The sequence below is a fragment of the Pollicipes pollicipes genome, unplaced genomic scaffold (genome assembly GCF_011947565.3).
Source record: "Pollicipes pollicipes isolate AB1234 unplaced genomic scaffold, Ppol_2.1 Scaffold_4219;HRSCAF=4965_pilon_pilon_pilon, whole genome shotgun sequence".
NCBI lineage: Eukaryota > Metazoa > Arthropoda > Thecostraca > Pollicipedomorpha > Pollicipedidae > Pollicipes > Pollicipes pollicipes.
The window spans coordinates 4,908,976-4,978,621 of record NW_023596448.1 but is presented as its reverse complement, the minus strand read 5'-3'; the positions used below and the strand labels follow the sequence as shown (position 1 = coordinate 4,978,621).

Genomic DNA, 69,646 nt, shown 5'->3' with positions numbered 1-69,646 from the left:
AGAGCACCTGAGCATACAAACAGTAATAACGACCGTCAACTACATAACTGAGAACCATGCGTTGCAATTTGAAAAATTATGATGGAAAATAGTGTAATTACCTCTTCAGGTTGCTAAAACCTTCAGTTCATAGCAGTAAAAATGGTCTCAATCCCCACCCACATCGTCTCCCTCTCAACACGGGCAACGAGCCGAATAGGCGAAAGGCGCGGACCTTGCGCCACAAACGAATCAAAGGTGGGACTTATAGAGATGAAACTTGCGCCTAATAGATGCACTTTGGTGGTTCTGCACACAACTGGAGTTCGACTGCGTATTCAACACTTTTTAAATAAAAATATGTCACATTTTTATTAAATGGCATGATTTAGCCTTTGAGGAGTATCCTCATCTGCCTGCCTGTTTACTCATTCTCGGTGACTGTCTCACTACTATAAACAAGAAAGGGTGTCTGTGGATGTTTGAGTGTGCTAGGCCGTGTTGTTCGCGGTGGGGGTTTGTGCGCGTCGTATTTTGATTAGTTGGACACAGTGACCATTTCTACCTGACATTCTTCAGATCATTGGTATTCTTGGTTGATTGATTCTTTGGGTTTCGTTCGGCTGAAGCAAGATGAATACTTACAAAGTGGTGAGTGTACGTGCGCCAGAATAGTCCTAGTTTCTGATGACTTGCCATTGTAACACTACTTCTGTGCTTCTTATGATGTTTAGATTTGTGGGCGTAGGAATGCATCAGAAATCGACGAATCTTCTGCTAGTTTTGAAGCTACCTTGTTTTATGCATCACTGAAAGCTATTATACATTATCAAAAACATGGGGTCATGGACCTTCTTCCCCACTGCCATTTCCCCTGCCCACTTGTAAATGCCCATCCCATATTTTTGGAGCCCTGAGACAAGGAGTCTAGTAGTTTCTGTTTGAATATTGTGTGTATTATTTATACGGTAGTATATACATAATGATAGATATATCACATACATTATAAATTTGGCAGCAGTTCTATGGTATTTTGTTTAGAGTCCTATATTAGTAGTTCTTTTGGTATGTTCAGCTGGCACTTTTGTTAGAAGCTGCATGCTGGTGGGATACTTGTAAAACTTTATCATTGCAGTCTACAGTCACTCCAATTTAAAATCAAGCCCAGCTCTGCAGCACCAGCTGAGCACCTCCTTGCACTGCAGCATCAGCTGAGCAAGCAAGCACTCTACTCTCTCTCTCTCTCTCTTTCTCCTCTCTCCTCTCTCTCTCCTCTCTCTCTCTCTCTCTCTCTCTCTCTCTCTCTCTCTCATCTCTCTCTCTCTCTCTCTATCTCTCTCTCATCTCTCTCTCTCTCTCTCTTCTCTCTCTCTCTCTCTCTCTCTCTCTCTCTCTCTCTCTCTCTCTCTCTCTCTCTCTCTCTCTCTCATATCTCTCCTCTCTCTTCTATCTCTGTACTCTTACTCTGTACTCTGTACTCTGTACTCTGTACTCTGTACTCTGTACTCTGTACTCTGTACTCTGTACTCTGTACTCTGTACTCTGTACTCTGTACTCTGTACTCTGTACTCTGTACTCTGTACTCTGTACTCTGTACTCTGTACTCTGTACTCTGTACTCTGTACTCTGTATGCTGAGGACCACCCTTTTCACAGTATGCCAACAGCTGAACATCTCTCTTTCCTGTGTGGCACCATTAAATAATTTTGTCCTCTCTTCCTCTGCAGCACTAAATGAGCATGTCCTGTTTCCATCTGCAACACCAGCTGAGCACCACCCTCGCTCCCTCTTCAGCACCAGCTAAACATGTCCTTCCCTTTCTCTCTGTAATGGCAGTGGAGCACCACCCTCTCTCCCTCTGCAGCATTAGCTGATCATGTCCTTTTCTTGCACTCTGTGACATCAGCTGAGCACCACCCTCTTGCCCTCTGCAGCACCATTTTGGCATGTCCCTCTTTCTTCCTCTATAGCACAAGCTGAACATGCTCTGTCCCTCTGCAACACCAGATGAGCACCACTTCCTTTTGCAGCACCATCTGAATATCATCTTTACTCCCTCTGCAAACAGTAACTACCAGCTGAGCACAACTTTTATGAAGGCATCAGCTGAGTGCCAGTGACACCACCCATTTTTTAGCACCACTAGGTGAACACCAACCTCTGCTCCACAGTTGCCAGCCAGGCACCACCCACTTTCCAGGTGCAGTAGCAACTGGGCACCACCATCTTTCCCTCCACAGCACCAGCTGAACACCTCTTTCTCGCCCACTGGGCACCAGCTGAGCCCGCCACCTTCTCTGCTGGCAGGTACAAGACTCGAAGCGCGAGGAGTTTCGCAAGTACCTGGAGAAGAATGGCGTGATGGACGTGCTGACGCGGTGCCTGGTCAGCCTGTACGAGGAGCCCGAGAAGCCGGCCGACGCGCTGCAGTACGTGCGCAACACGCTAGGCGCCGCCAGTCCCGACAAGGTGGAGCTGGAGAGCCTGCGGCTCGTCGTCGCCGAGATGAAGGAGAAGGTAACGGCGCCACCGACGCGCGGCCGCGCCTCAGTCGCGAGCGGGTGGTGATGGTCCGACGCCTCCGTCAGTGTCGTGGTGATGTCTGTAATGACATGTTGGGCGGACGCCGGGGCACGTGGAGGCGGCGGCGACAGATGACTGGCGTGTCTCACATGCGCGATGACGATCAACACTGCTGACGGCAGTGGCGGAGAGCTCTGGTGTGATGGCCCGCGGGGGCTGCAGGGTGGACGCCTCCTCCGGGGTGGTGGTGGTGGGGACGCGGCTGACGGGAGCGGTGCTCTCCCCGCCAGATGACGGTGATGGAGGATGAGAACAAGGAGCTGCGCGAGCGGCTGCAGGGCCTGAGCGTGGACGGCGAGCCGGCCGAGGGGGGCGAGGAGGGCGGCGCCGAGCAGCCACCGGCCGCAGACGCCGCTGACGCCAACGCCAACGCTAACGACAAGGAGAAAAAGGTGAGGTGCGCTGCCGACAGCCAGGCGGGAGGCGTCTGTGACGGTAAGCGGGCCGTCTCCAGCCCACCAGGAGGCGGCGGGCGAGGTCATGGCAGTGCCGTATGTGTGGTTCGGATTGTCTATAGAGAGAGGCTGGCGCCGACCATAGTGAAACACCGGGAAACTCACAATCCATTTAGATGTGAGTTGATAGAGAATGTTCCATGCTTTCAAGCAGTGCTTCTGATTCAAACGAATCGCATGTGCCGCGTCACTCGCATGTGCTGGGGACCAGTCACCGTCCAGTGTCGGTCCAGGTCCCTGTTACTTCGGTGTGCTGGGGGCCAGCCACCGTCCAGTGTCGGTCCAGGTCCGTGTTACTGCGTTGTGCTGGGGACCAGCCACCGTCCAGTGTCGGTCCAGGTCCCTGTTACTGCGTTGTGCTGGGGGCCAGCCACCGTCCAGTGTCGGTCCAGGTCCCTGTTACTTCGGTGTGCTGGGGACCAGCCACCGTCCAGTATCGGTCCAGGTCCCTGTTACTGCGTTGTGCTGGGGGCCAGCCACCGTCCAGTGTCGGTCCAGGTCCCTGTTACTGCAGTGTGCTGGGGGCCAGCCACCGTCCAGTGTCGGTCCAGGTCCCTGTTACTTCGGTGTGCTGGGGGCCAGCCACCGTCCAGTGTCGGTCCGGGTCCCTGTTACTTCAGCGTACCAGGGTTAGCCAGTATCCAGTGTCCTGTTACCCATGTGTGCCAGTGGCAGTCCAGGTCCCTGTTACTTCAGCATGCCAGGGCCAGCCAGTATCCAATGTCGTGTTATCCATGTGTGCCAGGGTCAACCACTGTCCAGTGGTCTGTTACCCATATGTGCCAGGGCCAGCCAGTGTCCATTGTCCTGTTGCCCATGTGTGCCAGGGCCAGTCACTGTCTAGTGTCCCATTACCCATGTGTGCCAGGACCGACCACTGTCCAGTGTTCTGTTATCCATGCATGCCAGGGCCAACCACCGTCCAGTGTTCTTTTACCCATGTGTGCCAGGGCCAACCACTGTCCAGTGTTCCGTTACCCATGTGTGTGTCAGGGCCAACCACTGTCCAGTGTTCTGCTACCCGGGTGTGCTGGGAGTTCACCATTGTCCAGTGTTCAGTGCTGTCTCCCGAGCCTGTGGCGGCCGCCGGCTAGGCGCGTCCCGGAGGCGGCCGGGTCTTTCTGACATCTGATCGCACGAATCACCCGCCTCGCCATGGCTGGCATGATAGCCACCACGTATATGGCTATCATGTTAGCCATGCTGCTCCTGATCACGCACCTTTTAATGCCCCTGATCTGACAAGTATTGACTAGAATGATGTAATGTCGCGTTTCCAACAGTTACGTCTGTTTATGGCCGTGTGCCAGTTGAAACCGGCAACAATGACCACCAAGTCTCATGGCGATGGTGGTTGCTCAAACGGCCCTTGGCGTGTTCCACACGGACGATCGGCTGGATGTGGACCGGCCATGCCTGTTGGACTTGCATGTATGTGGCGTCACCAGCTCCGCCGCCTCTGTCGATTCAGTGTTGGGTGTCCGCGTTACGGGCCCGGCCAGCCGTGTAGTGGGCGCGCCGCGGCCGTCCTGTCGCCGACTCCGACGCTGAGCCCCCTCCCCCTCCGTGTGTTACAGTAAGCCGTCGACCGCGCCACCAGTACCAAAGGCTGCCTTCAGGAGGGCGCCGGCCCCATTCCACGCCGCGCCCGCCGCTGTTACGTGATTGGTCCGTTGTGCGCCTTGCGCGCCAGCGGCCGGCCGGCTGACACGGAGCTGGGGGGCTGTGATTGGCCGGCGGCCGAGGTGCGGACGGCGCCCGGTCGCCAGCGCCGGGCCGTCCGGAGCCGGCCAGCCCGCTGCCGCGCCGCTCCGCAGGGAGCGCCCACTGGCCGCCTGAAGCCTGGGCGGGGCGTGATCGCGCCAGCTGTTTGTCGGAGGTGCCGGCGGCTGGCCCGGCCTGCTGCGACTCTCGCTCGCTCGGCAGGGACGTCGACGGTCTTGGCGTTGTACAAATGGACCGTGTTGAGTGTTTGTATTTTCTTAATGAACCATCTCGCCACACATAAACGCACGCACGTAAGCGCGCACACGGTTGACTTTGAAAAGCAACGACCCCCAAACCCGACATTCACGTGGCGGCGCACACAAGCTGCTACGATGCAAACGGACAAAGCTGCGCCGTGGCTAAATATGCATTATAGCGATGCCCCTTCAACGGTCGAAATCGCACCAAATCAACGGTCGAATACATAATGTTGTTGAACACGTTATATAGGCCGGATCGGCAGGAAAGCTCAAGCTCGGAGTGGCAGTAACGTGCGGTAGTGCAGCGGGCGACCAGGCAACGCACGTGGCCCGTCCCAGCCGGACACGGCGCGCGCGCAGTCTGACTACCATGGCCGTCCCGACGCGGACGGAGGGCGGCGCTCCGCTCCGTCTCCAGCCCGTCCGCGCGTGCGGCACAGCACCCCGGCCGGCGGGCGGCTCACAGCGGCGTGTCCGAGTCGGAGCCGTCCTCGTCTGACCGGCCGGCGTCGGCCGCCGCCGACCGGGACGAGCTGCTGCGGCGGCGGCGGCCGCCGCCGCGGCCGGGCCCGCCCTCCTCAGAGGAGCCGGCGCTCCCGGCCGCCGGTGCCATGATGTCCTGGTTCTGGGCCAGCCAGCGCTGCAGCCGGGTGCGCGTGACGGGCGTGCGCAGTAGCTGGCTGATGGCGTCAACTTCCGCCTGCTTCCCCTGCGCCAGAAGCAACCATTCGTCAGACGGCGGCCACTCCGGACCCACCGGCGAGACGGCGCGGAGGTACAGCGCACGCGGCGTCCGGCAGTGAGAGGAGACGCCTGTCCCCGAGCAACGCCGTGGAGACAATCATAACAAAACGGGCGTAGTGCGTGGACTACACGCCTGGCTCTAACACACTTGAAACGGCGCCCCAACCTACCGTCGCCACGCTGGGTGTATACCACACGGGCGTGCCCCTCTCCCCCCCCCCCCCCCTCCCCAGATCATGCACATGCCAGGGAGGATACACCGGGCGTCTGGCTCGCGTGCACATGCAGCGGTGTGCACAGGGCTCCGCCAGCCAGCAAGCATTGCCGGCCTGCAGCACCGTTAAATCAAACCACCGTGGCAGTCGGTGCGGCCGGCCATAGCTGGGCAGGGCACGCGGGGAGGCAGGGTAGGCGCGCGCTGTGGCCTGCCGTGGCACCCGCCGGTGGTGAGTGTGCACCGCGCGGCACCTCTGCGGCTGTAGAGCCGGCCCTCCGCGCCGTGTTATCGTGGGTACTATGTGGACGAAGCAGCTCAGAGCGCCCAGCTCAACCCCACCCGCCTTTGGAGCCCTGAATCTGCCGCCGTCCATCACGGGCATAATCACGCCCCTCCGCACGACGGGGGTCTCGGCTCGAGCGGGTGTCCAGTGTTTCAGCACCTCCTCGCCAGATGTGTGCTTACACAGTCTGTGTCCACGCCTCGGCAGGCTACCTCGGCAACGCCCAGAGCCCCGCCTCTCCCCACCCCCTTCCAGTGGAGCCGGGGGCTACCTGGACGGCCTCCGCGAGTGGACGGGATACCTCAGCAGCGATGGCGGCGCCGGGGGCGCAAGTTGTACTTTGAGAGATGGGCCGGGGTGCCTGAACAGTGCGCGGACGAGCAGAACACCTCGCCAGACGGGCACAGGCGCGGAGGACACGTCTCCACAGGGCGGAAGGGGAGGGGACCTGGGGCGTCACGGAATGGAGAGGGACGGCAGGGGCCATCTTAGCCGGGGGAGGGGCAGACGGCAGATGGAGCACCACAGGTCGTGCGCAGACGGTGCAGGACGCAGCAAAACAGGGGTTTTGTCGGCGGCTGGCCGGCGGGTCGTCCCTTACGTGAACGGAGGGTGACACCAGAGGACATTCCGAAAGGCAGCCCGCGGGAGGGGAGAGGCCAGAGCACCTCGACCGACGGATCGGGACCGGGCGGGGGTACCTTGACGGCCCGCTGCAGGGCCAGCAGGTGTAGCATCCTCTCCGTCCGCAGCGAGCCGCGGCGCCGGCGGCCCTTCAGCGTGTTCTTCCGCCGCAGAGTGCGAGACCCGTCGCCCGTGGCGCCATCTGTGTGAGCGGCGGCGGGCTGACAGCCACTGCGCATGCGCACCAGCCAGGCGAGAAGCCCGGCGCGTGACGTCCTGTCCGGCCCGGGCCCCGGACTGAGCGTAGGCACGAAGAGAGGGAGAGAGCGAAAGAGAGGCGTGCGGGTACATTATGCGGAAGGTGACCCTGAGGCGACTCCCCACGCCGTAAGCCCTGAGGCCAGTAGAGCCACGCGCGGACCATTCGCGTCAGCAGATGAATGCCTCTCAGATAACTAAGACTACCACAAATCCACAGATTGACATTCAACATGCACGTTGAATACCCACACCAGTAGAAAATGTTTGGGCAACAAATGAATCCATATAAACTTACAAGTGAAGCAACAACAACGAAATGGTGTCCCGAGTTGTCTGCAGGCAATGTCTCATGGACGGAGGTACCAGTTCAGCTACAAATATACAACTAAGGGGTGTTGACCCGGATGAGTAGTAATTACGAGCCGTAACTGAAGCGTCGTTACACGTAGGACTTATCCCTGGCCATTACGCGTGGAGGGCTAACATTGGATGCCATGACGGCACGGATGAAGGAGCACCTCGCTATCAAACCGGGGAAACTTTTCTTTAAAGGCAGTGATGGAAGTGAGACTTTTAAAGGAAGTGGGTCCAAACCAATTTTGAAGTCGATCGTTTACATGCGTCACCGCTGAGTTAATGCTCAGCATTCTCAGAAATCAGGAGCGCAGACACCCACGCTCCTCCCGCTCCCTTCAGTATCGTTCATAATAGCACGGTGCACCCCTGCTACGTGGACCTTGAGGAAGGCGGCAGCATCCAGCGACGCGGCACTGGTAACATTGCCGACCCTGCCTTATCTGTGGGGCCTAGGTTCTTGACAGCTGACAAGATATGCTATCGGACGGGAAACCAAATATGCTACATTCCAATCTTCGAGTCACGGCATGGCTGTGGTCTGTAAGCCGGCTCCGGCAGCCCTGATGTATCCGTGGCCGGAGGAGGGGCGGGCATAACGCCTCACGATCACACGCTGCCCTTCCCGAGTAGTTCCCTCGTCTCCCTCTGAGAGTCCCCCTCCCCCCCCCCCGCTATTCGTCCCTCCAAAGGTCATATGAGTCTGGATTCGGTATGCCCCCATACGGCGCAGTTCCCACGGCGGCGACGCGGCGCCGCCCGTCCGCGGCCGCTGCTGGCGTCAGCTCAGAACATCATGCAGCTGGTTAGCGGGCACCCCATGCACCTCCGCCACCCAGAGCGCCCGATATGCTCACAGCGCGGCCGAGTCCGTCGGCCAGGTCAGGTCAGGTCAGGTTAGGTCAGGCGTGCGGAGGTCATCAGTCATCGGGTCAGGTATCGGCTCGCCCCGCTGCGCCACTGACCTGCGTCGGCCGGCGGCGCCGCCAGCGCCGGCGCCGGCCGACCGGCCTCGGTCTGCGTGGCCGAGTCGGCGAAGCTGCGCTCGCCGGCGGCCGGTGAGTCGGCCCGCTGCAGCTCCGTCATCTGCGCCAGCGAGTACGTGTCGGGCGTGAAGACGGGCGGGTACTGCAGGCCGTACCGGGGCAGCACGCGGAACGCCCAGCCGGCCCCCAGCTGTGGACTCGTCTGCGACTTGGCCAGCGGCGCCAGCTGGCCGGCCGGCGGCGGCGGCGGCGGCGCGTGCGCGATGCCCCGACTGATGCCGGTCGTCTCGGCGCCGGGCAGCGTGTGTGTGGAGGCGCTGAGCGAGCCGTAGCCGCTGCTGAGCCCCGGCGGCGACAGCGGGCCCGGCGGGAACACAAAGTGCGGCGACGACGACGCTGAGGTGGGTGTGCGCCGCTGCTTCCCGATCATGGACACGCCCATGGCAGGCTGCAACAGACGCAGACGCCGAAGCCCGGAGAGAAGCTGACACGGACCACACGACCGCCGCAGCAGGTGGACACGGACCACACGACCGCCGCAGCAGGTGGACACGGACCACACGACCGCCACAGCAGGTGAACACGGACCACACGACCGCCGCAGCAGGTGGACACGGACCACACGACCGCCACAGCAGGTGAACACGGACCACACGACCGCCGCAGCAGGTGGACACGGACCACACGACCGCCGCAGCAGGTGGACACGGACCACACGACCGCCGCAGCAGGTGGACACGGACCACACGACCGCCGCAGCAGGTGGACACGGACCACACGACCGCCGCAGTAGGTGGACACGGACCACACGACCGCCACAGCAGGTGGACACGGACCACACGGCCACCACACGACCGCCGCAGCACGAGCGTGAGAAGCTCCCGGCCGCCCCGCTGCTGCCTTGGCACTTGACTCGACAAATACCCAACCCACAACTACAGCGAATCCATTCACCAGCCCACGACCGCACAAGCTCCACACGTGTAATTTAAGCACTGGTCGACGACAACCGGGTCCTATAGACAACACTATGAGAAACATACTCAAACGGGATCTATTATTGGCAACGGGCCAGGGCAACGAAGGGACACATGTATATATGTATACTCGTACTTATATATATATATATATATATATATATATATATATATATATATATATATATAAGGCAACCAAATGGGCCTGGAGCAAACGGGACAACACCGCAGACGGCGGTGGGCACGAACGAGACATGGTAACAGAGAAACGGTACACACGACAGCCAACAGTCCAACTTGTCTTAAAAATGACTTTACTCAGGCAGCCTGACAAGTAACGATCGGGGAACGATCGATCCGCGGTCGTTACTTGATCCACGGTCGATCAAACGAGCATCAACTGTCGGGAAGACCACACACCACATCAAGGCTGTAAAACCATCATCACACTTGACTCCAGACAAACGTGACCGCCTCGACTCGCACGCGTAAGATGCCTAGGCTGAGACAACCTGCTCGACATGGCAATACGACTCAGATGTGAGTAAACTGGCCCGCAATGGCACAATCTTTCGAGGCGGGTGGACTCGGGTTCCAAAGTTCACTGAATTACGGGACCGGCGACCGGCCAAACGATCATCAACTGCACGACGCAACAGGCTAGCATGGACTGCAGTCCTTACCGCTGGGGAGAAAACGGTCCGCCAGAGGCGGCTCAGCACCCCCCAGTCCGCTGCTCTCCCTGTCAGCCGGTCCTCTGATCCCCCGGTCCCCCGGTTCCCCAGTTCCCCATCCTCCGGTCCCCAGTCCCTCGGTCCCCCGGTCCCTCGGTCCCTCGGTCCCTCGGTCCCCCGGTCCTCCGGTCCCCGGATCCCCGGTTCCCCGGTTCTCCGGTTTTCCGGTTCCCCGGTCTCCCGGTTCCGGTCCCCCGGCTCCCCGGTCCTCCAGTCCTCCGGTCCCCGGTCCTCCGGTCCCCGGTCCTCCGGTCCCCGGTTCTCCGGTCCCCGGTTTCCCGGGTCCCCGGTTCCCCCGGTTCCCCGATTCCTTGGTCTCCGGTTCTCCGGTTCTCCGGTTCCCCGGTTCCCCGGTTCCCCGGTCCCCCGGGTCCCGGTTCTCCGGTTCCCCGGTTCCCCGGTTCCCCGGTCCCCCGGGTCCCGGTTCTCCGGTTCTCCGGTTCTCCGGTTCTCCGGTTCCCCGGTTCCCCGGTCCCCCGGGTCCCGGTTCCCCGGTTCTCCGGTTCCCCAGGTCCCGGGGACCCGCCACCCCGGGCCGTCAGCGGCGAGGCCTCACCTTCAGCGGCGTGCGCGGCTCGCCGTCGCCGGCCGACGGCGGCACCTGGATGGTGATGGCCGGCCGCTCCCGGCCCGCCGGCGGCGCGCCCACCTGGGACGCGGACGCCGACTTGGCGAGCCGGGGCGGCGCGCGCGGCCGCGCCGGCGCCGCCTCGAACACGTCGTCGCCGCCCGTGTCCAGGTCCATCTCGAAGGCCAGCCGCATGCGCGCCTCGTCGGCGTGACGCGCCATCGGCGACCACGCGGGACACTCGTACTGCGACGTCTTCTTCAGCTGGCGCGCCTCGTCGGGGGGCGAGCCGGGCCGCCGGCCGGCCGTGTTCAGCAGGCCGCCCGTCTGCTGCGCCGCGGAGACCGGGACGCGCTTCCGGCCAGCGCTCGGACGCCGCGTCGGCGGGCGGCGCGCCGGCCACAGACTCCGCGCCCGGCGCCAGCGCGCTGCGTCGGCGGGGCTCCTCGGCGGCGCGGCGGCGCTCGTCCGGTCGCAGCGAGCCGAGTGGCGCCGGCTGGCGGCGCCACTCCTCCGAGCGTGCCTCCGAGCGCGGTCGGCCGTTCGCCAGCGCCGCGTCCCGCGCCGGCGGCCCCTCCGAGGAGGCCCGGCCGGCGCCGGGGCCGCGCGGCGGCCGCCGGGCTGGCGCCGAGTCCAGACTGGGTCGCCGCACAGGCTCGGAGGCGACGCTGGCGCGGCGGCGGCCGGCCCGCTCGGCCGGCGGCGCCGCCAGGCCGGACGTGCTCAGGCTGCGCTGCTTGCTGAGCGGCGGCCGGCGCTCGTCGGCCGGCCGCTGCCGGGCGTCGCTCTGCCGCCGGCTGCTCAGCGTCGGCCGCATGTAGCCCGGCAGCCGGTCGACCTCTGCGCTGGCGCAGCGGCGCGCGGCCGCCGCCGGCCGCGGCACCGTGTGCGTGCCGCTCAGTATGCTGGCCACGATCTGGCCCTCGGCCGTGACGCCGCGGTGCTGCACGGAGAGCCGGCGGCTCTCGGGCGTCGGCCGGTGCGGCGGCCGCCGGCCGCCGCTCGCGCTCCTCGATGCGCTCCACCCGGCCGCCTCCGCCGATCCGGATCACCACCTCGGTCTGGCGCGCGCCCGCCGTCGGCCCGGCGCCGCCGCCGGAGCCGGAGCCGGCCGCCGACGGCAGGCGCCAGTTGACGTACTCGGGCGGCTGGCCGCGGGAGCGCGGCCGGCGCGGCGGCGGCACGGGCCGCGCGCGGCCGGCCGCCGCCTCGGCCGCCGGCTGGCTGGCGGGCCGGCTCAGCCGGCGCACCTCCTCCGGAGACGCCAGCCAGCGGGCCGTCACCGACACGGCAGCCGGCGCGCTCGGCGGCGTCGATGGAGCGCCTTTCTCCGCCGGTCCCGACGGACGAGAGCCGGCGGACGACGGCGGCGGAGGACGGCTGGGGCCGCCGGCAGGGACCGGAGGGAGCTCGGGACCAGACGGCGGCGGTGTGTTCTGGCGGGGACGGGCGGCCGCCGGCTGTACTGGAGGCGCCTCGGCTTCGGGCGGCGGCGGCGTGCCTTGGCGAGGACGAGCGACCTCCGGTGGGCCGCCCGACCCATCCGACAGCGGAGCCGAACTCTGGGCGCGTGCCACCTCGTGCTGAAAACAACGGGCCCATCGGTTCCTGCAGAACGCTATGACCTTGATCGCTAAGATACAATGTTCATTCTGAAGTACATTATACAGCCTGCCTGTGCAGTCTGCCTTCTTTCAAGGCCAATCAAATGACGTCCGAACATGATTATGCACGACAGGCCTGCTCCAATATGTCTGTGATGCCATGACCGCCGTCACGGCCGCAGCCGGGACTGGTCGCCGGCACCGCGCCACTGCCGACGCCGCGGCGCCGGCGCTCATACCGTCGGCCGCTGCGTCCGACAGAGCGCCGCCTCACCTGGGGCCGCGGCTGTGTCTCCGGCTGGCTGGCCCGGCGTGCGCCGGTCGCGCCGGCCGAGGCGCCGCTGTCGCGCCGTACGCGCGCCAGGAAGCGCAGGCTCGGCTTCTTGCGCACGGCCGGCCGCTCGGAGCCGAGCGAGCTCAGGGAGCTGGCCGAGCCGGCCGAGGGTGCCGGCGAGCCGGCCCGCCACCGGCGCAGCTGCTGACGCGCCCGGTCCAGCGACGACGTCGGCGACGGCGTCACCGGAGCACCGCCAGACACGCGCGGCGGCCTGGCGGCGGCAGAGGGTGTGGGTCAGGCGGCGGCGGAGGGTGCGGGTCAGGCGGCGGCAGAGGGCGCGGGTCAGGCGGCGGCCGAGGGTGCGGGTCAGGCGGCGGCGGAGGGCGCGGGTAACGCGGCGGCAGAGGGCGTGGGTCAGGCGGCGGTGGATGGTGCGGGTCAGGCGGCGGCGGATCCGGCGGCGGCGGAGGGTGCGGGTCAGGCGGCGGCAGAGGGTGCGGGTCAGACAGCGGAATCTGACGGTCGCGGAGCAGCGTCGCATGGCTCCGTCCGCCGGAGCAGGCGGGCCACACGGCCGAGTTTGACTCCGTCGCCAGCGCTCATCACGTGCGCAGGACTCGCTCCGCTGCAGGCGCACTGAGCATGCGCAGGTCTGTGGCGGCAAGGCGCGTGCTGGAGCAGCTGGGAAGCGGGAGCGGGACAGACAGCGGGCGTATTGAGCAGCCTGATGCCAGCCACGGTAAGGTCCACTGACCCCCAGCCCGCCGGCGATCGGCGGCGGTCCCAGCCCATTCCGCCGGAACACGCCCTGTGCAATTCCCCACCTGCAACCGGAGGCGGCGCCCGGCCGCGGCCACCACCCGAACATAACAAACACCGGCAGGGCGGCAGCAGCACATTTAAAGGGCATACCCCCGCTGGGATCTAGCTGTTAATTCTCCGGCTCTGGTTCGATCGGTGACGTCACACGGCCGGTGTCGTATGTCGACACTGAGCTGGCTCGACTGTCCCAGCTGGCCTCACCAGACCGCCCGACCGCCGCCCTCCCGCTAGCCACACGTGCTGCCGGTTACCCTCCAGGTGCTGCCGGGTACCCTCCCAGTGCTGCCCGGTGCCCTCCCAGTGTTCTCCAGTACCCTCCCAGTGCTGCCGGGTACCCTCCCAGTGCTGCCCGGTACCCTCCCAGTGCTGCCGGTTACCCTCCAGGTGCTGCCGGGTACCCTCCCAGTGCTGCCCGGTGCCCTCCCAGTGTTCTCCAGTACCCTCCCAGTGCTGCCGGTTACCCTCCAGGTGCTGCCGGGTACCCTCCCAGTGCTGCCCGGTGCCCTCCCAGTGTTCTCCAGTACCCTCCCGGTGCTGCCGGGTACCCTCCCAGTGCTGCCCGGTACCCTCCCAGTGCTGCCCGGTGCCCTCCCAGTGCTGCCGGGTACCCTCCCAGTGCTGCCGGGTACCCTCCAGGTGCTGCCGAGTGCCCTCCAGGTGCTGCCGAGTGGCCGGCCACTGACCGTTTGAGTGGCGTGCCCTTCTTGCTGTCCTCCTCGTCCGTGTCGCTGTAGTACATGTCTGCCGGGGAGGACCAGGCGTCAGGCGGCGGCGCGGCCAGCCGCAGCGCGCGGCTCACTCACCGCACAAGACCGACACTGACGGCACACCGCCGACACTGGCGGTACACTACCGACACTGACGGTACACCACCGACACTGACGGTACACTGCCGACACTGACAGTACACCGCCGACACTGACGGTACACCACCGACACTGACGGTACACCGCCGACACCGACGGCATACCGCTGCCGACGCCGCCGCTCAAACTGAATCAGCAGCTTCTCCCGTGTGCCAGCGCAGCCCGCCCCAAACGACTGGAACAGTACGCCGCGGACCACAGGCAGCTCTGGCGCCGGCCGCACGGGACCGCTCCGGTGGCTCGCTGTTCAGTCGACCCGCGGCCGGCAGCCGGCCGGGCCCGCGGTGGCGACTCACTGTCGAGGGAGGCGCCGTCCGGCTCCGGTCGGCAGAAGCCGCCCGTGGTGAACGCCTTGGCAGAGTCGTAAGCGATAGCCGACAGGCCCATCTTGTTCATCCACTTGGTCATGTCCAGCTGAGAGTCGGACGCGAACACCAGGGAGCGCTCTGCGGACGTCGGGGCACGGTCAGCGACTGAACAGGTCACAGGTGTGACCTTGTGGACAGGCGTTACTGGTGAACGGGTCAGAGGTGCGACTGGTGAACAGGTCGGAGGTGCGACTTTATGAACAGGTGTCACAGGTGGGTGAAGCGGCGTGGCCTTGTGAAGAGGCGCAAATGATGAGCAGGGCAGAGATGTGACCTTGTGAACAGGCCAGGGGTGCGACCGGTGCACAGGTCAGAGGTGTGATCTTGTGAACAGATGCGACTGATGAGCAGGGCAGAGGTGTGACCTTGTGAACAGGCCAGGGGTGCGACTGGTGCACAGGTCAGAGGTGTGATCTTGTAAACAGGTGCGACTGGTGAACGGGTCAGAGGTGTGATCTTGTGAACAGATGCGACTGATGAGCAGGGCAGAGGTGTGACCTTGTGAACAGGCCAGGGGTGCGACTGGTGCACAGGTCAGAGGTGTGATCTTGTGAACAGATGCGACTGATGAGCAGGGCAGAGGTGTGACCTTGTGAACAGGCCAGGGGTGCGACTGGTGCGCAGGTCAGAGGTGTGATCTTTGTAAAACAGATGCGACTGGTGCACAGGGTCAGATGTGTGATCTTGTGAACAGATGCGACTGATGAGCAGGGCAGAGGTGTGACCTTGTGAACAGGTCAGAGGTGCGACTGATGAGCAGGGCAGAGGTATGACCTTGTGAACAGGTCAGGGGTGCGACTGGTGCGCAGGTCAGAGGTGTGATCTTGTAAACAGATGCGACTGGTGCACAGGTCAGATGTGTGATCTTGTGAACAGATGCGACTGATGAGCAGGGCAGAGGTGTGACCTTGTGAACAGGTCAGAGGTGCGACTGATGAGCAGGGCAGAGGTATGACCTTGTGAACAGGTCAGGGGTGCGACTGGTGCGCAGGTCAGAGGTGTGATCTTGTAAACAGATGCGACTGGTGAACGGGTCAGAGGTGTGATCTTGTGAACAGATGCGACTGATGAGCAGGGAGAGGTGTGACCTTGTGAGCCGGTGTGAGCACTCCTGGACGTGTCCGCCCCAGGTCCAGTCGGCCCCAGCCGGTGCCCGGCCAGGCCCGGTCCTCACCGGTGTTGTGTCCTAGCGCTCCCACGTGTCTCCGCAGCTCCACACATCCGTCCTCCCACGCCGCCCCATCAGCCAGCGCGTCCCACCGCGGCCGTCCCAGCTGTCTCGGGCCGCTGCTGGCCGGCTGAGACGGAGTAGAGCCGCCGCCAGCCGCCGCGGCGGCCTTCCCACCGACGGCCCGGCCTCGGTGGATCGGTTACACCGGCCCGGCTCGGCTCACCTCTGTTGTGGACCCTGAAGGCGTGTTTCTTGGAGCGGACGTCAGTGGCCGGCGACACCTGGTAGCCGGGCAGGGCGATCAGCGTCTCTGCCTCCTGCGCCTGTCGACACACGCACACACCGCTACCAGCGATGTCATGTAACTGCAAGCCAGTGAAGAGCGGCCGGTACTGGTGGGTATGTGAAGGGTTCCAGACTGCGGCGTTGCACGCCAGATGCTCAACTGACCAGGTCAGCCATTCGAAACAAACGCTAAGGGAAATCACCAGGTTGCTTCCTGGTGTTCAAGCAGCCATGTGTCTTTGACCGGGGAACGGCGCGAGCTGTCGAGAGTGCGTGCGCCTGACGACAGCCGGATGGGGCGGGGCGGTGCCGTCAGGCCAGGCGGGCCCGGTGCGCCAGCCCACCTCCTTGTCTTGTAGCCGTACAGCACGTGGCCGTGCAGCACCAGCCAGCGTTTGGCCCACTTGTCGTGGTGCAGGAAGCCGCGGCCCTCCTTCTTCAGGTAGAGCCAGCCCTGGCAGTCGCCCTGGCCCAGGTCCTTGCAGGACACGCGGACGGCCCTCTGCCGGCCGAGGGCGGCGTCAGAGCGAGCAGGCGCCGCCGGACACGGCCAGGATCTGGGCCTTAAACATTAACTGATTATCCCCATGTTCGCATCAACCCACAGGTACGACCCTCAGGTACACCCCTCGAACTTCCGCACATCGGACGTCCGGAGACAAACACCAAGATAAGTGCCCTGCCTGCGCCAGTGCGCCAATGCCATGCGCCATGGCATGCGCCAACGCGCCAATGCCACGAGCGGCACGCGCAAAATGTTTGACAGCACTCAGCCCCGGCCGTGTGGCCGTGCGGCACAACACCAGCTCCACATCACATCCTAGCTCTGCCACGGACGCCGACGAGAACTCACTGAAGCTGAGCCGGGAGTGCTGCCGGAGCAACGAGCCGGAGCCGGAGCCGCGGCCGGAACCGCGGCCGGAGCCGGAGCCGGAGCCGGAGCCGGAGCCGCGGCCGGAGCCGGAGCCGCGGGCGCCGTGCGTCGCCGGCTCCCCGACCGCCTCGGGCCGGCTCAGGTCACTGAGCGACGTCTTGAGGCCGCGGAACGCCACGTCCATGGCCTCGATGATCTCCCGTAGCGGAGAGGCGTCCTTCAGGGCGGCCGGCATGTCCGAGCTGGACTCGTCTGTCGGCCGCCACAGGTCACCGTCAGCCCGGGGCCGGGCGCGGGCGGCGGGCGGCGGGCGGCGGGACGTGCGCCGGCCCGGCCGCCGGCAGACGCCGCCACCCGAGGGACAGCGCGTCACCACCACGTCCGACTCCTGTACCTTCAGGTTGCTGAGTCCGGCCCCCGCACCCGATCCTGTGACGCGCCTCGCGGCTGTCCCCACCGTGACGCTCCAGAGGGCCGGCGCGGGGCAGCACTGACCAGTCCCGACCTGCCACAGGCCGTGAACACGCACACGGACGCACGCACGCGCGCGCGAGCGTCCGATCCCGGCGGCGACGTTCATCACCACACACTCGTTAATCACGGCCCGCCAGCAGCTGTCAGCGGCCCAGGCAGTTAATTAGCCCAACAGCCGACACACATTTCCGCCCGCACACCGGCACTATTGCAAGCCGTCCCAAGCGATCTGCAGACCATTGCCAGACGTCCCAAGCGATCTGCAGGCCATTGAGAGCCGTCCCATGCGATCTGCGGACCATTGCAAGCCGTCCCGAGCGATCCGCGGACCGTTGCCAGACGTGCCAAGCGATCTGCGGACCATTGCTAGACGTGCCAAGCGATCTGCGGACCATTGCCAGATGTGCCAAGCGATCTGCGGACCATTGCCAGACATGCCAAGCGATCCGCGGACCATTGCGAGCCGTCCCATGCGATCTGCGGACCACTGTCAGACGCCCCAGGCGATCTGCGGCGGCGACAGACAGCGGGCTGGGGCGTGGCGTTCGTCTGGAGTCCCGGCCACCGTTTGCAGCAGCGCATCACCTCGGGTACCACTCACCGGCCTGAGTCACACACCGGTTACCAGTTCACCAGCAGCCGCTGGCCGCCAGAACCACGCAGAAGAGAGCGCACCGTAGCTGACCGCGACAGTGGACACATCTCTGACTCAGACGCCGACACCCGGCGCTGATTCACCGGCCCAGCGCCGCGCCGCGTGCGCGGTCCGCCGGCCTGGCGGCAGGGTCTGCTCACCTTGCGTCACGCCGGCCAGGTGCAGCGCGGTGCGGTGGGCGGGGGTGGCAGCGGGCGGGTGAGTGTCGACCTCCTCCTCCTCCTCCTCCTCCGAGGACGGCCGGTCTGACGGAGGACAGCAGACGTCTGGGTGCTCCGGCGCGTGCCTCCACACACCACGCTCGGGAGACGGTCGGCTACTCAGCATGTCGCCAGCCCTCGCCGGCCGACGTCCCATCGGTGTCGAACAACACAATACGCACGCCAAAACCGGGCTTACCACCGACTCCAGCTGCTTTGCAGCAACAGTTTTACGATTCGTTAAATTTACTCAATTTCTTTACCTTCTGTAGTCTTCTTCCACCGGAGTCGCAACGCGCGTGTGGGGAGAGAGGGGTCAAGTGCATTGCGGGCCTCTTTACCTCTAAAGGAGGTTAAATGTGTTGCGGGCCTCTAACCTAAAGTGTTAGTTGCCCCCCCCCCCCCCCTGCCCAGTGTCTGCAGCACCAATGTCGGGCAGTCACACAAATACGGTCATTCTACTGATCTCACGGCTGCTGGTTCGAACCTCGCTGGGCTGCGGGGGCGTCGGGCGGCGGCGGCGGCCCGTCCTCACCTGGCGGCGGGGTCTGGCGGACATCGGGGGTGTCGGGCGGCGGCCGCGGCCCGTCCTCACCTGGCAGCGGGGTCTGGCGGATAGCGGGGGTGTCAGGCGACGGCGGCGGCCCGTCCTCACCTGGCGGCGGGGTCTGGCGGACAGCGGGCGTGTCGGGCGGCGCCGGCGGCCCGTCCTCACCTGGCGGCGGGGTCTGGCGGACATCGGGGGTGTCGGGCGACGGCGGCGGCCCGTCCTCACCTGGCGGCGGGGTCTGGCGGACAGCGGGGATGTCGGGCGGCGCCGGCGGCGGTCCGTCCTCACCTGGCGGCGGGGTCTGGCGGACAGCGGGGATGTCGGGCGGCGCCGGCGGCGGCGGCCCGTCCGTCAGCGGCAGGGCCGGGCCCGGGCCGGCGGCGCCGCTGCTCGTTGTCGTCGGCGAACCTGCGGGCCGCTCGGCGGCGGCATCTGTCGGCCAGACGGCGGCCGCTGTCAGCGCCGCTGACACAGCCACTGACGCCGGCGCGCCACAGGTCTCTGGCAAGCGCACGCACAGCATCACCGCCAGGGTTAAGCAAACAGCGCCGTACGACGCCGTAAGCAAACAGCGCTGACGGGCGCGCCAGGCCGGGCGGTCTGGCTGCGGTCCCGGCCCCCGGCCGAGAGGCGCGCGGGGCCCGTGGCAGGTTTGGCCGCCGGCGCCCGGAGCGGCCGAGGGGTCGGCATCGCTGACCGGGCGTGACCTCCAGCTCACGGCGGCCCGACGGCCGGCTGAGCGGCGGCGTACGGCGTACCGGCACGCGCCGGCCACCACACAGCCGGGGACCTTCGGCTGCCGAGCGGCACGCAGGGGGGGGGGGACATTCGGCAGACGCCGCCCTGCCGCCGCGTGACGGGAAGTTGCAGCAGGTTTTTGGTACAGTGGCTCCTGGGCCTCTGTTCTCCCAACATGCCAGCACACGTGACAGCACGCGACCGGGAAAACAGCCGCACGCATTCCTGCCAGGCGCAGAGCAGTGTCCATCGCAGCCAATCCGACTATGGTGTCATGATTCCGGCATTCGGTGGATGACTGTGACGAAGCTATGTGCAACAGTCAGACTAAAACGTTCTTCTCCATGAAATGAAGGCACTTGGACATGCTAGTTGAGTAAGAAAAGGAGCACTAATAGAGCAGCCCGCAGATTGACGTGAGCCATGCCACAGGCTGGCATTCACAGCTGCACTACGTACTGCCTGCCGCGAGATAACACACAGGATGCCCAGCGTGTTGGCACGAGGGACACCCTCCCGGCGAGGCGCAGGGTAGCTGGCCAGCAGCGGAGTGTGCCGGCCGGGACCGCATGTCTGGCAGCGCAGGGTAGCTGGCCAGCAGCGGAGTGTGCCGGCCGGGACCGCATGTCTGGCAGCGCAGGGTATCTGGCCAGCAGCGGAGTGTGCCGGCCGGGACCGCATGTCTGGCAGCGCAGGGTAGCTGGCCAGCAGCGGAGTGTGCCGGCCTGGGACCGCATGTCTGGCAAGCGCAGGGTAGCTGGCCAGCAGCGGAGTGTGCCGGCCGGGACCGCATGGTCTGGCAGCGCAGGGGTAGCTTGGCCAGCAGCGGAGTGTGCCGGCCGGGACCGCATGTCTGGCAGCGCAGGGTAGCTGGCCAGCAGCGGAGTGTGCCGGCCGGGACCGCATGTCTGGCAGCGCAGGGTAGCTGGCCAGCAGCGGAGTGTGCCGGCCGGGACCGTATGTCTGGCAGCGCAGGGTAGCTGGCCAGCAGCGGAGTGTGCCGGCCGGGACCGTATGTGCTAGCCAGCAGCGGAGTGTGCCGGCCGGGACCGCATGTCTGGCAGCGCAGGGTAGCTGGCCAGCAGCGGAGTGTGCCGGCCGGGACCGCATGTCTGGCAGCGCAGGGTATCTGGCCAGCAGCGGAGTGTGCCGGCCGGGACCGCATGTCTGGCAGCGCGGCGCCGCGGAGGAAAGCCGCCGCCGCCGCCGCCGCCGCGGAGCAGTGGCTGACGTCACGTTTCCGGCCGGCGGCGCCGCCGGCTGGCGGCAGGTCGGTGGTGTTTGGCCGGGCTCCACGGGTCGCAGCGGGGCCCAGCCGCACCCGCCGGCCGCGGCTCACCCGAAACACGCCCACGCCGGCCGCGACGGCCCGGCCGGCCGCTCTCAGAGGGCGAGACTGGCCGCTCTCAGAGGCCGAGACTGGCCGCCCTCAGAGGCCGACACTGGCCGTTCCCAGAGGCCGAGACTGGACGCCCTCAGAGGCCGAGACTGGCCGCCCTCAGAGGCCGAGACTGGCCGCCCTCAGAGGCCGACACTGGCTGCTCTCAGAGGCCGAGACTGGACGCTCTCAGAGGCCGAGACTGGCCGCCCTCAGAGGCCGAGACTGGCCGCTCTCAGAGGCCGAGACTGGCCGCCCTCAGAGGCCGAGACTGGCCGCTCTCAGAGGCCGAGACTGGACGCTCTCAGAGGCCGAGACTGGCCGCCGTCAGAGGCCGAGACTGGCCGCCCTCAGAGGCCGAGACTGGACGCTCTCAGAGGCCGAGACTGGCCGCCGTCAGAGGCCGAGACGACCCCGGCTCCCCGAGAGGGCGCCGTTCGTGTGACGCTCTGTCATCAGTCCCGGGTCGTTCCCGACAGCGCCGACATCGTCGCACGGAGACTCCCAGCGTGATGCCGGACGGTTTTGCTCTGGGTGTGCCCGGACGCCACAGGTTCGCACGTGCCCCCTGACGGGCGATATGGAGCTGGGTACAGTCGGCGCTGAGGTTAGCGGCCGGGTGGACACTCGCCACAAACCGCCGAGAGGCTGAGCAAGGCCAAAACGCCCAGCTGGCCGAGTTAAGCGGCCGCCTACCTTTAGCCGTGCTAAATACAATACAGATGAACCCGGGTGAAACAATTAATCCTCGCAAGGCCGCGGCTGTGAAAACAGCACGTTCTTTGGCGGCGCTAAATACAATACAGATAAACCCGGGTGAAACAATTAAACCTCGCAAGGCCGCGGTTGTGAAAACAGCACGCAGGCAGACCCTCTCGGATTATTTCGATCCCAAACAACTGGTAACGGCATGTCGGCTAATGTCTCTTCCTGAGCTCGTATAACAAACACCAGATCGCTCGCCGTGTTCTTACAGAGCCCAGCGAGCGAAGGCGCGAAATCATTATATGACCTGCGATCGATTATGCTATTTCCGCAACTGGTTTTCAGGTAACAAGACTGCGCCAAGGTTAATCGCTCTCCTCTGTTTGTGGTTTCTTGGCCACAAAACCCGGAAGAGAGGAATGGCAGCGATGACAACCATCATAAAATTCGGACGCTTAGCTATATCACGTGTTTTAACCAGAATGTCCAGCACGTTCACACGCGTCCCGGAAGCACCGTAATCGGCCTTCTTATCGTCGCCGCCGAGTCCTGGTGTCCACGCAGGCGACCAGAAGTTAGGCACGCTCGCAGTACAGAGGAGGTCCACAGCTCGCACTCGTCCCTCTGCATGCATGGTCTGTTTCCCAGACGGCGAACTCGCCATCCGGCCGCTCTCGGCAGCGACGGGCAGCGGACAGCCCGCCGCCGCAGGGGCCGTGCCGATCGGTGGCACGCGCCAGCCCGACTTGTCGCCAGCGCAGGGCCGGCCGGGCCGACGGCGCCCCGCGGCACCGACGCCCGAGGTGGCGCGGCGTCGCCGGGAGTCCGAGCCGGCCTGGAGCGGCCGCCGGGCGCGCTGGAGCCGTCCGCCACCCCGCAGTCGGCGGCCGCCAAGGTCAGCTCAATGATTGGATAATGCGGGTCGCCGCCGACGGCAGGCAACTGAACACAGAACGACTGTCGGCGGCGCTAAGGACACGACCGCTGAGCCCCATCCACATCCTGAGGCCACCCGACCTCAGGTCAGCTGACGGGAGCTGAGCTGACGGGAGCTGAACTGACGGGAGATGAGCTGAAGGGAGCTGAGCTGACGGGAGCTGAGCTGACGGCAGCTGAGCTGACGGGAGCTGAACTGATGGGAGCTGAGCTGACGGAAAGCTGAGCTGATGGGAGCTGAGCTGACGGGAGCTGAACTGACGGGAGTTGAGCTGAAGGGAGCTGAGCTGAGGGGAGCTGAGCTGATGAGAGCTGAGCTGACGGAAGCTGAGCGCTGAGGGGAGCTGAATTGCGGAAGCTGAGCTGCTGGGAGCTGAGCTGACGGGACCTGAGCTGACGGGAGCTGAGCTGATGGTCGCCGAGCTGACGGAACCTGCGCTGACGGGAGCTGAGCTGACGGGAGCCGAACTGACGGGAGCTGAGCTGACGGGAGCTGACCAGTGCCGAGACGCGGTGCCGTCCGGCCCGGACCGGTAGCGGCGGTGACGCCGCCTTGCTGTCCGAGGCGGCGGCCCGTCCCCGGTGTCAGTCTCCACAGAGGACGGCCGCACCGGTCGCCGACCCGGCCCGTCAGCGAGGCGGGCTGACCGACAGCCATGGGGAGCCGACGACGACGCCGCTGCTCCACAGCGCCGTCCGCTAGCGCGCGGCCCGACGGCTGTGCGCAGCTGCACATGACCGGCGCCGCTCCAGTACTGACTCGGCGCCGCTTACAGCAGCAGCTCGCGGTCGGCCCCTCTCCGGCCAGGGTGTAGAGCACGTGCTCTAGAGCAGACGGAAACCACAGGCCGCTGGTGTGGCCAAACCTCGGCGGCAAACATGTCCCGCCGGAAGTGAGTCTGATCTCAGGCATGCACACATGGGCAGGGCGATAAAGCCCGTGTCCTAATTGGAGTGTCGACACTAGTACGTACACGAGCATAATTTGCCACGAACCAAAAGATGCATAATAAGCAGGCATGGGGTCGTGCCGGAGCACCGGTTGTAAGAACACAGCGATCAGCAAACACGCGGCTTCCCCTGCCTACCTCACCCACACGGCGTACGAGCCATAGCGGGAGCGAGCAGGGCAGAGGAGCACGGCATGGCTTCTGGTCCGGCGGGGCTTTGAAGAGAGGTGACGGAGAGAGGCGGTCTCTCTCCTGGTTCGGCGAGGTTCTAGGAGAGGTGACGTGGAGGAGTGGTCTCTCTCCTGGTCCGGCGGGGTCCTGACGAGAGGTAGCGGGGAGGAGTGGCCTCTCTCCTGGTCCGGCGGGGTTCTAGGAGAGGTGACGTGGAGGGGTGGTCTCTCTCCTGGTCCGGCGGGGTCCTGACGAGAGGTGGAGGGGAGGAGTGACCTCTCTCCTGGTCCGGCGGGGTTCTGGGGAGAGGTGGTAGGGAGGAATGACCTCTCTCCTGGTCCGGCGGGGTCCTGACGAGAGGTGGCGGCAGGGAGCCGCGCCGCTTCTGGGGCTATCTACCGGGTCAATCTGTTCGGTCGGACAATGGGCGGCGAGCCCTTGAAAGGGAAGTGCGCCGCCTCTTGAGGGACGAGGCCGCTCCCAGCGCTGCCCCACCGGGGCGGCGCGCGAGCGCACCCCCAGCCTGGTATGCGGATGGCCCGCGCGAACAATGCCACATTGCGCCGGTCAAGGTCCGCTCCGCTCCCCGCCGCCCGGCCGGAAGGCAGGCATTTCTCTTGGCCATCCCGTCTCGCGGTAGGTGCCATTCGGCAAATGACTGTCATTTGGCACCAGACCTTACGAAAACCAAGATCTAATAAACCCAGATATCCCTCACAACGATTCTCCGGAACCGGAGAAGCGCAACATATACTAGCCTACAGCACATCCCACATCACTGCAGGGGGGGGGGGGGGAGGGGCGCGTCAACCGGCACTAACGCACGCCGCCCGCCAGCAGCTCCGCGTTGGCTACGGCGACCAAACAAGCCAGCGCGTATTTGCATCGCGAATCAAAGGCGCCGCACTTCCCTCCGCCCCCCCCCCCCCCCCCCCCCGCTTCCGGATGATCGCTGACGCGCGTTTTCAGGGACAGTCTCGGGCCTGCTGGCTCCGGCACAGGCCAACTTCGGAAGCGGTGACCGGAGAATGTGCAAAACCGGGGAGAGTTGAATTGACATGGACTTCGCCGGCCATATTTCAGTCGCGGAGAGAATAACGTGGGCTTTACCAGCCACATTCCTAGGGCAGCTGTAAGGCTTTTGACTTAATCGGCATTCTTAAGACTTTGAGGCTCAATACATAATAGAAGTCAACAAACAAGGGAGGCACGTCCATGCACAGCACGTGTGGGAACATTCGCACCCACAGTAGTGCACGGAAGGACAGCCCTCTCACTTTTTGGAGCGTTCGTACGCCTCGGGTGTACCAGATGGCAGGCAGTAATATGTTAATGCCCCACCAGTATAACAGATAACGGGAATACGTTAATGCCCCATCGGCATAAGAGATTAGTACACGGGTGCTTTACTTTGCAGCACAACTGCACAGCCTGACTTCTGCCCTCAGCGGGGTTGGTGTTCGGCTCGGGGTGGGGCGGGCCTGGGAGGGAGAGGCAGGGGGGAGGACTGACACCACGAACCAGTTCCCATGGATCAGCTCAATTACCGATGAGTCAGCGAGGCGCCGCAGTTTGACGAGTTCTCACCCGGCTGACTCAGCAGCGTCGAGCTACTCTGTGAGTAGTCGTGACTCACAGTGCCAACACGCGGCGAAAAAAACGGCGGCCCGCCACTGGGCACCCCGCTTGGGACGCGCGGCTCTCAGTGAAAGGGTTGTCCGATTCATATCCCTTATGTCTGGAAAATGCCCCCAGCGGCGTTCCACGCTTCAGGAGATGGTGACAAAGGGGAGGGGGGGGGGGGCGCTCGGGGAGGCGTCACACTTAAAGCGCGTCTTAGCCTTGTTGAGGAGCATTCATGACATGCCGGCGGAAATGAGTCTGGGCTGTATGGGCCTTTTTGAATTTACGATTTCATTTATGGCTACTTTACACTGAAAACGAATTGTAATGTTTGTAACTGCAATCACGATCTGTGGCCAGGTTTGTTGGACCGACCTTCTGTCACAAGACTCCACCCTTCCAGTGCACGCGGCGAGCAGGTCCCGCGCACTACGCGGCGCAGTACAGCCCCCCGACACGCACGGGCGCCGGGGAAGGCCTACACCGCAGCACCAGCGCCGCTGCCGGGCTGGCGCGCGGACCGGCGACGGCGACGGGTCGGGGTCAGGGTCAGGGTCAGGGTCAGGGTCTAGCTGACCCGGCCACCAGCCAGCTGACTGCCGGCGCCGGCTGCTGGTCAGTATCACGCTGGGGCTAGCGGAGACCCACTGCACGAGCGACAGCACATGCGCGACGGAAGCGGCCGTCGCGCTAGTCATCCCTATAAACGGCATTTGGGGAGGGTCAGGGACAAACAAGTTACTCACTTTAAAACAGCAGCACGAGGGGGTACATGAGCGTGCAGGTGGATCCAGAGCACACCTCGGAGATTAGCGCCGGCTACAAAAATATGTCGTGATTTACAAATATCATCGGAATCGCTTCCTGTTATCTCAATGCGTGCTCCAAAGCCAACTGCCCTCAGTCAAACGTACAAGGCAAGTAAAAGTTGCTCCGATTTCGATCAATCAGACATATATATATATATATATATATATATATATATATATATTTCCTTAGTGTGGTCATCCCTGAGGGGCCATGGCCCGACCGCTCACCCTCTCCTCCCCGGAATCCGCCCTCACGTTCGGACGACTCGAAGAGATCCAAGTACTTGAACGGCCTGACAGCGTCCATTGGCACCGCATCCGCCTCGGCCGACCTTACCGGACGGAAGGCCGTGTACCGAGGTTGTCACACGCTCCGTGGCGTCACCTTCCATCCCGTAGGAGAGAAGGCCCAAAAGCCACGAGTCGCCGCTCACGGTCCGCACTTTTCACAGCTCCCGCGTAATCAGCTATCTACTTGGCGCATGTTTATGTATGTGTATGGCATGAGGGGCAATAACTACATCCAAGTTGCTATCTTTCGCTATCGGGCCGCTGTTGCATATCAAGCCGCAGGTCAGAAAATTTGTCATGTCTTGCATTTATCTTGAATACCAAACGCAGCTTAAATGTACAACTGATCTGGTGCATAATTCCTGCGTACCATAAACCATTTCCAAACTGCACACATGGGCCGCAAACCACACATATTTACCACACCGTGCAGGAGGAGAGTGTGGCAGCCAACCACGGAGGCGCAGATCACGAAACCAATGGAATGGCTCAAACGAGAATAACTACAGTTCTTTGGATCCAACTAACGGTGCGATCTTGCACTAAGAACTGCGCCGATGGCCTGCCTAAGTGCACCTAGAGCAACAGCATTCCATTCTCATCAGACAGCAGCAGCCAGTGCGCATATCTGCATCATGCCTCTCTGCACAGCGAGCGGATGCCGGACACAAGTACACACAAGCACCCACAAACACACCCACACACACGCACACAAACATCGGCGACGCTCAGGCTCCGCGACGCCATCCGCGACGAAAACGAGCCACGTAAAAACGCACGTTAAATACGCGACAGGAGAGAAAGGTGCCGAGAAAAACCTCGCTGCGAACGGGCGGTGATGGAGCGGGCGCCTTCGGGCGGCGGACACGGGAATCCAGTCCGACTGCGAGGTCATGTCCGCAGTGTACAACACAGACAGCAGACAGGCCGTGTTACTGTGACCGCCTCAACCCAAATAAAGTGAATTGTCGAGATTACGTGTTCTCTATCAACATTATCGTATGTTTTCAAAGTCCCTCTGTGGGGCAACCCTTAAATTACGTTCCGCATGGAGGAGGAGGGCGTTTTGATGGAGTGTAACCGAAGTGTAACAAGGGCGGCAGGGCAGGCCCTAAACAGCGGAGTGTTACGCTCAGGTGTGACCACAAATCTGGTGCTAAAATCTTTTTAAAAAAAAACAACCTAAAACCTTAAAATCCGATGTTGCTGGTTTCCTCTCAGGACAAGGAACACACCCATTACGTGTTTCGTATTTCTAGCATGGGGGAGGGAAAGCTGCAAAAAAGGCAAAAATGAGCGACGCAATTTATTGACGCCGCTTAAGTGCATCTGGACTGCATGGTGTCAAGGAGTAATTGAAGCAGCTGGTGAACTTCGCCATGGAAACGCCCGGAACTTTCCATCAATAGCACAATGTAAGTCGAAGCACATTGATTTCTTGCGGCTGAAGCACCGTTGGAAAAGTAATCACTGAGTTCACGGGATAAGGCGAATCAACCACGTGCGTTTCTGGGTTATTGATCACAAAAAGGTCGGAGGGACAAGGATTCGGTGAGGAGTTTTCAATTCAGTTGCAGTGGTCCCCCATCCCCCCCCCCGCCCCCGGCTTGAGTAGGAAATGGGCCAAAGCCGAGGAGAAATCCTCAAAACTGCACCCCTGATAAGGACATCGATGACAGTGCAGGCGGACAGACAGGGACGACGACCACAGACGAGCTGGGGAGACAGAAACACCGACGACGGAGAGTCCCGAGGGACAGAGACACCGGGGGACACCGATCCGGTCGCAGAAGAGTCGGGGCGGGGCACGGTCGCGCCGCCGCCGACCTCCCGCCGCCACTTACCAATGCGTGCCCTCCTGTGCGGCGCAGCGGCGGAGAGGTGCAGCGTTAGTGTGACAGAGCTCAGCGGCGACTACCCGCACACAGACACAGTCCCGCCGGCACTCGCACGGAGCGCGGGGCGGCGGCGCCCCGGTCCGCGTGCCGACCGTCGCCCGACTGACGGCCAGCCGCCGCCGACGGCCGACGCACGGCAGAGAGAGGGGAGGCAGAGGGAGAGGGGCGGATGCCGCGGACGGCGCTCAGTTGGTGCGACGTCCGTTCCCCGCCGAGAGCCTGGTGGCCGGTCAGCGGCGGCTTCTGGGTGTCGGATTGGCGCCGAGGTGAGGAGCGGGCCACCGCCCTCTGGCGAGTGGCGGCGTCACACCAGCGGCCTAGCGGCGTCTGATGGAGTCCACCCCAACCCTGCCACCGGTCGTCACCACACCGCGGACATCCTGCGGCGGCGTCACACCAGCGGCCTAGCGGCGTCTCACGGAGCCCACCCCAACCCTGCCACCGGTCGTCACCACACCGCGGACATCCTGCGGCGGCGTCACACCAGCGGCCTAGCGGCGTCCCATGGAGTCCACCCCAACCCTGCCACCGGCCGTCACCACACCGCGGACATCCTGCGGCGGCGTCACACCAGCGGCCTAGCGGCGTCTCATGGAGCCCACCCCAACCCTGCCACCGGTCGTCACCACACCGTGGACATCCTGCGGCGGCGTCACACCAGCGGCCCAGCGGCGTCTCATGGAGCCCGCCCCAACCCTGCCACAGGCCGTCACCACACCGCGGACATCCTGCGGCAGCGTCACACCAGCGGCCTAGCGGCGTCCCATGGAGTCCACCCCAACCCTGCCACCGGTCGTCACGACACCGCGGACGTCCTGCGGCGGCGTCACACCTCAGGCGCCAAGAAAAATGCCCTCCACTGACCCGGTCACTCTCGGTCCAGGCGAGTGGCGACAAAGGCCAGCCGCCCACGCTCCGTCTGCTGTCCGTGACGGTGGGAGGGGGGGGGGGGGGGCACGAGCGTCCATGTTATCGCATGTCCCCTGCGGGATCAGAACGTGAGAGGTTACGGGAACGACCAGATGAACAGCGTTGGCTGCCAGGTGTGGGGGTCAGAGTTCAAGGGTTACAAATCGCCAGGGGCTTTGTGTTTTATTCCAGGTCACCAGCACGAAATTTCTGACTCAAACTCATAAAATGTTGAGTCTTGAGTGTGGTTTAATTTCAGAACACCCGTCGATGAAGTCGGCTCCGAACTCGGAGGCAACAGTTAACAACATGAACCGTGTTACGGGCTGTACATAACCACCCATACGAAATGTGTCTGAGAAATGGCAGCAGCATAACTATGTCCTCATTCCGCAAGCATGTGCGAGCTTGTAGAACAAGAACATCGGTCGTTTCTTAAATGGCCGGCCTGGCCTGGCCTAGCCATTTAAGTCGAAATATCTACACAATGATCGATGTACGTCATCTTTGGAATGCATATGTATACATATATATATATATATATATATATATATATATATATATATATATATATACCCGCTATAAAAGGCACGGATATTTAATTGGAATTCTGGCTAGCGGCGTTGCTATTATCCACCTCCGCTCCGATGCCCCACCAGTTTGGCTTCATCCGGAGCTCACCCGAACACCACCAGCGGCCGATCAGAAGTCTGGCCACCCCACCGGCGCCGGTACGTATGTCACCAGCGGCGCACACTGCGGCCCGGCTCCGACCGGCGGCCGCTGCCGAGGCGGTCCCGGCAGCTCCGGCGCCCGGCCCGACGCCGGAGTCGGCCGCCACACCCCGCTCGTCAGGACATCGCCCACCCCTTCCGCCGGCGGCCGGCCCTCCCGCCGCTGCTGTCCGAGCGGCGGCGGCATACGCGGCCACGGCTCGGCCGGCACAACGACCCATGCGGAGGTGGCCAGCACCCCATTCATCGGCCGGACACCTGTGACCGACTGCCGGTGACAGCTGACAAATGAGCGCTGGCCGCCGCGGCCGGCCTGGCGCGGCCCGGCCTCACCCGAGCCCCGGGCCCCGCCCCCGTCAGCAGGTGACTGCAGCCCCGCGTCAGTGGAGGGAGGCCCCGGGACGGCGTCAGTGGAGGGACGCCCCAGGTCCCGCCCCCGCCAGCATGTGACTACAGCCCCGCGTCAGTGGGGGGGAGGCCCCGCGCCCCGCCCCGCCCTGGCCGGCGACCGCAGCCAGGCGTCAATGGAGGGACGCCCCGGCCTCGTCCCCGTCAGCAAGTGACCGCAGTCCGGCGTCAGTTGACGGAGACCCCCGGTCCCGCCCCGGCCCGTCAGCAGATGACCGTGGCCCAGTGTCTGTGGAGGGAGGCCCGGGCCTCGTCCCCGTCAGCAAGTGACCGCAGTCCGGCGTCAGTAGAGGGGGGGGGGGGGGGGCGGTGCCCGCCTCGCCGTGTCAGCAGGTGACTGTGGCCCAGCCTGCGCTGCACGCCCCGCAGCCGAGGCCGGCGCGCGGGAGAAGGCGCCGCCCGCCAAACCCGGCGTCGCCCGTCTGCAACGACACGACGCCCCGCTGACATTCGCGTGCCGACGCCCCCCCCCCCCCTCCCCCCCCCCACTTCCGGCGTGTCAACGGTCGCACATTGACAGGGCAAACCCCCTCCCCCGACATAGTGACACGCGAGACCACACGCCACCCCCGGAAAACAAGAGCCCGGCCCGACACGGCCTCGCGCCGATAATCCCAGCGCCGCAGCCGGGAGCGCAGCATCCAGAACACAGAGGCAGCTGACGATTACCGGGAAACACAGGCCAACGTGAGACCACAGCTTAAACGAGAGACGACTGGGCCCGTGCAGGAAGGCTGGCTGCGTCCACATAACGTGCCTAAATCAAGGTTCAAATCTTCCAAGGAAGGTGTGGCGTGTCTGTCTGTGTAGTCATGCACACCGTGTCCGCACTTCAGTTCACCACTGGCGAAGACCGATGCCTACCGATGCCGACCGACAGCCAGTCAGCACCGGCCCGGTGCGGGGCAGGCCCAGCGGGGCGGATCTGGCGCGCCATTGACGGGCGCGCCATTCAGCCGGGCTGTGCGTGATGGCCGGCGGCGGCGCGCGGCGCCTGCCGTCCGTCCGGCACCTGTGCGGCGGGCGACGCACCAGCTGTGGCCACCGGCCCAGCCCGCCCGCTGACATTGATTCGCCCGCCCCCGCCCCCGCCCCCGCCCGTGTCTATGGCACGGCTCACTACGCTGCCAGCCTGACCCCGGTCAAGGGGTCTGAAGCTGCTGCGCGCGGCACGCAGACAGGCGCTCTGTCTGGCCCATACGCCGGGGCATCGTCGCACTTGGAGGGTTACCCTTCCTGGAGGAGGAAATGTCTGCCTCGCTCCTGAGGTGGACAAAGACCAATACATGACCGTTAACTGTTTGTTTTAAAGAATCCGCTGCAAGCATGCTAGATTATCAACTATGGCATCAAGTCTTGGTTTTATTCAATTTTCACGACGGCATTTAATGACTACAATCTTACCAAAGAGCACATCAGCACGCACGTTAGTATGCGTGCAGTTCTTCTAAACAACGCCTCGCCCAGTTTCCTCCCGTATTCAACCGCGGGTGCATCCATCATCCTTATCTCAGCGAACCAATGGCCACCGTTGTATTACGCGCATTACCAGGACCAGCGACAGTCACCCTAAAACAGACCTCAATCCGAACTGTCCCGCACACCAGACTTCTACCTTGGCCTTGCTGACGTGCTGCCGCCTTCGAGTTCTACCGTGTCCCTTGCTCTATATAATACAAGCTCTATGTTTACAGATAACACGAACGATGATCCAAGCACATCAGGGCTCCGTGCTGCGCAGCCAATGGCCGGCTGAATACCTCGCACAACGGAAAGCATTTCCCCTGCGCCTCTACTGGGAACTGCAGCGCTGTCCCACCCACAGCGGTAGACAAATTGCCCCCAGGACAGACCCGAGACACTCCCCGCGTTTTGCCTAATGACCCATCGGAATGCTCACCGAGGCATTTCCCTGGCCGGCTGCTTTCGGTGTCTCCGCGGCGACGGCGGACGGGTGCCATCCGCTAGCTCGGTGTGCACACCCCGGTCACCTCTCCAACTCCCCGCCAGCTGAAGACCATCCGCGCTCGGCGCAGCCCCCGCGTCCCGTGTCTCTCCCCGGACCGGCTCATCGGGTCCCCAGCATGGCTTCCTGCCCCCTCACAACCCCCCCCCCCCCGCCAGAACGGCTCCTCTAACCCCTCCCGGCACAGCTCGTCTGCCCCCTATCCCCCTCCTCGGCATGGCTCCTCTATCCCCCTTCCCAGCACCGCTCCTCTATACCCATTCTCAGCACGGCTCCTCCATACCCATTCTCAGCACGGCTCCTCTATAACCCATCTCAGTACGGCTCCTCTATCCCCCTCCTCCGTACAGTTCCTCTATCCCCCTCCACGGCACGGCTCCTCTATAACCATCCTCCGCACGGCTCCTCTATAACCATCCTCCGCACGGCTCCTCTATTCCCCTCCTCGGCACGGCTCCTCTATCCCCCTTCTCAGCACGGCTCCTCTATCCCTCTTCTCGATATGGCTCCTCTATACCCCTCCTCGGCATGGCTCCTCCATACCCCTCCTTAGCACGACTCCTCTGGCCCGTCCTCAGCACGGCTCCTCTAACCCCTCCTCGGCACGGCTCCTCTGGCCCGTGCTTGGCGCGGCGCGAGCCGGAGCCCCGTCGCCGCATTCCGGAGCGCGTGTTTTGCGCCGGCGCCCGCGTGTCTCGGTGAGCTGGGCCGACGGGCCGGGGTGCGGCTCGGCCGCCAGCGAACAAGAGACGCGCCCGGACGGCGCCAGACCCCGGTCACGTGACACACGCCGGAAGTGACGTCAGCCCCAGTGACGGCGGGCGGCGGGTCAGCCGACCCCCTGGGGCCGCCCAGGGCGGGCCACGCACGGCTCCGGTGGCCGGCGTACAGCTCAGGACCTGCTGGAGCTGGAGGTCCTCGGCGCCGCACTGCCGGTGCCAGTGGTGCTGGAGCAAAGCGCGGGCTGGCAACGCCCCATGAACGCGCCAAAAATGTCTGCCTGTAGTAATGTATTGAGATCTGGTAACAGGGCGTTACCCGCCACATCACGGGTGACTTCCAACACAGGCTTTTGTGTCCCACGCTTCTTGGTCCCATCTTACGTGGCGCCCAACCAGAAAAGCTCAGCACCACGACCCAATGAAGACATGATGAACGGTATGAAGATCAGGCGCGTGCCGTCCGACTCGTTCTGGCAACCAACACGCATTCGAATTGGGGCACTATCTTATGCTTCACATCTCCCATCACATCTGGACTTACGCTTGGTGGGTTTGGCACATGCTGACTGAGCGTGGCAAGTGCAACTGATTGGTCAGAGCTTCTGAGATCCACCTCCATTGAAAGCATTGCCAGCCCCCAATACAGCCTGAATGCAGAACCAGTGCTCACGGACGCAACTCATCCGAGTAGTGCCGCCAAAGGAGCAGCACGGCGGACGACCTCTCCAATGCTGAAAAAGCAGCGATAATCTCTCTGTTGCTGAAAAATAGCGGCAGCTGCGCAATCAAGACTCCTCCGTAAACACAGCGCGCTAGCAGCGCATTACCGAGATCACTTGCTTTTAATAATAATCTGTGCATGTAAAATTAACGTCTGTTGTCTTTAGAAGCTAAAACGTTCGAATTGTTGATAAAAGAACGCATTATTGGGGCCGGGAATGAATGGCCCAAAACTGCTTCCAAGGTGACATATACCTATGCACGGGCTGATATCTACCCTGGACACCACGACCTAGGAGACAGCCGCCCTGAGCCACGTGTGTGTCATTGGGGCTTTACGACGCACTCAGCTGCTGAGGCTATATGGCGTCGCCTGCCTCTCACCCTGGCAGGAGGGGCGGGCACCGCGGGGAATCGAACCCCGCCCTGAGCCACGGAGCTGGTTATTCCCCCAACAATCAGCGATGGCGTCGCATCTTGGCCCGGTCAACCGAAGCCGTAACAAGGCGCAGCTGTTCACTGCATGTGTGATGGTGACGGGGAGACAACCTCCGGGGCGGATGCCACGCAGACCCGGCACCGAGATTCGGGCCGACTGCAGAAGCCGACTGTGAAGTACGCAGAGCACAGAACAGCCCCACGCGACGTCCGCTGGAGTGGTGCGGTGGCCTCAGCACAAACGGAACAGTCGCAGGTACAACAGGCCGAGTCCTTCGCAGGGTGGTTATGGAATCTGCTGCGAAGCCTCTTACCCAGGCAGCAAAATACCACAATCACGTTCAACCGACAATTCTTGCCAAAAGACGTCACGTGCTGGCGGCCGGCTGAGCCGCGGGGTCGCCGGCCGCCCCGCCGCTCCGTCTGTTGGCCGCCGGCGGGCTGACGTCGGCCGCTGGACGCTGCCGGGCAGCCAGGCACCACCGCCGCCCTCGCTCAGCCCATCAACACGTCATCGGCCGGCTCGTTTACACCCGGAGAGCCGAATTAGCCGGGCCAGGTGAGGTTTAGACGGCAGGGGTGGCGAGCGACGCCGCACAGGTGGACGGCCCTGACCGATCGCTGTATCTCTCTCTCTCTCTCTAACACGCATCATATAAGCAAGGAGGGAACTGTGTTTAATCTTGACATCGCCCTCGAGCGATTTGGCGCCAGCCTGTACAGCATAATACGTGGCGAGAAATCTGACCAGTGTTCCACCGCTGCATGACCACGGCACATCGCTGGGGTGGTCATTGCAGGCATTCTGGTCAGCCCGCTTCCAGCCTGCTGGCGCCGGCTACCGGGCCCCATGTTATCCTCCTCAGCCCAGCCCAGCCCAGCCCAGCCCAGCCCAGCCCAGCCCAGCCCAGCCCAGCCCAGCCCAGCCCAGCCCAGCCCAGCCCAGCCCAGCCCAGCCCAGCCCAGCCCAGCCCAGCCCAGCCCAGCCCAGCAGGGGTGCTGGCCCGCAGACGTGTCCGAGTCCCGTCAGTACCGACGGCTGCCGGCACCGACTGCCGCTTCCGCCGCCGACGGACGCCATCAGCCATCCCTCGGCGGCGGCGCCAGCGGACCGGCCCTCACCCACCTGACGACGTCGTGGTGCCGGTCCTCTTCCAGCCGCGCACGGCAACGTCCAGGGCGGGGTACATGGGGTGCGGACACACGCCTACACTCACACCCACGCAACGGGTCAGCGGAGAACCGGACAGCGGGGACAGCTCGAGCCCACCGCCTTGCGCACACCCGTGCGACACGCATGACGCCGGCGCGTTCAGGCAGCGACGCCTACAGCACATCCATCCAGCTGAAGTCCACCGAAAGCGACCTGTCTAGCGAGCCGCCACCGGGGGCGGCAGCGGCGGCGACGGCGCCACCTACCTGTCTCCGGCTCCTCCTGGATGGCCGGCCGTCGCGGCAGCTCGCGCAGCACGCGCTCAAAGCTCTCGTCACGTCGACCGACGTCGTAAGCGGGCGCGCTCTGGCATTTCTCGAGGCGCGGCTTCTCGACAGCCCGCTCCGGCAGCGACGAGACGGAGGTACGCTGCTGGGGCGACTCGGGCGGCGGCTCCTCCTCCTGCTGCTGCTGCCGCGGTGCCAGCGGCGGTGGCGACGGCGGCGACGGTGGCGACGGCGGCGGCTCCTGCGGCGCGGCGGTCGGCGGCCGCAGCTGGAGCGCGCCGCCGCCGCCGCCGCCGCCGCCACCGCGCGCCTCGACGCTGCCGCGCGAGCCGATGCAGGTGAGGGGCCGGGCCGGCGGCGGCGGCGGCGCCACGTCATCGTCCGAGCCGGCCAGCGAGGGCGAGCGCGAGCGGAGCAGTGGCGAGCTGGCGCCGCTGCCCTGCCCGCTCCCGGCGCATCTCCTTCCAGAACTGCAACAGCGACGGGCCGCGTGCAGGCAGAGAGGGCGAAGGCCGGCCAGACGACGTCGTTCGTAGGCGAGGTACGGCTCAGGCGGGCCGGGGCACAGCCAACACAGAGGGGCGGCCCGGCGCCGGCGGCAGACGCTGGGACGCTCATGAGCCTCATGATGGGGGGGCCAGCGACACAACAAGCCAGGGAACTGGCGGAACCAGGCACGAACTAGGCCTAAATTTGTGCCGGGAAAAGGCAGCAAAAGGACATGACGCAACGGACGATAAGGATGACCGCCGCCGGCAACAGAGCAGGAAGAGGTCTCTGGTACACCACATATAAAATCGAAAGGGAACATCGAAAAGACACATATCACAAACAATGCACCAAATCTAGTACTTACCCTTAACAGATGCGAACGGCAAGTTCACTTACCGAGTCTTACCTCGCGCTATTAAGACATGAGCGCTACAGAATGATAAATATTGCCCTACCAGGACGTGATGAGGCCCCGCGAACACTGGTCGCCCACCAACCCGGTCATGTTGCCAGCGCCAGGGCAGGCCCCTCCCCTTGCGATAACCGGACACCACAGAGCCGCGCCTACCAACGCCTCCCCGCAGCCGCCGCCAACTAACGGCGCCAGTTCCGGCGGCGCCGCGGCCTGGCCGCGCCGGCCTCGCTCACGGCTGGAGCGCCGGACGTGTGCCGCGTTCCCGTCCGGACAGCGCTCCCTCGGCCGGCCGCGGCACGCGTCCAGGCACCGCACGGCTGCCCACGCCCTGGCCGCCGTGGCGTCCACGCCCACACCCCGAGGACGCCGAGGTTCGTCCACACCGGCCACGTGTCAGCCAACCGGGAACAGCAGCCAGGAGCGGAGGACGTGTGGCACACTACCGGAGCCAGCCTATCACCGCGACTCGTCGCTATTTTGTGTGCCCTGCCCCGGAGTCCCGGACGACTGGTACGGACGAGGGGTAAATGCGACGAGTGTAGCGGTCTGTGGTGGGGTCCGAACGGTGCTGACCGGCGTCCGCGGCGGGAGAGCGGACCTCGCAGGTCAGGCGACCAAACTCACATCTTCCAGTGCGCCTGCAGCCGACCCGTGTGGCCTCCTGTGACCTTTTGACCACTTGGCTATAGCAGCACGGGTCGGTGATTGCCGATATCGTGAGATTATCACTTGATTGTATCGCAACGCTTCATCGCAAAATATGGGATAATTTCCAACGTACCGCACGATCGTCACCCTCTCCAAGCCTTCCCAGTTCACCCGACCACTTGTGCCCTGCAGTCCTGCACCGACCTCCGACCACCGCTCTCCTTCCTTTCTCCCCCCCCCCCCCCCCCCCCCCCACCCACTGCGAGCCGGCGCAGTGTTCGTGCCGGGGTCGTGCGGAGCGACACCGGCGGCGGCGCAGGCCGTGCGACCTCGCTGCGACGCCCCACCTGCTCGATGCTGGCCGGCGGCCGGCGCGAGGTGGGGCTGGCGCCGGTGACGGTGGCGCGCCGCTGCAGCGTCGGCCGCGGCTTCGGCAGGTAGTGGCGCACGCTGGTGGGCGAGGCGGCGCCGGCGCCCGGCTCCGCCAGGAACGCGTCCGAGTCGGAGTCGCTCGACTGCTGCGGCGTCAGCTCGGTCACGCACACCTCCGGCGACGGCCTGAAACACAGGTCACGCCGGTCACGCACAGATGGCGCTGGCAGCGCGCGGTAGGGCACAAGAATATATGCCACGAGCGTCGAAAACGGCGGATGTGCGGCTCGCGGCAACAGCGTCCAGCCAGTAATATCCATGTGTCGAGTCAAACGCAGATGCGCGCCAGTCATGTGCAAGATGACGCTCCTGGAGACGGCTCCACATACCGGTTCGCGCGCAACAAAGGTATAGTGAAACATTGAGATGTACGAACATGTGTCTTTCCCGAATGCCAATGCCAAATCAACACACGTAACAGTCCGAAATCCCAATATTAGCCCACAGTTGTTTGAAGTTTTAATCTATGAAACCCCGCATCGTCTGCCACACAAATGCGTCGAATATGCAACTACATAAGACCTCGCCTAGGCGTGGTGGCCAGGTGCCTGTCAGGGTGTCAGCTGGGACGGCGAGCTCCCGGCCGAATCGGCACAGCCCCAGTCAGCGAGAGCCGTGCTCGGCCGCAGCTGCGGTGAGAGCCGTGCTCGGCCGCAGCTGCAGTGAGCAAGAGCCGTGCTCGGCCGCAGCTGTAGTGAGCGAGAGCCGTGCTCGGCCGCAGCTGCGGTGAGAGCCGTGCTCGGCCGCAGCTGTAGTGAGCAAGAGCCGTGCTCGGCCGCAGCTGCGGTGAGCGGGGGCCGTACTCGGCCGCGGCTAGGGTACTCACAGCCGGGGCGGCAGCGTGATCTTCGGCAGCGAGGCGAGCAGGTCGGGCCGGGGCGACGTGTTCCAGCGGTACGGCGTGCGCTTCTTATTGGGCAGCCGAAACGGCTTGAAGTACACCTGGTCGATGAGGTTGGAGTGTTTTGGCCGCTTCTTGACGGTGAGGTAGACCTCGGAGCCGAACTCCGTGTCCTGCAGCAGGTCGATCACCTTGCCCAGCTGCCAGCCCACCTGGCGAGAGAGGCGCGCGTCACGGCTGTGCAGCTGGTGCCCCGGCGCGTTGGGGTCCCTCGAGCACGGGCCCGACCTGAAGCCGGGTCCCACCTGCCCTCTATTTTTCCTTAAATGAAAGTGTTTGTTTGGAGACCGTTGGTGCACATTGCCTCCATCTCATTTGTTTTTAAACCATGGTAACGAATTGAATACACTGGCCTAGCAGCATTACACTCGCGTTTATGGTGCCCGGCCCGGCGCTGAAAACGAACGCTCCAGCCGCCCCACCAGCCCAGCAGTAGCCTGTCCACTGGTCCCCACCAGCCCAGCAGTAGCCTGTCTACTGGTCCCCACCAGCCCAGCAGTAGCCTGTCCACTGGTCCCCATCAGCCCAGCAGTAGCCTGTCCACCGGTCCCCGCCAGCCCAGCAGTAGCCTGTCCACCGGTCCCCACTAGCCCAGCAGCAGCCTGTCCACTGGTCCCCACCAGCCCAGCAGTAGCCTGTCCACTGGCCCCTGCCAGCCCAGCAGCAGCCTGTCCACTGGTCCCCACCAGCCCAGCAGCAGCCTGTCCACTGGTCCCCACCAGCCCAGCAGTAGCCTGTCTACTGGTACCCACCATCCCAGCAGTAGCCTGTCCACTGGTCCCCACCAGCTACATACCACCGTCTGGTAGTTGACCTGGACGATTTCGTCGCCTTCTTCTAGCTTGCCGCAGATGTAGGCCGGGGACTGGAACTTGACACCGGTGATGATGTGTACGCCCGAGATGGCGCGCACGATGTGCAGACCCTGCCGACGCAGCCGACACACGGCAGGTCAGTGGCACACTCCTGGGCTACCGCTGCCGACACAGCCGGCACAGCTGACACAGTGGACACAGCTGACAGCTGACACAGCCGACACACGACCGGTCAGCGGCGCGCTCCCGGGCCACCGCTGCCGACACAGCCGACACAGTCGACACAGTCGACACAGCCGACACAGTCGACACAGCCGGCATAGCCGACACAGCCGACACAGCCGACACACGACCGGCTAGCGGCGCACTCCCGGGCCACCGCCACCGACACGGACAGTCGAAATGGCCGACACAGCCGACACACAAGTGACACATGGCCGGTCAGCGGCACCTATGCATGCGCCGCGGTTTGCATGCCGTGTTGTGTCAGTCCCCCCATCAGTTCAAAAGAGTTTACATGTCCCATGTTGGCAGATAAGTACCGAATGTTCTGACAACACCCAACGCCTGGACCACATATGCACCCATATGACGTACGCCCGCCTAGCACTAGCACTTTGACTCCAAGTCCAGCCATCTTTATGCCCAGGCGCGCACGGCTAACGCGGACTCAGACTCGGAGCGGGTGAGACTTGCGGGGAGGGGGCCGAGGGGGAGGGGGAAGTGCACGGCGGACGCACCATCGCGCCATTTCCGGGGCGCGGAGAGCGAGCTGAACAGCACATTGTGCGATCAGTTGCGCGCCGACGCGGTCGACACGAGCGGCAGTGTTGATCCTCAAACGGGTCCTGTGACAGTCCAGTTCGGGGGACGGGGGGGGGGGAATGAACATCCACTGGAAGACAACTGGAAAAGTTATATATCTACTGAAAAGCAGCCCACCAAGGCTCTCGTAATGAGCTTCACATAAAACCACCGTTACTCAATCCTTGCTCTGCGCGTGTGCAATCTACGTGCTCTGCACAATCTATGCGCAAGCGCAAAGATTGCGAGACAGCAAGTACGGCGTTCCGCAGCCACGTCGGCAGACGTCCGGCCGCCACTCACCAGCGGCTCGTCCGGCTTGCGCTTGATGGTCATGATGAGCAGAGGGGCGGGCAGCAGCGTCAGCGAGTCGGCGCAGTCCTGCGGCAGCGCCACGGCGCGTCACGGTCGCGCTCACGCCTGCACACACACACGCACGCACGCACGCACGCACGCACGCATATGCACTTGTCTGCCGTATGTCACACCGCAGCCTGTAATCACAGGCTGTTGGTGCAGGCTACTGATGCATAGCCGCAACACACCGTTGCCCAACGGCTGCGTGCGGCACTCGTGCCACTTCCGGCTGAAAGAGCTCAATCCGTTTTTGATGACGAGGTGACGCGATACCATGACAGCTATGGCCTCCCGACCTTGAGACTACAACCTAGTGCCGGCACCGCTAATCCTCCGTTACGCATGAGCCCGATGGTATGGAGCAAGCTGGCCGAGGACAGCAACAGCGCCGCGACACTGGTAAGCGTGATCCGCCCCCGCGCACCGGCTGGCGTCGTCAGACTCCCAGACTGCAGCCGACTCGCCGGCCGCCGGAGCAGCCCGTCAGACTCCCAGACTGCAGCCGACTCGCGGGTCGCCGGAAGAGCTCCTCAGGCTTCCAAACTGCAGCTGACCAGCCGGCGGCCGGAGCAGCCCGTCAGTCTTCCAGACTGCAGTCGACTAGCCGGCAGCCGGAGCAGCCCGTCAGACTCCCAGACTGCAGCCGACTCGCCAGCCACAAGACCAGCCGGTCAGTCTTCCAGACTGCAGCCGACTAGCCGGCAGCCGGAGCAGCCCGTCAGACTCCCAGACTGCAGCCGGCTCGCCGGCCGCAAGACCAGTCCGTCACTCTCCCAGACTGTAGCCAACTCGCCGGCCGTCGGAGCAGGCCGTCAGACTTCCAGACTGCAGCCGACTAACCGGCCGTAACAGCAGCCCGTCAGTGGACCTGTGACGTCACACAGTGCGTGTGACGTCACGCACTGTTAGTGTGACGCCTCGTGACATGCGCTGTGCGCTCGTCACGATGCGTCCATGCCCAGCTACGCCAGGCTCCGGAGAAGCGCTCACTATGTCGTAGCCTCAGGGCTGGGCGGACCGGAACACCTGCACGCAGCCGCAGGCCCCGCCGCCCCATAGTTCGGTAAACACCGCGCCTCGCTCCGACCACCGCCACGCAGTCAGTACCCATCCAAGCCGGAGTCGCACCAGCCCGGCCCCGTCAGCCCGCTCACAGTGCAGGGCGGCGGGTGTGAAGACCCAGCCGGCGGCCGGGGACCCAGTCATCCCCTCTCGCCCGTCGGATCTCAGAGGACGCTGACCAGGCCCGCCGGCGCACCCGTACGACCCAGTCCCCCCGGCGCTGGCCGCCAGAGGGCGCCGCGCTCAACGACGCACCTGCATGGCCCAGTCTCCCGGGGCTGGCCGCCGGAGGGCACCGCGCTCAACAACGCACCTGTATGGCCCAGTCCCCCCCCCCCCCCCGAGGTGTTGGCCATCAGAAGCCCCCCCCCCCTCCCCCCCCAGCGCGCACCTGTATCACCGAGTCGCAGACGTCCGCCAGCTGTTTGGACGCGGCCATGATGCCGTCCACGGGCCGCACGGCGAAGCTGTCCCGCTGGGCGTTGATCACGAGCTTGATGCTGGGCTCGAGGATGCGTGACTTGATCTCGGTGAACACGTCCTGGCCGTCGAACGGCGCCCTGCCGGCCCCAGCACAGAGCTGCCAGTGCCAGCCGACGCCCGGTGTCGTCCCGTTGGCGGCACACACAGTCCGGCGGCCGGGGCGCTACCGCCGGTTAGCCGAGCGTGGTCACCAGTGAGAAGCGCGTGCCTCGCGCCACGTCAGGGGGCTTCGGTAAGGGGTAGGCGTGATCTGCCGCTGGAGGTCGTCGAACGCCACAGGCACAGGCAGTGGTGCGCTGGGTTACACATGCGAGCTGCCGGCGGCGTGGCAGGCTCAGCCACAATACACGGGGCGTGACGAAAAGCGAGGCCCTGCAATACACGCACTCGCATACCTGTACCTCGGCACGAAAAAGCCGCATCACAAAACAAACCACCTACATATTGCACATCATTGTTCCAACTTGCAACTTAAATAATGCCTTTTGCATTTTCACAAATCAATGGCTAAAAAGACTGTAGTCAGTCACCAGCATATCTGCTTATCGCTCAAAATCCCCCCTCCCCCCCCCCCCTCCAATCCCAACCGGGGTGATCGGGTCAATCAGGTGACGGTGTTTTTAAATCGTAAGGTGTAAGCTTGTGTCGTAACAGGTCCGTTTTACTTCAGGTTCTGGCATCGGAGTCATTGACGAATTCAAAGGTTTGATTAGATTCCAATACGTGCATCCAAACCTACGCAAATCAAAAAGGCGCAATTCATCTTCATAAAACAGGTCTCAGGAAGGCTCCACTAGCACCGCTCAGGTGGAAAGGTCCCCACCCAGCGACAACGCAAGCCCGAGGAGACCAGATCAACACCAGCAGCCCGCCGCTGGTTCGGCGCCGCCCGCGTGGGCGCCGCGCAGGCCCTGCACTGACGTGTTGAGCCAGGAGATGATGTCCTTGACGGAGGTCATGGCGTCGGTGACGGCCTCCAGGATGGGCACGGTGACGCGCTGCAGGGCGCCGCCGGCCGAGACCGGCTCGTGGCACAGCTGGCTGTGCAGGCTGCGCGTCTTGCTGCACAGCCGCATGGCCAGCTGCTGCAGGTTCTCCGAGTTGAGCGTGAAGTGCTGCCGGCGACAAGGGCGGGGCGGGTCAGCACGGGCACAGTTAGCGCAGCACAGTCAGCGCAGCACAGTCAGCACAGCACAGCCAGCACAGCACAAGTCAGCAAAGCAAAGTCAGCACAGCATATTCAACACAGCCACAGGCAGCACAGCATATTCACCACAGGCACAGGCAGCACAGCACAGTCAGCACAGCATATTCAACACAGGCACAGGCAGCACAGTACAGTCAGTACAACACAGTCAGCACAGCACAGTCAGCACAGCACAGTCAGCTTAGCACAGTCTGCACAGCACCAGTCAGCACAGACACAGTCAGAACAGGCACCTGCACACAGGTAGCCTCTCATGACACTGAGCAGATGGGTCACTCTGCTATTACCATGGTAAACACCCCCATTGGCGATTTATTTCCGCAGGTCACAAATAACTGTACCAATATGATGTAAAATGACGTTAAAAGCACTCCCAAGGGCCTGTTTGTTCTGCTAATGTACTACGTGGCATCGGGTGGACACCGAAAATCGCGCATCAGATTAACACTGGGTGTGTGATTCCAAAAGCCCGTTATTTTCATGGAGGCCACCAAGACTAGTCGCCGCACCAACCGCACCTGCCCTGCTGGACTCGCTGGCAATGTCAGAGACAGTGTGATAGCGACAGCATGTCGCTATCACACTGTCACACTGAGACTGACAGTGTGATAGCAGCAGTGTGACAGCAAGAGTACATCAGTGACAGTATGTCAGTGAAAAACAGCATGCCAGTGAGTGACAGTGTGTCGGTGACAGCGTGCTCGTAGCAGCGTGTCAGTGGCAGCGTGTCAGTGGCAGCGTGTCAGTGGCAGCGTGTCAATGACGACAGTGACAGACACAGCATATCAGTCAGTGTGTCATTGACAGCATGTCAGAGACATGTCAAAGACAGCATGACAGAGACAGTACGTCAGTGACAGCATGTCAGTGACAGCGTGTCAATGACGGCGTGTGTTAGTGGCGTGCCGTCGGCAGCCGGGGGAGGGGGGGGGGGGGGAGGCTGACCAGCGTCTGCAGGCGAGCGATGGCAGCCAGGATGATCTCCTGGTGGCCGACGCGACTGATGCTGAGCTCGCGCAGGTCACCGGCGCGCAGCTGCAGTAGCCGCGAGCCGCTGATCTCGGCCGCCTGCAGGTGCCGCGCGTACTGCTGCATCGCTTCGTGGTCCGACAGACCTGACAGAGGTGGATACTGGTCAGAGGGGCGGAGGGGCAGAGGGTTAGAGGGGCAGGGGGTCAGAGGGTTAGAGGGTTAGATGGGCAAGGAGTCAGAGGGGCAGAAATCAGGGGAGAAGAAGGTTAGAGGGGCAGGGGGTCAGAGGGTCAGAGGGTTAGATGTTGTTAAGAGGGGTAGGGGGTCAAAGGGGCAGAAGGTTAGAGGGGCAGGGGGTCAGAGGGTCTGGAGGTTAGAGAGTTAGAGGGGCAGGGGTCAGAGGGGCAGAAGGTTAGAGGGGCAGGGGTTCAAAGGGTCAGATGGTTAAATGTTTAGAGGGACAGGGGGTCAGGGGGCAGAAGGTTAGAGGGGTAGGGGGCAGAGGGTCAGGGGGTTAAATGTTTAGAGGGACAGGGGGTCAGAGGGATGGAAAGTCAGAGGGGCAGGGGGGCAGGGGGTCAGAGGGTCAGAGGCTTAGATGTTTAGATGGGCAGCAAGCCAGAGGGGCTTGGGTCAGAGGGCACAGAGGAGCAGAGGGACAGATGATTAGAAGGGCAGGGTGTCAGAGGGTTAGATGATTAGATGGGCAGGGGGTCAGAGGGGCGGGAGATGAGGTGGTCAAAGGGTTAGATGGTTAGAGGGGCAGGGGGTCAGAAGAGCAAGAGGTGAAGTGGTCAGATGGTCAGAGGGTAAGATGGTTAGAGTTTTGGAGGGCCCGAGAGCCAGAAGGTTCTTGCGATTGGTATGAATTTGTATGTCATCAAAAATTGGGCCCATTATGCCAGATTAAAGGTGAAATTTTCCGGAGAATTACAACTTTTCGTAGTCACAACATCACACATACGAAACCATAACTCCTAGCCACAGCAAACCCAAACAAGTGCGCTCGTTAAATTCTGAGTACAATTGGGCATATTTATATGTGTTTTGGGCATATGTTTATGATATATGGCTGTGTCGATGTAATAATGTTGGTCCGCCGCGCGCGCTCCGCGGCCGTATCCTCAGTTGTCGCCCACCGCCATGTCGGCCATAGATCGCCGTGCAGTGTTTCTCAAAAACCGCCGCTGCCCCGAAACCACAAAAGCCAGGAAAGACCTTTTTGGTGTCAAAACATGCACAATGGATGGCTCTATAGGCTGCTGAGGATATGGGCCCAATCACATAACATGCTGGAGAGGTATCCTAAAAAACCTTAGGGGTCGCAACGACTCTCCTCTATATCAGTGTGAGGGTTAAATGGCATGTCATCCCTCACACTGTAATGCACAACAACATTTTATACCGATTGCACATTAAGTATGTACATCCTTCTGCATAAAATAGCTAAGGTATTATTGAGTGAATCTAGAATGCTAGTTGCATACACTATAAAATTCTGATGCCATCATCCAACCATGAAATTCTGGGTCAACACCAGGACTTCGCGGAAAAACTTAGCATGCTGTTTCAGTGCATGCAATACTACAGGCCTCAGGTTGTCTCAGCCTGGGATAAAAAGTGAACACTTAGAAAAATGTAAAGGCACCTGACTCCAGGATCTGAATCCATGCACTCTGACTGACTGAGCAAACAGTGCTGATGAGCATGTGGCCTACATATGTTCTTATAGAATAATGCTTTCATTTCAACTCACCTTTAATCCATTCTGCCACCTGGTCATTGCTCCAGGAAGCAACATTTACATATGCCATGGCACGTGTTGAAAACAGACACCTGAAAATACATCCAGAAGTAACAGCACACTTCGACAAAAATATTATAATGATAACTGTACATTACAGAGCTACCTGGCAAAGGTTTTTACACCATACAGCACCTACAGCATTATTACAGGGTATCTTTACCACAGAGGCATCTTGATCACTTACACAGAGAGATGTTTTAAAGAGTGTCTATGGACAACTTTCATAAATAAGCTCTCAGCTTGGTAGGCATACCATAAATACACTTGCCAGTTCCTGGGGACTTTTAACAATGTATTGTAGAGTGTGTCACAGCCAAGACACTTGAGACAGTCACACTACATAAACAAGATCTCTAGAAAAAAGGTATTGTCATCCTTCAGGATAGGGGGGGGGGGGGTGAGGAGCACCATCACTAGGTGATCCATAATTGTATATTTGCCTAGCTGTCATGCACACCAAAAGATGGTATATGTCAAGGTTGATCTTGTGTGTGTTTCCCCCCCCCCCCCCCCCAATTAGACCAATTTTTTAAAGACATCTTTTGGTAATGCCAATGGGGCCATAGGATTATGTGCCTCCAATGCAATTTTCTGATTATGTTAGCCATGCAATTTCACTCTTTTTGTGAGCATGTGATGAAATACCCTTTGCAAGATATTCTCACAAATATTGCTCATTTTTAGCAGGAAATTTGAAGGTGACAGCCATTTCAAGTCAATTTGTCTGTGGGAATGTATCTCCTAGCTTTTATGCTCTTATCCAATGGTTTCTTTGGATGCCAGAGTTTGACAAATAAATGTTAGTTGAAGCAACAATGTCATTGAATAGCATTAAATCTGAGAGCTCAGAGTTTCATGCATATTACCATGTCAGCGCTAAATGCCAATATTTCAAGCATTTATAATACTTCAAATTTCATTTCTGGCAAAAATCCTACAACACATTTGTCAAATAACCTTAATTTGAATACCACAGACATGTATGTATCCAGCAGAGTGGTTGGGTTTTTTGGAATGGTATGTGATATAAGAAATGGGGAGCAGGAATTGCTGACCAATGATTAGTAATTGCTACAGAATATTGATACATCATGGATTTAACCTTATTGTGGGCTGACCTCTGAAGTAAAATCTTCATGTCTTACCATTTGGAAAAGCACCAGGTAAAAGACCCAGATGGCAGTGTCTGATCCAACAGTTTGTTTCCTAGAAACTCACTGGCATTGCTGTCTCACCCAGTGGCTATTTATGAACAGAAATAGCAAAACTAAAAAGCACTCACCAGAATGTTGCAGCTCACGCGGGAGGAAACCAGACGATTTTGCGCTGCGCTGCGGAATCTGCACCGATGTGCCACACCCCGCATAAATTATGCAGGTGAGCACGTACCGGGGCCCCTTACAACGCAGTTAGACGGCTGAAATGTTGACTGAGCACGCGATTTCGAAACCAGCCGAACGTAACAGTGTCACATGGGTTTACATGTCTCTTCACACCCCGTGGTTCCCCGGTAGCAACCGCCCGTTAATCCACCTATACTAGTTATGCTGCACAACACACCCACACACTTTTCATCCGGCTCACAGACGTCCGTGACATTTGTGGCGGGTCAATAACGAAACCGGTCTGTGCAGGTGCTGAAACACTGGCATCTGTGTTACGGTAGCGATATTCCACATTTGAAGACATTGAGGCAAAAAAGGTTATCGTGAAATAAACCCACTTTTAACTCTCGGCTTACCTTTGAGGGTAAGAGGCTGCTCTAGACGACAAAACTTCATTGTTTAGTAAATATGTTTCTTATACGTCATCGTTTCTTTACGTTATGGAATGTCCTCATGACATGTCGTTGCCAAACTGGCCGTGCAAGAACTGCCATTGTAGCGGATGGCCTGACTCACTTGACATGTTTGAAATTGCCGACATGAGGCGGTGTTTTCTGGAACGTGTTTGCTGAAGCAGAGCATCGCTATACCTTACCTTACCTTATGGTGATAGGGAATTATAAAAGGCCACTAGGCCTGTAGGTCCCGGTCTCGACAGGCAACTGGTCTGGTAACCAAACAGTCTCAAATCATGAGAAGATTCAGTGTGGGAGTCGTACATGATGTCAGCCCAGTGCATATCAAGCCTAGACTTGAACTGTTCAACTGACGTTGACGACACGACCGGGTGTGGAAGAGCGTTGCAGTCGTTGACAACCCGCGTGTTGAACGAGTTACGACGAACGAGAGTCCTAGCTCGAGGTTTTCTGGGCTTCCATTGGTGTTATCTCGTCACCTCCGAGTTGTGCCTTGTCAGGAACTCCTCTTCCGACAGCGACATGCCTCCGTGAAACAGCTGGTACACTGTTACCATGCCTCCCCTACAACGACGATCGTACAGCGAGGGTAACTGAAGGAGTCTGAGCCTCTCAGGGTATGGCTGGCGCCTCACTTCATAAACAACCCGGGTAGCTCGTCGCTGAACCCGTTCCAGCCGCTCCTGGTCCAGTTCGCCGAACGGGGCTCAGATGACGTTGCCACACTCTAAGTACGGACGTACTAAGATCTTAAAGGGCAATGGCAACCTGCGAGCATCGATGTTGCCAAAAGACCGCCTCACGGCCGCAAGCATCTGGTTGGCCTTGGAGATCGCTTCCGCCGTCTGCACGTGGAACTGGAGCCGGTAATCCACGAAGATCTCGGGGTCCTTCTCGGTGGACTCGACCGCGATTTCGGCATTGTCCAAGAAGTAGGTCAGCCTGGAGTTGCAGTTCCCGATGTGCATTATTTTGCACTTTGCTGCACTAAAGGAGAGCAGCCACTCCTCTGACCACTTGGCCAGGTCATCCGCAAACATCTTGACCACGCTTCGCACTTGTTCTGGCAGATCGTTCACGAAAATTATGAACAGCGGTGACCCAAGTACTGATCCCGGGATGCCGCTGATGACGTTGGCCCAGTCCGACTTCGGGCCCTGGACCCGCACTCTCTGCATCCGGTGGGTAAGAAAAACCCTGATCCAGCGTAGCAAATTACCTCTCACAGCGCAAGCATGAAGCTTGGAGAGCAGACGGTTATGAGGCACGGAATCAAAGGCTTTGCCGAAGTCCAGGTACGCCACGTCCACCGGCTCTCCATCGTCTATCGCGGCGCTCCAATCCTCCATGACCTTTAACAGCTGGGTAATACAGGACCGCTTTGGGAGAAACCCATGTCGGGCTGCATGAAGAAGTCCAGACTCCGATAACTGATTAAGTAGGGCATCACGGACGAAAGTTTCGAGCATTTTGGAAGCAATTGCAGTGAGGCTCACAGGGCGGTAGCTCGCTGGGGATTGTTGGTTATCCTTCTTGAAGGTCGGGACTACCTCGCCAAGCTTCCACATTAGGGGAGCCTTCCGGATGCCGAAGATTTTCGGAAAAGCATGCTCCCGTTATGCGCTGTTGTTTTAACCCTTTCCCGTGGTGTTCTTGCATATTCATCCATACTGGAGTCGTTTCCATTATTTTGTAAGGGTCAGCCCTCTCCCCCCCCCCCCCATCCACCCTCACCCTCACTCCCATTGCTGGTTTGACCCCGCTCCCAATATTTTTGGTTTTAACATTACAAAAGCGTCGGAAAAGTTTGCCATCAGATGAACACTATCTTCTTTGATCCCCTCTTCGTAGCAACGTCGCCATGGAGGGTGCAGCTGAGTTACTTGACCATGCAGCCTCAAAATGATTTCCTTAAGAGAGGGGGAACCTGAAGCATTGGAGGCAAACTATTTTATATTCGGCCGTTTTTTTATTTTGTTTTGTTTTTTCGTCGAATCTCAGCCGAGACGGTTTTGCTCCCCATTACCCCAACGTGATATTGACGCTACTGATTCTTAGGTCTCGTAGAAACTCTTATGCCAAGCGGCAGTTGATTCTCTTCTATGGTGGTCTGCCTCCACCAGGTGGGCTATGACCCTAATGTTGTTTTACTTGAAGGTATGATTCCATGCTGAGCATGACGTATCGCGTACACTCTGGACGCACTATCCCGCTATTACAATGCATGTTCAACATCCACTTTGCCTCGGTCCCGAATCCGACCTAACGAAACGACCTTTACCGTGCCCGGTTACCATGCGACTGTCGGCCGCCTCGTAACCAGGCTGCCATTTTTAGGCCGACGTCCAAATGCCTCCTTTGACGAGTCCTATACGAACACGTATCCTGACAGGTTAGCGTACCACCACGCGTGTCGCCTCATCACGAATGTGGTCAGCGTAAGTTCAGCGTTCTACCAAAGTTGGGCTTCCGCCACGACGATTGGTGTGTTCGCACGGTAATACATTCAATGAAAATGAGAAGAAAAAAACGCAAATTTGGACAGGTTGCGTAATCTGGCATGCCTCGCGAGCCCCGTAATGTAACCAGATGTAACGCGAGCTCCGTAATGTAATTTGGTTGCATTTACGAGCCGATGATATAACAAGCCGAAATAACCTAATAATGTAACCAGATGTGTACCAGCCCTCATAAATACAAAACAGACTGTCGTCTTGTAGAGTAATGCAACGATCCACACCGGATCACCGCTGCCCTCGTAATGAACAGTCGTGTTTACCCCCACCTCCAGCTAAAATCGTAACCGCTGAGCGGATAAACAATGCAATAAATTTTGCACACCTTTGGCAATAAGACGCGCGAATGTTTGGGAAATTAAACTGAAAAGCCCCGGAATGCAAAAATGGTCTAAATCCTTTACGACTAGCCCCTTCTCCGAACCCCACTCCCAAAAATACATGCCGCTGCCAATGGTCGCCATAGGAGGGTGTTTTCCGAGCCTTACGGCGGCCTCTAGAGGGCACCTTTCTTTTCCGATCAGACGGAAACGTGCCTCCAGTGCACTGCCCAACCTTCAACCCCCGCCCCCCCCCCCCCCCGCTCCCTCTAGATCAGCCTCTGCATGACTATCATCCTGCTTAAATCAACGAAGATTTCTAAAGATAAGGAATGATGATAAAGATTGGCTCTTATCAAAAGTGGGCTAAATTCGTCGAGCAAAAAAAACTTTGTGGGAGGTCATTCGGACCTCCGCCTCAGGCTCTCCTCCCCATCAATTACAAAAACACTATCTGTCCGTGATTTAATGTTCTTTACTTGCGTTCATATGCTGGGTTGTGGCAATTGTTAGTTCTAACTTTATATATTGGGGGTAAACTTCTTCCTACCGGGTACTGGTGTGTACGTCTGGTATGAAGCGGTATCTCTCGACTGAGTCTACGCTCTTAGTAGCGGCGGCCGCTTACGCCTTCCCCCCCCCCCCCCCACACATACACTCACGCTATGTGCTTCAGCTGTGGCTGCCTCCTCTGCTGCGGCTGCCAGCATGACTTGCTATCCCCCCCCCCCCCCCCCCCAGCACTGCTTTTTGTGATGTGAACTGCCAGCATGCAACTCCTGTGACACTAATTCGGTTGATTACCAGCGCTTTTACTCTTCGCATTCGCCATGGTCGTTCCGTGATCTTTCGACATATTCCTTGATTGGTGCATGAATATTGATACGGTATTAGCATTTAAATGAAATGTTCCACATTTCAAGGCATAGAAGCGAGCATCCGATATGATGGAATAGGCTCACTTATATCTAATGGTTGGCTTTTAAGTAGAAGTGGCTACCCTAGGCAACAAACTTTATTGAGTAAACATTCTCCTCAATGCGGCACTGTTTGATTGCGTCACAGAACGTTTGCATGATAGCACTGACTAGAAGTTCTTCAATTTCCCGAGAGATGGTACACGGGCTGGGAGTGTTCGCTCAGCTAACTATGGTTGCGCGCCCGTGTTTTGACCCTTTCTTGTGGTGTTTTTGCATATTTATCCATGAGCTAAGGATGCTTTTTTTCTTAAGTTATCCGGCTTACATTTTTATTTCCAGTTTAAATGGAAAGAATGCATGACTTCTTGCATTTTGTAGCGCAAAGCGTACCTTGTGTTGGGGCGGTGTGCATGTGCGGCGGGTTAAAACTCAGCGGTTGACCTCCAAGCGCATGCAAGTCTGCCCCACCGTTAACCATCTTCCTTCATCCCATAAATTTGAAATGATAATTTCTGGTCGAAAGGGTTGTAATCCAAAAAAACAAAACGAAAAACATTGTATTGGGGCCTCTTGTTCTACACCCTGCTTCATCATGCATCCTCGCGACACCCCGCTCGCCCGGGGCGGGCTGCATGCGTCAGCCACGAGTGGGCCTCAGCCGAGCGCTCAGCGCGTACCCACAGAGGGGTCCCTGCGATAATGATCGGCGATTGGCTCTGCAGGGGCGTGTAGACCCGCTCCATCGCTACCGACCATTACCCACCCTCCTACATCCCATATCTCTGAAATGGTAATTACTGGTCAAAAGGGGTCTTATCCAAGTAACCGAACACGCTATTGTCTGGGAATCTTGCATAGCTTGCAAACAACACTGATTGAGGGCCAGCTGATGGCCGTTATGTCTGGTAATCCTCCCTACGATCGCCAGTTATGAACAGCTATATTTGCATTGGCTTTGAATGTCGCATAGCCAGTGAAATGGCAGAATTTAGATGACGTAATTGTGGCGTCATGGATGCCTGCGTAACCCTGACATAGTCTGCACGACACAGTTTGCGCATATTCGCGGACGTGTAGCTAAGAAACTGGTGAGTTGTTTGCCCTAAGAAGGGCAGGGCTGTAAACTGCACCCAATGATCCTCAAGATGGCTGTTTCAGCTCAAAACCCCGCACAGTTGTGGAACACTCCCATTTCATATCATTATTCTTGTCATGCAAACTAGCAGTCGTTCCCGAGGGCGTAATGGCTGAGTGGTTACCGCGTTCGGCTTTCACGCAAGGGGTCCGAGTTCGAAATATGGTTGGGCCCCAGGACTCTGGAGTGGGAACAACGCGGTCAATGATCCTCTATAAATAGGTTTGCAACGTTTGTCCTGTTCTTAACGGAGTGCCGCCCAGTGCAGCCAAGAGCACACTGAAACCATTGCAAAGCATTTCAGCATTAAGGAGAGTGAACCACAGTTAACACAGATGGGGCTCGCTCTTACGCCAGGTTGGGCAACCTGGCGTACGACCACACCACACCACGCCAACCAATGCGAGGCCTTCAAGAACCTGCCGGTACATAGCCGCATATCGCGTGCCAGGCCAACGACGCTGCGAAACACAAATGGTGCCGCCAACGAGCCCTAATGATCGGCCATTACGGACATGTTGCTTCACGACCGTAACAACCAGTCAGAAGCGTGCATTCAACATGCTCAGTTGCTGGCGATTTAGCTCACTTTTATCGCACATAGGGCCCAAATTTCTTCTCAAAACCTACGACAATGGATTCAGGGCGACAATATTGATGTATTGACGTCGTCATCAGTGAGTTCAGTGTTCACAAATCAGGTCCGCTATTGACGTCTGACGGGCCGTCGTTGGCAGCACACACTGCACACGGGTGAGACTGATGGAGAGACGGCGGGCCGAAACATTGCCTGTTGTCGCAGACTGCGGTAGAACTAAGAGACGACACATCTCGGAGTCGTGACCTCGCTGCAGGCGCGACGTGACGTTAATTAAGGTGTGACTCAGCGGAAGGGGTTGGCGGTCCTGGCGCAGCGCGGCGAGCAACACCAAACAGTGGCCAACCACGGAGGAGCAGGCGTCACCGACTCCCGAGCAATCAGCCGAGTGACGTGCATGGAGCGTGTGATCGTGACCTGCAGGATAACGGGGCCACACTGTACAGCGATCAGTGGCCTCGCGGGGCCACACTGTACGACGACCAGTGACCTCGCATGACCTCAATGGGGCGCTCGGGCCGGCGGTGAGGCGCACGGAGTGCCGCAGTGCGACTGCGGGTTAGTCACTGCCGGGTCCGATGGGTCATCTGGCGGTCTGGATCCGGAACAAGAGTGAGGCTGCTTGTATGGGGCCCTATCCGTCCTTTAGCTTGCTGTAGGCTGGCGGCATACGAAAGGGAATGACTCTCCACAATAAAAATCATGTGCACCACCCAGCTCGGCATCCAGTGTGACGCAGTTCTCACTGGTGCCTCCGTTCGGCTGGTAGTGCACAGGGCTCCAGGCGAAGTGCCAAGCCGACCCGTCCATAGACTGCCAGGTGCCCTCAGAAGCCTCATCGCGGACGCCCACCCAGAAGTTGCCTGAGATGCCCACTTGCGAAGCGTAGGCTTCCAGGATGGTGTGGACGCCCGGCCCATGCGGGTGGCCCAGTCTGGCGCCACCCGCCAGCTGGCCGCAGTGCTGGTCCGCCTGGTGGAAGGTCAGCGCCTGCGACACCGCCAGGTAGCAGTAGGTGTCAATCTCCAGCCAGGTGGGGGGACAGCCGCGCGGCAGACGCGCCGACTGGGGGGCCTCACACACCGCGCGGAGCTCGGGGCCGCACGAGCTCTGAGTGAGCGCCGTTGTGACATACTGGCCCTGCATATACAAGCATGTGCCTTGGGATGTCGCCACTGTTTTTGGAAGGGAGCTCAGAAATGGCGTGCCGTCCGGGTTGCTCCAGGGAGGTAAGTCACGTGGTCCGATCCACTCAGGGGCATTGGGGCGGCTGGAGTGGTGCAGTAGAAAGGTCATTTCCAGCTTACTGTTGACGGAGGTTACTCTAGAGCACGGATTCAGATCCCGGCAGACTTTGTTTGTCGCACCGCGGCTGTTTTGCGACGTGCTTCTGTAGTAGCAGCCGCCGTTGAAGGTGATCCAGCCAGGGGCGCATAAGGTCGTGACCCGCGTCGCCCGCCGGGAGTAGGCGCTCTGTTCCAGCCCTGGCGGCGGTGCGGCGGTTTGCAGACAGTGGTGGGGGTCCACCAGCAGCTCGCAGTGGCCCCGCGGCCCGTACCGGAAGCCGTCGCAGTATTCGGGCTCCAGACGGTCGCAGCGCGTGGCGCACTGCTGCCTATTTGCGGCTTCGTGTGAGGAGAAGGCGGCGTTGGTGTACGTGACGTTCACCTGCAGATCAAAGAAGCTGCTGGATAGGCAAACGGCGCAGCCCGGCAGGAAGATCGCCACTAACCACATTTCGGCAGTTGCTTGACTCGGTACCCCGCTTCGGGAGATCGCCGCGCCTCATCCGCTGTTAAGCTTGCACAGGTAGAGTTCGGTTTAGGGTTCGGGCGCAGGTACAGTTCGGGTTCTGCCACTGCACGGGTGACACTTGCTCAGGTTTGGGACAGCGGCTGGGGCGGAGCCTCAGCATGCATGTTGTGCACATGCTTCCAAGCAATGGCGCAGTGACGTCACTACATCAGTACCGCCTGCTCATTCTAATTGGTGACCTTAGTGCGGCTTTACGTCCGTCCAATGCCGGGGACCCGGGTGAACGGGCGATAGTTAATGCCAAAGGTCAGGACTGAGTCGCTGTATTACACTGTGCTCACAAGCCCCGAATGACTCGTGTTTCGAGCAGCGCTTTCATTCAGCAACCAGGAACGTGCTCTGCTAGTGTTCATTATTCACCGACTGAAAAATCATGGCATGCAACAGGTGCCGCTTAGGTAACGATACTGTACTGTACGCCATACTGTGACCGGCTCATTGAAGGAAATGTTCCACCCTTGCATTAAATCAAATGGTCGGGCGTTCATATCTAGCGTTCGTGCGCACGATTTCTAGATACCACGAGCGTGAATTGCCTGTCAACGAATGTTGTGCAAGTTAAACAAGATTTTGAAACTGATCACGTCTCTTTGCTGCATATTACAAGAACTTATGCATATTTTCTCACTATTATGGAAATAGGATTTGCAATATAAAATAATTTGTTCATAGCGGTATACCTGAGTATGTGAATGCAAGCAAGCATCTTAAACTTGCGGATGAATATGCAAGAACATCACGAGAAAGGGACAAAATACAAAATACATAATAATATAATAATATAAAAATACAAAATATATAAAATACAAAAATATAATACGAGCACATAGTGATATTTGGCTCAGTGAGCACTTCCGTCTCATGCTGGCATCGCTAGGAAGATTGAAGAGCGAAAAGTGGGTGCTGTTATACACATACGCACGTTCCATGACGCTGTCAGTGACGTAATGGCGAACATATTTATTGAATGGAGAAATCATGTTGTCGAAAGCAGTCTGTATACCAACAGCTATAAGTGGGCCTATGTTATCATAGCTGATGCTGGCTATAATATTTTCAAACGGGAAACATGCAATGTGTTGCATTTGAGGCAAACCTCATAGGCATCCTCTGGACCAGCTCTCAGCACCAGACATCTCCAGTGATAACGCTGAGGAGTGCTTTTAAGGAGGATGCAGCTGATCTAGGAGACAAAAGTACACAAAGTTGTCGCACTCCCTCTAAGCGCTACTCCAGACGAAGGAAACGTCAGACCTTTTAAAAACGGCCTGAAACAGGAAAGTCGTCCCTTTATAGCGACTGTAAATGAAGATTTATTTATCTATTTTCTGTAAAGCTTGTTTTCCGCAAATGCAGAGGACATTGTGCGACGGTGGGCTGTTGGGCCGGAAGAGTATACTTGGAAGATGGCATGTCAAGCCTGCCTCCAGCGGGTTGACGCTGCTCAGCGTTCCCTGCATATTGTGCTTATATAATCGCAGTCACATCTGTCAAAACAGCAAAACTAAGCACTGATGAGTTTGGAAAAGGATGACGTAACCAATATAAAAGTTCCTCATTTACGTTATATGTTGACACGCGCCTGGGTGGCCGGTTCAGTACCCTTCCCCCGAATGGGGGTCAATTTCACTCCCTGAGATCTCGGCAAGCAAGAGAACTAGGTGTAGTAAATCCACAGGGTGCATTTGCCTTGATGCGAACTCACTTGTGTCAAAATGTGGAGCTCCTAGGTCATGACTTTTAGTTGAGGTAAGGCCAACCAAGACCAAACTCAAAATTGGTGTCCAAAGTGCCCCAAAACCTAGAAACCTGTTCTAAGCAAAAGGTCGCGTTCATCTAAGGTCAGTGACCTTGTTTGACTTGTTTGTCAGTTCAGGTCAGTGACATATCCTGACCTTAAAAAAGTTCATGGAAGGTATATAATGTGGTTCATGTTATCAATAACTTAAAAATGACGATCAGAACCTACTCCACACAGCAAGCTCTACAGTAATAAATATTTTGGTTTTGACCTTGGTCTGACCTGCATACCTGAACCTAAGTCAGCGAAATCCGTTCATGAAATTGTTGTGTTGCCTAAGAAACTATGTTAAATATGCATGGCTTCGTCTAACACTCCGTTGCTGCGTGAGATTGAACGATTCCTTAGAAATTGTCTCCGCTTAGTCTATTGCCTGAATTTGACCTGCCGTAGGTCAGCGACCTTGCAAGGTACATCTAAATGCGCGCACATGACATCCACTATTGCATTGTCTATGATTATGCAAACTTTGGCGAGGCTGCGCCGCACCGTTTGGATAACGTTATATAACGTGCTTTGCGTGCTATATAACGTGCTATATAACGTTTCGTGTAATTTGCAGGATAATAACATCTCAGCTAGATGTACACTGTACCGTAGTAGCAGATGGCTATTGCTCCATTCGTAATCGTTGAATGTTTGTGATTTGCAAATAATATGGTTTCCTGTTTTTAAAAAAAAACTTAAGAAATCGAGTAGGATTGGTAGACAATTTTAGAATAACTACTGATAATCGTTTTGGTAAAAGCTGGCAGCCAAAATATAAATGCATCTTTCCCTGGTTTGAATCCTCCTCTCACCTGATTATTCTACGATGAATAAGGCTAGCATTACGGCCTTGTCTATAACCTTAACATTTGACTGCCTCTTTTAGAACTTGAGGACACCGCAAATTGCGATGTAAGATACGTTTATGAGGACGGTTTATCTACCCACCATGAAACTCGCATTCATTATTCACGGACCAGACAAGAGACCTTGCGCGTGCATTCGACGTGAAAACAGTGTCGATATACACAACCCAGATGCCGACATTGTGTACAATGCAGCGCAATGCATTTACACGATACGACTTTACTGTTGGTAATTTCTAGGCAACTTTATAACAGATGTGCAGAACTTATCTACCAGTGTCTCCCATCAGCCACGCAGGTACTATCTCTGCCAACCAGCAAAAAGCGATGCCTCTTCCTTAATGAGTGATATGCCAATGCGATTCGATGTAAGCACCGGAATCCGAGTGACTAAAGAACCGTGATAAATAGAGAAAGCAAACTCTCAACCCGGCTCAGATAGCAGGCTCGTATTACCCTTGATCACCAGTGATGAAAAAAGCTCTGGATGAATATATGTATGACTGGTGGAAAAGGTCTGTGCCATAAATGTGTTCTGCGTGACTGTTTAGGTTTCCTATGGTGATAATAAATTATCAAATGTTTAATCGCTCATATGTATGCATCACACCGCTCTGGTCTTAAACGATACTTTGAAAAGTTATTGACATGCCTTGTGAATAGGACAAACGTCTTATCTCTGTCGCATGTTACAAAATGCTATCTTTCTTTAGAGCGGTAATGCATGCACTTGTAACAGGAGATTGTTTCACTTTATATCCAACCAGATGATTTTCAGTCATTGCAGGGCATCCGAGGAGTCGAAATTTACGGCGTTTTGAGTTTGTAGCAAAAATACTTTTGATTATGTAGTTGTAGATAGTCTATTGCAGATTTTAAGGTTTAGATTGTAAGTATATTGCATTATCTATTCCACTGAATAACCATATACAACTACGTAATGAAAATGCACATTGAACATAGCATACAAATACAATTTATCAGCCACGTGGAAACATTTTTAGGCACGAAAGCTGTTCAGATTAGATGAATGGCACGAGCGACCATGCCGCCATCATGCAACATCAAAATTATAATGCTGGAAATGTGAGGCAAAAAACGTGAGGCAAATAAGATCGAAGATAAATTAAGATCGAGGCTTCACTAAAACCAAATTTTGCTGTAAAGTCATTGATACGAAGCTGATTTACGAAGGATTGAATGCTGGTGTTGTTTTTGCGATGTAGATTCACCATGGAGTGCTAAATCACATGTGCCTCAGCATAAAGCGATATGCTCATGTATGGCAACATCATCACCACTGAATGCGTCGTAAAGTCGGCTTTCTTGTGGTGCCTATCCTGGATTGCTGTCGGTCCTCTAGATGACTCGTGTGAGTCACACGAGTCGTTACACGCCACAGCGCTGACGTGTGAAGAGTGATCACACGGTGTGACCGTGAACGTTGGCCAGGTACCCGAGTGGCACGAACTTGCACTTTACACCTTGACCAGACCTTGACCTTTTGGAGATCAAATAAGCCAATGCACAGCCTAATCCTCTGAGTTGTATTTGCGCTAGGGCGAAACGAGTGAATGTGCCGCTGTTAAGCGAAATCAGTGGAGACCAGATTATCCATTGCATAGAGCGCCACGCTGCGATCAATAGGCAGTTCATCAATATACATTCCAAGTAGTAATACGAAAAACAACAATGTGTGATACAGACAGAATACATCATAACAGAAAATGACTTCCTCGACATGAAATTGGCCACAACACTTCAACATGAGACTCCATGGCGAGAACACTACCACCGTTCAATTTGTGGGCGGAGGGGGTGTCAGCTCTAGAGCGATGCCTAATTGGCATCAACTCGGTTTCAGTGAGGCCTTGACCTCAGTTTCAGTTTAACTTTTATCTTTTTTGCCACACATTTCGAGCATTGGAATTTTGGCATTGTTTGATGTTGGCGTGGTTGTTAATGACACTCACCGAACATGAATAGCGTTGATGTTTCGAAATGTTAAATGAGTGTATTTAAGATAGGTCCATACGGTGATGTGTCCCTTTTTGGCGGAGTTGATGGGAACACAAACATCTGTCTCATAGGTCTCCATACTGAGGCCTATGAGACAGAATGAGGTTAATTACCCTCAGGGATGAAAAACAGCCCAAATTGTTTGTTACAGCTTTTTAAAGGGCAAAACGTGAAGAAGAAAAAATGCTTCATTATCAAACGTGCGGTGGAATTGACTGTCACTTTAGTATCTGTTTTGCCATGCTGTAAGCATTAGGTAGCATTTGTGCTGATACGTTGCTTTTTTAGACAGCCCGACCTAGACATGGCCTAGGCTCAGAGCTGATACCAGGCGATTTAGTATTGCAATATATTCCGACATGCAAACTTTCGGTAAATTGCAGAACAACCCCAATATCCGTTTGAATATCCATGTGAATTTCGTGCCGTCTTCAGCCAGCCGGCTGCTGGCGGCCGTCCAGGACGTACCGGAGATTTACGCCTCGGGCCTCCGCCTCATGTCACGTGACCCGGCCGGAGACCAGCCAGTCAGCACGAGCCGCCCAACCAGGTGGAGGCACGGCCAACCTGCGCGGTGGGCGATCAAGCAGTGCTGCTCTTTCCTCAGTAGACAGCGCCCATCTGTGGGCCGAGTGAGCATCTCCACTGTGTCCACCTTGCGCCCGTGCTATTGCTTCTTCAACCCTCCCTTTCCGTGCCGGTCACCGAACAGAGCTCGATGTTAAAGTACCTTGTGGAAGCGGCCGGCACCACAGACGACCTTTTGATCAATCTCAGCCCTTTTGTGCAATGCTGTCGCTGGTTGATAACGAAGTGCCGAGGGTTGTTTTTGTACTTGACTATCGTTGAACAATTGCCTTTTGATTACTTAAGTCCTCCAGCTTGCATGTTTTTTGGTGCTCAGTATCCAGGACACGCGCGGTACAATTACGACTGCGTTGTCAGGCAATCATGCAGCATAGCTCGATGAAGGGAGCGTTCCGCGTTTGAAGATATCGAAGCAGGCGTCAGATGTGATTAAAGTAGCTCACTTTAGACTGCTGGTATACTTTTAAGTGGAAAAGGCTGCCCAAGACAATTCAGTTTCACTGTTTGGTAAATATATTCGTCAATGTGTCCTTGTTTGAATATATCATCGTATTTCGCACATTTACTGAGCGCCATTTGACGGTCGTTGTGTCTGGAAATCGTGCTCATGACCACCAGATATCAACGACTCGATAACTGTATTTTTAATGGCCTTGCTCGCCGCATGGCAATGTAAGGACAGGATTTAAATGACGTTATTATTGCGTCATGGATCTAGGAAACCTTGGAAGAGTCCACCTTAAATTGTCTTCACATCTTCGCGGGCGTAAAATCCAGAAACTGGACGAGCTTAGATGTTACGAAGATTAAGGTTGTGAACTGCACCGAACGGACTTCAAGACGGCTATTTCAGATCAAAACCCCATACAAATGTGGAACGCTCCCTTTAATCATAAAATTACCTCAAACTTCCGGATCAAACCTATCGCCCGAAGTATGTGCACGATGGCACGGGCTGCTGTACTGTCTTCCGCAGCAGCCGCGCGGACGCCTGTGCCCACGCGATACTCCACTACTGTTGCTGACAGCTTCAACCTCATTTCACCTTTTTCTGGCAGCCGTGATTGGGTGGAAATAGACATAACAGTAACAACTAGGTGTGCAAGTACTCATAGGAAGTGCATCTTAAAGGGAGTGTTCCACATATGTGTGTGGTTTTGAATTAAAGTAGCCGTCTTGAAGATCTTTCGGTGCAGTTCATAGCCCTGTCTTTCTTAAGACCTATAACCCTCTAGTTTCTGGGGTGCACGCCCGCGAAGACGTGCAGACTTTTCCGTGCAGACTGGTCAAAGGAACGTTGATGACGCCATAGAAACATCATTCAAATCCTGCTACTCCACTGGTCATGCGGCGTTCAAGACCAAGAAGAATAGTATCGTAGAGTCGTTCACATCGGGTGTTCGTGAGCACGACTTCCATATATAATGAACGCCAACTGGTTTGCAACCGATGTTGTACAGGCTGTGCAGGATTCAAACACAAATCACGTTTTGTGCCAAATGGCATCAAAAGTTGGACATGGCTGCTAGTTATAACAAAAATAAGAATGAATAGTAGAATAAGGCCTAAAAGTGGTCTAATAACTTAAGAATGGCGCCAGATCCGAGTATGCGAATGCAAGTTAACACCTAAACTGACGAGAACCATGCAAGAACAGCATGAGCAAGGATAAAACACGAGAACATTACGATATTTGGTTCAACAAACACCTCCGGCGTCGTCACAGCGCCACGACCACCTGTCGGAAGATTCAGTTACTTCGAGTGAGTGTTAGTGTAACAAGTTCAAACAGCTAGCTTGGCGGCATCTCAACGTCACACGAACGTTCCACGGCGCAATCAAACAATACGTGTTGAAGAACATTTATACTAAACAGAGAGTTTTTGTTGTCTAGAGCAGTCTTTTCCACTTAAAGGAAGTATGCCCCTTTTGCAGCATTAAATCATCGTTAGATCAGACGCACATGATTTGACCACCTTTTCAAAGTAGCATTTAAGACCAGAGCAGTGCGATACATACATATCAGCGATTAAACAGTTGGTGATTTGTTACCATAGGAAACCTTAACAGTCACGCAGAGCACGTTTATGGCACAGCCCTTTTTCATACGTCATGCATATCATATTCATCCAATAGCTTTTTTCCATTACTGGCGATCAACGGTAATACGAGCCTGCTTTTCTCCATTTATCACGGTTCTTTAGTCACTCGAATTCCGGTGCTTGCATCAAATCGCGCTGGCATATCATTCATGAAGGTACAGGCACCGCTTTGCTGGTCTGCAAACATAGTACCTGCGTAGCTGGTGGGAGGCACTGGTAGATAAGTTATGCACAACTGTTGTAAAGCTGCCTAGCAAATGCCAACAGTAACATCGTATCGTGTAAATGCACTGCGCTGCATTGTACAGTGTCGGCATCGTGGTTGTATATATCGACTTTGTATTCATGTCGAATGCACGCACGAGACCTCTAGTCTGGTCCGTGAATAATGAATGCGAGTTTCATGTTGGGTAGACAGACTGTCCACATAAACATATCTTACATCGCAATTTGCGGTGTCCTCAAGTTCTAAAAGATGCAATCAAATGTTACGGTTATAGAGAAGACAGTAATGCTAGCCTTGTTCCTCATAGAGTAACCAGGTGAAAGGAGTATTAAAACTAAGTGAAAGATGTATTGATATTTCTACTACAAGCCTTTACCGAAGCAATTATCAGTAGTTATCCTAAAATTGCCTGCGACACTACTCGATTTTTCACCTTTTTTAAAGCAGCAAGCCGGTTGTTTGCAAGTAGCAGCAAGATTTATAAATCATTAACATTCAGAGATTAAAAATGGAGCAATGGCCAGTTGTGGCTACAATACAGTGTGTATCCAACTGAGACTTAAAATGCGTAAAACACGGGTAGATGTCAACAAATGCAAATAAAGAGGCATCGCGCGTGCCACGCGCATCATTTAGGCATGCAAGCGATTTTGCGTAAAAAGCCATCAAGCATCACTTATACATGCAGACGATTTCAGTTAGACAGGCATCGTGCATCACGCGCCTGGCATCACTCATGCGTGGAAACGATATTAGCTCGCACGCATCAAGCACTGAAGGGAGCATCCCACCTTTTATTGAACGTCCCGCTTATCGTTGCACCTGACGCACACGATTTGATCAGTAACACCGGTTTTCTCGAAATCCTCATCAAAGGCTTTGAATTTTGATTTTAAGCAGCCGACACAGCGCAGAGATCTGAATATGCTGTCTGCTCATCACCATGAAAGTACTACATTTAATTCGCCTTGTTTTTCTAACAGGTATGTTCTGTTATGCTTGTAATACACTAATTTGTCAAAGCGCTTGCGTAACAAATGCTACAAAAGCTTGAAACACTGTTTATGCAAAAAGACATGCGAGCATTAGCCTATTATTCCGCGAATTCAACGAAACGTTCACTTTGCCTTTGAATGCTCCCCTATGGCGTTTACCACACTGGATCTTCTCGAGGCGGGCTTTGGCTTTGGGAATGGGAATATCACATGGTGTGTAGTGGCGCACTGGTTCAAAGTTTAACCAAAGCGCTTCTCGGTAGTAGACCCGTGCGACCCGCTGAGACGTACACAAACGCCCTTTTGTTCGCACCAGAACCACGGCAGAACCAATCGCACCACGGCAATTGTCATGACGACGGTAGTCGCGACAGCAGGGTGAAGCGTAGTGCTGTTACAAAGCGTTCACAGCGTATGTTAAACTCGACAATAATGAAAAGGCCTGTGTTATGATGACCTATTGATACCCTTATTATGTATTGACGGTGCTGCAATGGCACTACCCAGTGCTATGATAAGACTATCTGGTCCTGAGATTTCACTAAAGTATGATTTTTAAATGTGCCCCAAAAGATGGGACACTTTCTTTAAAGTATGCCAATACTTATAAGTTAGCTTATTCCATGACATCTGATGTTTGCCTCCATATCTGCAAATGTGTAGCATTTCTTCTAAAAGCTCATTCTCTCTCCGGATAAAATGAAGCTTCGAAGTAAAAATCCGCAATTACAACGTCTATGCCAGTTTCACCCTACTTTATGAACACCGCACAAACACGTTCTTTAAACACTGGCGGTATGTGAGACATGTTACATTGGCGGCTCGCTGGTGACTACCAGGCGTCGGTCCTCTCTGGCTCCCCTCGCCCGTCAGCGGCGGGCTGTGCTTGCGCTCTGCTGGCCCAGTGAGCTGGTGATTACCAGGCGTCGGTCCTCTCGGGCTCCCCTCGCCCGTCAGCGGCAGACTGTGCTCGCGCTCTGCTGGCCCAGTGAGCTGGTGATTACCAGGCGTCAGTCCTCTCGGGCTCCCCTCGCCCGTCAGCGACGGCCTGTGCTCGCGCTCTGCTGGCCCAGTGAGCTGGTGATTACCAGGCGTCGGTCCTCTCGGGCTCCCCTCGCCCGTCAGCGACGGCCTGTGCTCGCGCTCTGCTGGCCCAGTGAGCTGGTGACTACCAGGCGTCGGTCCTCTCGGGCTCCCCCCCCCCCCCCCCGCCCGTCAGCGGCAGGCTGTGCTCGCGCTTTGCTGGCCCAGTGAGCTGGTGACTACCAGGCGTCGGTCCTCTCGGGCTCCCCTCGCCCGTCAGTGACGGCCTGTGCTCGCGCTCTGCTGGCCCAGTGAGCTGGTGATTACCAGGCGTCGGTCCTCTCGGGCTCCCCTCGCCCGTCAGCGGCAGGCTGTGCTCGCGCTCTGCTGGCCCAGTGAGTTGGTGATTACCAGACGTCGGTCCTCTCGGGCTCCCCTCGCCCGTCAGCGGCAGGCTGTGCTCGCGCTCTGCTGGCCCAGTGAGTTGGTGATTACCAGACGTCGGTCCTCTCGGGCTCCCCTCGCCATTCAGCGGCAGGCTGTGCTCGCGCTCTGCTGGCCCAGTGAGCTGGACCCGGTCTGCACGAGCCGGTCAGGCGCTGCAAGCCCACCGGCCCGCCGTCGGCACGCTGTGGTGATGACGTCACACGGCCCCCGGCACAGGCTCCCTCGGCGTGTCCGTGCCGCCCGCCGCAGCCACTAAGTCCAGGGGCTCGTGCCGGCGGCAGTTTCGGTCTAGATGCGTGTTCGGGATACCATAGCTGCCTGTGACGTTCCTCTGATACATTTGACTCGGACCTCCTCCCCGGATGTCGGCTTCCCTCCGCTGGATTTCGACCGCACTGTCCTTCATTCATGTCCATTTCTACATCAGGTATTCTGCTGGCAAGGCTGGCAACCCCAAGGCTGACCTTTGGCTGTTGAAGGAAAATCTTCACAAGTTCGTCTTAGAAGTTTTTGCGTTCCTCCAGCTTGCTGGTCATTGATCACGGCGGCAGCTTAGTTTCTTGCCTGAGGCACTCGGCGACCAGCAACCGTTCAGGCCAACTGTAGCTGCTTACGAGTACGTGACAGATTTTCATTTGTGGGCGTTGATGAGAAGAAACCTGCCATTAAACTCTCTTTCTCCAACACAACATAGTCCACATGCATGTGTGGGATGTCACGGTTACGTCATGCACATTCTTCCGCTAATACACTGCCACGAGATGACGTGTCTCCCTTCCTTTGGCATGCGAGGGGGAGAACTGTGTGGTGAGACTGAGGGCACGCTCAAATCTTCTGTGCGGATGTGATGCTATCGTGTTGACGCAGCGCGTATGTTACATATCCCTGTATCTCCGTTTTCTAGCCAGCCGAACACGAAAGGTTTCACAGGCATATACCGTTCAGAAATATTGTAGACTCCAGTATAGGCTGTTATCGACTCAGACTTTAAAAAATGCTGATATTGCGGATAAAAAATAAGATATTTAATCAAACACGAGGTATGATGAAATACGCTCACTTATTACTATGAGCATGTTTTTAAGTGGAAAAGTCTGCTCCCGACAACAAAATTTAGTAGATATGCTCCACAATACTTCATTGATTGGTTGCGTCATGGAACGTTTGTTTGACGTCCAGATGTTGCCAAACTAACCGTGTGAAATTGTCACCCCAGCAGTCCTTTTAGTACTTCAGTCTCGCGGCAGGCAGCCATGACGCCGTGGCCGTGCCAGCGGCGTTTGCTGAACCAAATATCGTTATGTGCTCGTGTTCTCGCCTTTTCTCGTGTTGCTCTTGCATACTTATTCATGATGTTAGGCATTCAGTTATATTCACATGCTCGGTTGTGGCGTTGTTCCTAAGTTTTTTCATTGAAGGTCCTATTTCCGTAACAAGCAGTAACCATTTCCAACGCCCTGTATTGTGTACCACAAAACGCGACTTGATTTTGAATTTTGCAGTCTGCACAACATTGATTGCGGGCGCATTGACGTCTGTTGTCTGTGGAAATCGTGTTCAGGAACGGCAGATATGAATGCCCCGATGGTTATGGTTTCCTCGGTCTTGAACGCCGTATCCTCATCGTTTGAGTGACGTTTTGGAGGTGGTATGGTTTGAATGACGTTTCTATGACGTCAAGCAGACTGAATAGCCTTAAAATAGTCTGCACGAAACAGTGTGCGCATCTTCGCGGGCGTGTACTCCAGAAATGAATGTTATAAGTCTTAGGAAGGGTATGACTGTGAACCGCACCGAATGATCTTCAAGATGACTAGTGCACTTCAAAACCTTATACAAATGTGGAACGCTTTCTTCAACCAAAGACACAAATCTACTTCCTGTCAACGACGCAATTTAGTTTGGCACATGCGTTTTGGCACCGTTGTGATCATAGCAGTCGACATTGATAACGTCCATTCCACGTACGTGTCCGAATGACGTTTTTGTCAAGCCTGGAATGAACAAATGTGCGTGCTGTGCCGAGCTTTGTGCATTTCCGCCCCCAATTACGTCACTGATATTTGGATGACTTAAGGCTCTGCCAGTGTTTGTGCGTCGAACCACACGTCTGATTTATGTTGCAGATCTGCCTTCTGGCTGTAGTAAACACAGATTTGGTGTAAGCGCATCGACCCGCGAGGGAAACGACACGTAGCTATCGACATACACATAGGAAACACATCGGCGTAGCACGGCGGTAACTTAGCTCGCTGAAAGAGACACAACTGAAATGAGCAAGTCCAAAAACAGTTTTTATCCCAGAATGTTTTTTTCAGCCTGCAGCAGATTTGGAAAAACCTCGTTGGATCGCCATTCATGAATCGTGAAGTTATCGGGTCACCGAATTCAACTCACTGGTAATGGACTCGTAATGTGACTAATGAATTTACGTACACATTTATTGACCATTCGGGATTTACTTGGGTTCGAAGCTGCATTTCGGGATAAAACGTCTTGCTAATTTCAGTACCAATAGCCCTAGGAACTTTACCCGGTAGTTCCAATTAACCTTTGGGCTACCTATCCCTTCGGCTGGCGCCACCACTCATTTCACTTACTCGCTAGCTGAAGACCAATGGCGCGTTCTCGTTTCTTTCATTCGATTCCAGTCGCATCGCACGGGTTTTTTAAATACGCATATCGCGTTTCTTTTGCGGCGCAGTTGGTCTATGGATAAACGAGGAGGGGCAAAATAATGACATGAGAAGCTTAACAGATATATTTCTAGTTAGAAGAAAATCCCACGATTGAACTTCTACCACTCCACACAAAGTAACCGGAGCATGACCAGCACCAGTACTGAATGGGCTCGCCCAATGACTCTCTCTTCTGCGATTGAGATACGGCCATCATCGTTCTGGCGGTTTCAAATGATCACAGACACAGCTACCTCCACCTCACCAGACTACAGCACTAACCTAGAAGACACTCACTCCAGCAGCTGCCAATCGAGCCGCTTCCGCTCGGGAAGTTGGCGTGCCAGCGGCGTGCCATTCCAGTGGTCCACGCTGCAGTCTTCCACGAGCGGTATCCACATCAGCGCTCTGTTGTCCTCCGCTGCACTCTTCCACGAGCGGTATCCACGGCAGCGCTCTGTTGTCCTCCGCGGGGTGCCGCAAAGCCGTGCAAACGCCCTGCTTGTGGGCTCGACCGCCCCGACTAGTTATTGTATGGGAACACGTGCGACGGCAGCGGCCATACCAGCTCTGAAAACGACGACCGTCAGCAGCTAATACTTTTACTTTTACGGACAAGCCCTGCACGAGCAGCCGCACGCTCGTGCAGGGCTTGTCCGTAAAAGAACGCCATAAATAATAGTCTGGGCCAGCCTGGGTTGTATCCATTCACTGTTTTCGTCAGCTATGGCACTCGACGCACTCTGACATTTCAGAGTGTGCGGTATGAAGCTCGAGCACGAAGGCATCGCGAGCCGGTATCGCGGTCTGACATGTCACTCGCATTGCTGTTGGCAACGCCCAAAACAGTAGGCACAGGGTGAAAACCACACACACAATACGAAATGGTGATGGCTTGTCCGCAATGACGCTGTGCCTGCACCCGCTCCCTGAGCCCACTGACCGCTATCCTCGACAAAGGAGAGCTCCGAGTAGTAGAGGCTGAGAAAGTCCTCCACGCTGAGGTAGGTCTCATGCTGCAGGAGGAGGGTGAGCAGGTCCTCACTGGGCAGCAGCTCGGGCACCCGCTCCGACAGCAGGTCCATGGCGTTCTTCAGGTTCGCCTGCAGCGCGGATCTCATATAATGACAAACACTGGACGTTCATCGACCCCTCCTCAACGTAAAATAACCCCCAGTTGGCCGCGCACTGAACGTGCATCCCTACGCCGACACCCACACGCCGCGCGCATGCGCACGTGTTGTGTGGGCGTGCGCATGCACGCACGTCAGCAGTCAATCTGGGAACATTGGCCCGGGTCTATACACCCGGCCTCGAAGGTCACGGTCATGTTACAGCGGCTGCTCCGAGCCATGGCGCTATAGAGCACAGTGCGGGCGGGCGGGCGCTCGCACACGGACAAAAATCGCCGTGTCCGCATTTGGCAAGAAGGCACACACACCCTCACGCGCCGCGCGCGCGCGCGCGCGCCCGCACACACACACACACACACACACACACACACACACACACACACACACACACACCACACACACACAACACACACACACACCACACACAACACACACACACACACACACACACACACATAAACGCACGCACACGCACACACACTCACGCACGCACACACACGCATACGCACGCACACACACGTACACACACACGCACACGCACACGCATACGCACACGCGCGCGCGCG

The 69,646-nt window shown here is 58.3% G+C and overlaps 5 protein-coding genes across 5 annotated transcripts in view; 1 reads left to right on the top strand and 4 right to left on the bottom strand.

Moving 5' to 3' along the window:
• Positions 1–445: 445 nt before the first annotated feature.
• On the top strand, positions 446–5,222 carry LOC119095491 (c-Myc-binding protein). Its single transcript, XM_037218329.1, has 4 exons — positions 446–630; positions 2,287–2,496; positions 2,793–2,954; positions 4,595–5,222. Exons 1-4 carry the CDS (start codon positions 613–615, stop codon positions 4,595–4,597), a joined length of 393 nt encoding a protein of 130 aa, XP_037074224.1. The 5' UTR covers positions 446–612; the 3' UTR covers positions 4,598–5,222.
• A 361-nt stretch (positions 5,223–5,583) lies between these two features.
• Positions 5,584–10,756, bottom strand: LOC119095586 (protein transport protein SEC31). The gene is made up of 3 exons (XM_037218442.1): positions 10,721–10,756; positions 8,433–8,901; positions 5,584–5,693 (listed from the first exon to the last, which is right to left on the bottom strand). The coding sequence occupies exons 2-3, from the start codon at positions 8,893–8,895 to the stop codon at positions 5,674–5,676; spliced, it is 483 nt and encodes a 160-aa protein (XP_037074337.1). The 5' UTR covers positions 8,896–8,901; positions 10,721–10,756; the 3' UTR covers positions 5,584–5,673.
• Positions 10,757–12,753: 1,997 nt separating this feature from the next.
• Positions 12,754–19,067, bottom strand: LOC119095705 (uncharacterized). Its single transcript, XM_037218560.1, has 10 exons — positions 19,044–19,067; positions 18,864–18,936; positions 18,269–18,373; positions 16,979–17,251; positions 16,470–16,627; positions 16,064–16,163; positions 14,598–14,747; positions 14,119–14,176; positions 12,820–12,884; positions 12,754–12,761 (listed from the first exon to the last, which is right to left on the bottom strand). Exons 1-10 carry the CDS (start codon positions 19,065–19,067, stop codon positions 12,754–12,756), a joined length of 1,014 nt encoding a protein of 337 aa, XP_037074455.1.
• An 18,174-nt stretch (positions 19,068–37,241) lies between these two features.
• cnk (connector enhancer of ksr) lies at positions 37,242–47,683 on the bottom strand. Its single transcript, XM_037218558.1, has 10 exons — positions 47,392–47,683; positions 46,059–46,138; positions 44,276–44,445; positions 43,045–43,238; positions 42,032–42,200; positions 40,525–40,602; positions 39,399–39,527; positions 38,528–38,754; positions 37,678–37,827; positions 37,242–37,299 (listed from the first exon to the last, which is right to left on the bottom strand). The coding sequence occupies exons 2-10, from the start codon at positions 46,114–46,116 to the stop codon at positions 37,242–37,244; spliced, it is 1,233 nt and encodes a 410-aa protein (XP_037074453.1). The 5' UTR covers positions 46,117–46,138; positions 47,392–47,683.
• A 21,595-nt stretch (positions 47,684–69,278) lies between these two features.
• LOC119095703 (alpha-N-acetylgalactosamine-specific lectin-like) overlaps positions 69,279–69,646 on the bottom strand; it is a 2,870-nt gene continuing 2,502 nt past the window's right edge. The window contains exon 3 of the mRNA XM_037218557.1: positions 69,279–69,305. Coding sequence (XP_037074452.1) covers positions 69,279–69,305 — 27 coding nt within the window. The remainder of the gene's footprint in view (positions 69,306–69,646) is intronic.

Bases quoted from the DNA above. Each gene is read 5' to 3' on its own strand.
- LOC119095586 (XM_037218442.1), bottom strand. From the start codon at position 8,895: ATGGGCGTGTCCATGATCGGGAAGCAGCGGCGCACACCCACCTCAGCG. The intron at 5,694-8,432 runs GTCAGTGGCGCA...CTTCTGGCGCAG, and splicing joins GGCGCCGCCGGCCGACGCAG to GGGAAGCAGGCGGAAGTTGA.
- LOC119095705 (XM_037218560.1), bottom strand. From the start codon at position 19,067: ATGTCCGCCAGACCCCGCCGCCAG. The intron at 16,164-16,469 runs GTGGGCTGGCGC...GTGTGTCGACAG, and splicing joins TACGGCTACAAGACAAGGAG to GCGCAGGAGGCAGAGACGCT. The intron at 12,885-14,118 runs GTCAGTGGCCGG...TGCCGCCGCCAG, and splicing joins AAGGGCACGCCACTCAAACG to GCCGCCGCGCGTGTCTGGCG.
- LOC119095491 (XM_037218329.1), top strand. The intron at 2,497-2,792 runs GTAACGGCGCCA...TCTCCCCGCCAG, and splicing joins TCGCCGAGATGAAGGAGAAG to ATGACGGTGATGGAGGATGA.
- cnk (XM_037218558.1), bottom strand. From the start codon at position 46,116: ATGGCATATGTAAATGTTGCTTCCTGGAGCAATGACCAGGTGGCAGAA. The intron at 44,446-46,058 runs GTGAGTTGAAAT...CACCTCTGTCAG, and splicing joins GGTGGCAGAATGGATTAAAG to GTCTGTCGGACCACGAAGCG. The intron at 37,828-38,527 runs GTGAGTACCCTA...CCTGTGTTTCAG, and splicing joins ATCACGCTGCCGCCCCGGCT to GCCGTCGCCGGAGGTGTGCG.